A 71,000-nucleotide genomic window follows, 5' to 3' on the forward strand; every position below is an offset into this window, starting at 1 on the left:
GAGAGAAAACCAAGAGAGAGATGGTAATGTAATTTAGAGGAAATGTAGTGTCAGGAAACTGGAAATCACAGGCCAGTGAAATGAGGTGGTGCTGATGAAAACTTCCCACCCTTACTCCAAGGGAATTGTCACCCCAGTTTAACTGTAGGCAGCAACATACAGTAAGACATGCATTTTTCATCTTCACTCAGTAACAGGCTTAAGCAGTTAAACCCAGCACCAAACAGTAAAGGCATCGCTGTTGTGAAACCTATTTTTTCCATAGCTAAGACAGAGACTAAACGTGCCCATGAATTTAGCCCCACGGACCAGCGGGGATAGGGGGAGTAGCTGCCCAAGCATCCCATCGGCTAGGCAGCTCCCAGCTCTACGCATTCTGGAATTCCTCTCAAACATTAAATTCGTTGAATGCGTATCTGGGCACTATAGACATTGCCTGGAGGCTGAGCCTTGTAAAGACTGTTAACTTGCACTGGCGTCTTCCTAGGTGCACCAGCCAAGCACCGATCTGCAGTGTCCTCTACCCGGACCTAGCCTTTATCCCACCTGCTCCAAGTATAGGGTTTTAACTGGCCACGTGATCTGCCTGCCTTTTCCTGTCTACACCAGTTCTTTGACCATGGCTGCCTTATTCCCACGGTGTGCTCTGCCTGGGAGCACCTCTTCCTCCTTGGTGTCCCCTCTGCTTCCCAGACATACATCTGTCCTAGCACCGAGACCTACTGTGACATTTATGACATGTCTGTCTCACCTTACTAAGGACTTTGGAGGCAGGAGCCATGCCTTAGGGATCTTTGTATTCCCAGTATCTAACACAGTTGAGGGGCTATTTTAAATATTGATGAATAAATAATTAAAGGCTAATCCCAAGGGAAGCAGATCTTGTTATACATTCCTCAGCTGGCGCTCACGGGCTTGGCGATGGGCCACACAGAAGCCTGATGGGGACAAGAAAGAATTCAGGAAGGGTGATTGGCCACAGGTCTTCCTGGTCTGTGGAAAAGCGTGAGATACACCGTGAGCCCTAGGGCGAACAACCTTTGAAGTCATCTGATTTATTTCTGCAAAATTCAATGCTTAGGTGTTGTGATCTGTTTCTAATGTGCAAATTCTGCTTTCTTGAGAAATTGAAAGGAACTTGAGCAATTTCTTAGGTAGTTTCCATTCTGGACGACTTCTCAGGGTGAAGGACTTCCTCTTGCCATGTGCACGTGAGCAGGTGGTGGTCAGAACGGAGAGCGGCGGAGCCCTGCGGCTGTGAGTGCTGTGTGGAAAGTCTCATCATCCACGTGGAGACGTGAAACGGGAGCTGGAGCCACGTGGCTCTGTGGCCGTGGCGGGGTGGGCAGGGGACACAAGAGGTCTGGCTGAAAGTGAAGTCCAGAGACTGTTGGAAACATACTCTTTTCACATGTTCTCCCTAAAAACAGACTTGTTGCTGGCAGATGAACTTTTTCCAGCGCGAGTTAGGCAATTGCTGGATTTAGGTGCCAGACTCCTGTTGCTTCTAACTGCGAAATGCCCCCCACATCGCATTTTGCCCTGTTTTCCTTTCTGCCATTTACGAGGTCACTGTGAACTTTCTCTCCGCCTTTCCGCACACCACGAGCATACAGGGGGGTGCCGCCACCTGTCTTGAGACCTCCTGCTGTTCCTCAGGATTCACCTCACTGTGCTTTTTCATTTCTTATGCCTTATATTTCGGTCATGTTTATCTTCTCTGTTTCCTTCCACTTTATTGCTCACATCATTTGTTTCCTATCTGAGTCTGAAAGTGACCTTAAGAAGCCATCTAAGCAGAAGAGAGGCATTGTGTTTTCAGACCTTGAGAGGACCACCACTACTCCATGGGGTGCCTTTTGTGAACTGGAAAAAGGCATTCCTTCTGGGCAGATGCAGCCCCACACCGGGGTACAAGCTTAGCGAACACAGAGCACAGTGATTTCAGGACCAACTCTAGTGTGCACTCTTGTACCATGAACAACCTGCCCAACCGGACCATATAGTCCTGTTCAGAGAAAAAAAGAGCTCATAAGCTTGCTTAAATAAATAGTTATCGTGACCATTTTTCTCATAATAAAAATATCCTTTTTAAAGTCCATTTATTGGATGAGTGGCCCTGAATGCGTATTTACTTCTTCAATCTTCAATAATTTAAGGACCTCCTTAAATATGAGTCAAGGCTACACAGTGGCTTTCTGCGGCCATAACATCAAATGCAAACTCCAGGGACTTATCTGCTAAGCCGTCTCTTCTCAGTGCTGTAGCGCCATCACATATACTGTCTTCATTTCAGGAACAATTGTTGAGCAGGGATGATGAGCCAGACTTCTAAATCCAATCTTTTGTTTCTCTCCAGCTTGGCATTTTCACTTCAACTAGCCTTATGATGAAATGGGCATCCTTGAAGTTTCCAAACAGAAAGCTCCTGAGGTGTTTGGCAAGCCCTCAGCCTAACTTTCTGCTGCTCCGGGCCTGGAAGCCACAGAAGAGAGCTCTTGGGTTGGCCCCTCCCCTCCCTCTCCGCCAACCCACTTCAAGACAATGTGCTCCGAAACCTGCTTGAAATGCACAGACTCGTTCAGTATCATTTGGGGGAATCTCAAGGTATCCACTCCACACAGAAAAAGAACACTAAGACTTTATTCACACAGTATTTTGTTATTTAGAAAATATTTTCCTATGCATTAGTTCATGTAATCTTGAGTTGGAATTATCACCCAAAAAGCAGAAATGCATAAACGCTAGGGAAACGGAATTCTCTTTCATGCTGTCAATGCCCAGCCTGTCCTTTCCTATGGTTCAGGTTGATTAAAAAGGCACAAGTGACAGCCGCACCGCATGTGGCCCCATTTTCTGGGTCTCAGTCTCCAAAATGGGTGCAGATCTCACCCCAGTTCCATTTGTTCTGACCCACTTCTTCCTGGCCCCAAACTCTGAGCCTGTGGCCTCCACACCTTCACTCTGACTCCCTTTCTTCCTTCCAGCTCCCTGCACGCTAAGGGTGAAATGCCTTCTCTCAACTCCCTGTGTACTAGAAACTTTTAGGTCTATACCAGTTTCGAAGGGAAATGGTCTTGACCTGCAGCCACCTAAATCCTGATTCACACGGAACCTTTATCTTTTTGAAACGACAGTGATATTAACTAATGCTGATTCAACTGTCTGTATGATAGACACGCGCTCTGGGCTTTATGCATTTTCTCCCGTTTCACCCTCACAACAGACAGGGAAGGGGGCTACTAAGAGTGTGCCCATTCACAGATGAGGAAGCTGAGGCTGAATTTAAGCCACTTTTATCAAAAGCACCTAGATGGCCTCACAGCCATGTGCTGTTTTCAGACTTGTTTCACCTCTTTATCTTCTGACAGCTTCACGATTTCATATATTCCATTAAATCCATCTTCGGAGACACAATTTTTGCTCAAAATCCCCAGGTTCCTCCCAGATTCCATACCCCAGCATTACCACTCAATAATCTACCAGATCTCAGAGGGTTGCCTGCCCCAGACCCTCAGCTTGAGCTTCCCCCAGACAAACCAGCATTGCTCACAGCCCAAGGCATTCACTTCACTCTCATCCCAGGCAAAGTGGAGGAAGCCACATTTTCATTACAACCCAGAAGAAGAAATACTCACCCCAGGCTGGCAGCTCTCCACACAAGACTTGGAAATATGCATCATCTAGTCTTTGCCCGAAGGCAGAGGTTTTCAGCCCTGGATGCACGTGTTTGAATCACGGGGAGCTCTCATCAAGCTAGACGCCTGGGCTCCCAGCCTCAGGGCAACCGCTGTGGGATTTCTCAGGGTGGGGCCTGGGTGCAGCTGGGTTTCTCCTTTGTTTGTTTTTAGTTCCAGGTGATTCTAATGAGAACCCCTACCTGCCCTTCTCTTTGCCAAGCCATAGTCATTACCATTTTCTACAGCTGACTCAGAACCATCCGGACGCTGCTTAGAGCACCTAGCACTTGCCAAAGAGACGAATGTCCCTTCTCCATACCTCATTAGCTCCTGACCGACAGGGCACCGATTTACTTTGTCTCCTCTGTGTGACCACCTCCAATCTACCCCAGATCACTGCGGAATATCTGTACATTGTTCTAGAACGACTATTTTCTCATTGCATATGGATTTGCTTTACTTAGACAAACTGGTAACTGTCTCCAAGATGTAGGCTGTGCTCTCTCATCTGTGCCTGTTTCCATAGTGCTGCAAATAGCTTCTAAACCACCAAGGACAGTAAATGGATGCTGATTATAAGAAAAACTATTCTTGCTTTCATTTCCCTTTGGTATGAAAGGCCATTAAATAGGCTGCAGAGAGCAGGGTGTTTAGAGGCTGAAATAAGAGAAATATGTAGCCTGGAATAAAACCTGAAGATGTCCAGTAAGCAAAAGGGAATCTATAAATACTGCGGATCGATTGCCTATCAAAGTGGGTAATTCTTTTAGCTATGAACTCATTGAAATGTTAAACGTTAACATCAAAACTTCCCTTCGGGACAAGTTGCTGGAGTCCCCACCTTACACCAAAGGCTCCAACACTCTCTTTAGAATCTCCAATAGAAGAATTCGAATTGGAAGAGTCCAGAGCTCTGCGTTCACATTGGAGCATCAAAGTGGCAGCCTGAATCCTAGTCTTGGCTCTGCTACTAACTAGCTGTGACCTTGGTATGACATGGAGGCCATCGGAGCTCACAGACTCCCGGGGTCTCTATAGTCATGTGAATACATTGGTGGAGTATTTGCTGTGTACCACGTCCGGTGCTGAGCATGACTCATGCATTATTTCACTCAGATTGGCACAGGAAGTAAAAAGTGGAGTCAGGTTTTGTATCCAGGCAATAGAATGTCCCTCTTCTGTCCTGGCATCACCATGCACTCAGTTGTCCAAGCCAATCCAGAAAGCCCTGTTAGATCAGCCAAACTAGGAGGCCATTAGATTGAAGTAACTCTCATGCCATGGCAGCCCACGTAAGCAAACCAAAATCTAAGCCCAGATTACAAAAGGCTTAGCCGGATTGGCTAAGGCTAGCCAATCACAAGCGACCAACAAGGCTTTAAGCTACAGCCAGTCGATGACATCCTCGCTTTGTGTCCTCCTTTTCTCTGTAAGGTCAGTTTCTCTGGGAACTCCTGTTGGTGGGGTTGCCCTAACTGCTTCTGATTTGGCGCGGCCCTCTACAACTGATTTTTGCTCAAATAAATTCTTAAAATTTTGAATACGCCCCAGTTTATCCTTTAACACCAAGGAACCATTCTCTACAGTACTTCCCTGGTGGTGATTCTTTTTTTTTTTCTTTTTCTTTTTCTTTTTTTTAAATATGGAACACTTCACAAATGTGTGTGTCATTCCTATACCCTCCTCCACTCCACGCAACAGCTCGGTTCATCTCTTTGTCCCCACCCCTCGATCTCCTCCATAATTCAGATTACTGCTTTCACGTACCCAAATTCCCATGATAGCTAGAGGAGAAGATCCCGGAACATTGGTCAACCTCCAAAAGGCTAAAATTGTGAATGACTTGTATAAACTACAAGCTTTCTTATCATCCCTTTTAGAGACAAAGACACTTCTGCACACTTAGTCCTGAATCACCTAAATCATGGTTCCCTGCGAAGTTAGCATTGTATTTTGACCCACTGACATTGATTCTGGTCTGAGGACCAGCATACTGCTCGAGTCCCATAAATCACATGAGGCACCCAGCTAGTCTCCAAGATTCTAATCTTGTTTGCTGATCGCATTTCACCGGTTTATTTCATTGTCTGCCATTTAGGACCTAATTGTGATAACTGCACTTGTTTTCTTGAGTTGTGGTTGCTTTTAACCCATGTCATTGCTCAGTTTCTCCAGGGCTGGGGCCTTGTGCTGCCCTTGTCCTCACTAACCTGAATTCCCCGTGTCCTGCCTACCTGTCATTGAGGGAATATCAGGTGCTGTGACACTAACGTGCTTCTGCTGTGCTTTGCCACCTGTAGGGGGGACACTTGGCCATGCTGCCTTAAGACCTCCCTGCAGTACTGACTGCTTGCCCTTTGTGGCCAGCATCCTTCATCTGACTTTCTCCTGTGCCCCTGAAACAGACCTGTCTCCGCATTGCCTGCCTCATCTCCGAGGCGGGTCTCCTTATACAAGCATGAGAACAAGTTCAGACCCATAAATGTCCCTTTGATATCGACTTATTGCAAACACAAGAGAAACTTCTTCAGAGCAAAAGGAGTCGGTCATTTTTGGCCGACTGCTCAGACTGTTTCAACAATGAATCTTCTCCGAATATTACGGTCTCCAGCTCTTCTGGGAACCATGGAACAAAGTACTCTAGTTAATATTCTCAGATGACCTGCCAAGAAGGAAGGTCACATTGGTAGGAGTTCCATATGCTATTTAAAGAACAGACCTTCCTTCAACGGGAGAGCAGCAATGTATGGCCAGCGTTTTAATGAGGCAGGGAAAGGTGCGATGTGGCAGAAGGAGATAGTGAATGAAATTGCTCTCTTCAAAAATAACACGGGCCACTTACTCTGTTTTGTAATTTCATTTAAACTTACTGTTTTCATTTTGAGTACTGTGAATTATTTATTAGCATTGTATATTTAACTTGTTAGATGAAGAAATGTGTTCTTGGATGAGAGAAAAAGAAACCTGCTTGAGTCTTTTGGAATTAGCCTTTAGGAATATTTCTAAAAGTTGGAGCCGTCTCGAGGGAGAAAATGAGGGTCATGAGAAGAGGAAACGATCTCTCTCCATATTCATCATGTTTACATTTCAATTCTGTCTCATAAGTGATGGCTGTAAGGCTATTCCTTTTCCCTTCACCTACCCTTCTTCCTCCTCCAATCGTCTGTCTAAATTCATTGAGAGGCAACAAATCCCAAAAAACTACCTGGTGGTAGATGGGGGGGGGGGCATTATACTCTAGAGGGTGTAGCTCCGGTCAGTCACGTGCTGCAGTGAGGGCAGAAACAAGACTGCTGAGAGCAGCCCGGTGCAGACCAATATCAGACCCGAGGGGAGTCAGCAAGGTCCAAGAAAATCTTACCTGAGTCCATCAGAGTTACCTGTTCCACTTTTTCTACTCTCCACTTCCTCACCTTCCAATTGATTTTTTTGTGTGTAGCTAAATATTTATTTTTCACTTTATTATGCCCATGCAGATAGCATTGATTAGTATTAAATTTTCTTACCATTTGCTTTTTTTCCTGTAGGTTATAATTGCCTTTAAAAAAACTGCTTAATTTCTTTCTCTCCGTAACAATTCTTCCCACATCTTCCAATATTCTATTAGACTATTGGACCAGTTGTCCACAAGTTTCATCAAATTAGGAAATGTGTCAATTCTGATTCCAAATCAATACATTCTTTTAGGGGTACCTGGGTGGCTCAGTCGGTTAATTGTCTAACTCCTGGTTTCAGCTCAGTGTTGTGATCTCAGAGTTGCGAGATCGAGCCTCACAGCAGACTCTGCTTGAGACTCTCTCTCTCTCTCTGCTCCTCTTGCCACCCCTCCCCCCCCACCACGGGTACACACTCTCTCTCTCTCAAGTAAATAAATAAATATTTAAAAAATAAAATAAATTCTTTTAAGTTTGTGAGGGCTATGACATATAGTTCTGTTATGAAATTTGAAAATCTTGCCACTTTTGAAATAGAGTATTTATAAGTGTCCTTTTAAAAAAATATGCAAACCATAAAAAATATAGGTAAACCATACCATCTTCAAGTGGGAGCACTTTACTAGGACTCAATAGAGCCCAGGGACTACGTTTCTGGCATTAGAGTACCTGTCTTCAAATCCTGGCTCTGCCCACCTGAAACAAGATACTCACCTATTGGTGCCTCAGTTTTCTCATCCATAAAATGGAGGTAATAGTACTTACCACAAGGATTGTTTGAAGTTGAACTTAAGTAATACATGTCAATCACTTTATAAAATGCCTGACACATGGTAAATTATCAGCAAATGTGAGGTATTGTTTAGCAGAATGACAAAGGAAGAAATAGTCAAAAAATAAATAAAGACTTTATGTAAAGCTTATGTATGAAAAAATACAAACACAAAATTAAACGGAAAATAACAAACTGGGGGGGCGCCTGGGTGGCTCAGTCAGTTGAGCGTCTGCCTTCAGCTCAGGTCATGATCCTAGAGTCCAGGGATCGAGCCCCGTGTCAGGCTCCCTGCTCACTGGGGAGTCTGCTTCTCCCTCTGCCCCTCACCCCGCTCGTGCTCCTCTCTCTCTCTCTCTCTCAAATAAATAAATAAAATCTTAAAAAAAAAAAGAAAATAATAAACTGGGATAAAAACATTTACAGCATGTATGACAGAGCAAAAGGTTAACATTTAATATATCATAAGCCTCAGAAAAAATAGAAAAGTAAGCAAAGTACGTGAATTGGTAGTTTACTAAAGGAATAAAACTGGCTATATGGAAACATATCTGCCCTCACTTGTAATAGAAATTACATATTAAAATACAATAATATACCAAAAAATTGAGAGAAGACACAAATTACTAATATCAGAAATGAAGGAAGGGCCATCTCTATGGATCCCATGGATTTTAAAAGAACAATAAAGGAAAATTATGAATATGCCCACGAGTATAATATAATAATTCAGGTGAAATAGACCATTTCTTTGAAAGACACAATCTATGAAAACTCATACTAAGGAGAAATAGACAATCTGAGTAGGCCTGTATCTATTAAAGAAATCAAATCAGTAATTAATTATCTTTCAAAACAGAAAGTACCAGGCCTGGATGGGTTCACTGGTGAATTCTATTGGACATTCAAGGAAGAAATAATATCAGTTCTCTACAACCTCTTGCAGAAATAGAAGCTGAGGAAAAACCTCCTCACTCATTCTTTGAGTTCATCGTTATCCTAATAGCAAAACCAGACAAAAATATTAAAGAAGGGAAAACTACAGACTGATGTCTCTCATAAACATAGATGCAAAATTCCTCAACAGAATATTAGCAAATCAAATTGAACAATATATAAAAAGAATTATACACCATGACAAAATGGGTCTTATTCCAGGTAGGCGAGGCTGGTTCAACGTTTGAAAACCCATTAATGTACTTCATCCCATCAACAGCCAGTAAAAAGAAATCATATAATTATATATTTAATTGTATAAAAACATTTGAAAAAAATCCAACACCAATTCACAATATAAACAAGCAAACAAACAAACAAAAAAACACCTTACCAAAATGAGGAAAAGAGGGAACAGTGAACTTCCTCCACTTGATAAAGTATATATACAGGACACGCAAAAAGCTGCTCAACATCACTCAGCATCAGGGAAACGCAAATCAAAACTACAATGAGACACCACCGCACACTTGTCAGAGTCAAAACGAATCAAAACCACAAGAAACAACAAGTGCTGGCAAGGATGTAGAGAAAAAGGAATCCTCATGCACTGTGGGTGGGACTGCAAACTGGTTCAACCACTCTGGAAAACAGTATGGAGGTTCCTCAAAAAGTTAAAAATAGAATTGTCATATGATCCAGAAATTCCATTACTGGATATTTACCCAAACAATACAAAAGCACTAATTCGGAAAGATACACGCATCCCTCTGTTCATAGCAGCATTACTTACAACAGCCAAATTATGGATGCAGCCCAAGTGTCCATTGATGGATGAATGGGTAAAGAAGATGCGGTAAATTTATATATAACAGATATTAACCATAAAAAAGAATGAAATCTTGCCATTTCTAACAACATGGATGAATCTAGCAGGTATAACGCTAAGTGAAATAAGTCAGTCAGAGAAAGACAAACACCATGTGATTTCATTTATATGTGGAATTTAAGAAACAAAACAAATGAACAAAGAAAAAAGAGACAAACCAAAAAACAGACTTTTAACTATAAAGGACAAACAGATGGTCACCAGAGGGGAGGTGGGAGGGAGGATGGGGGAAACAGGTGAAAGGGATTAGGAGAACACTGATGGTGATGAGCACTTAGTAATGTATGGAATAGTTGAATCATTACGTTGTACATCTGAAACTGATATAATACTGTATGTTAATTATACTGGAATTAAAGAAAGAAGAAAAGAGAGAAAGAAAAAGAAAGAAAGAAAGAAAGAAAGAAAGAAAGAAAGAAAGAAAGAAAGAAAGAAAGAAAGAAAGAAAAGACAGAGAAAGGGAGAAAGAAAGAAAGAAAGAAAGAAAGAAAGAAAGAAAGAAAGAAAGGCCTATCTACAAAATATCTGCACCTAACATCCTACTTAATGGAAACTAGATGCTTTCTCCCTAAGATTAGAAATAAGGCAAGGATGTCCCCTCTCGCCACTCCTTCTCGATATTGTACTGGAAGTGCTAAGTAACACAGTAAGGTTTTTTATAAAGGAAATAAAAGGTATACAGACTGGGAAGGGAGAAATAAGCTGTCTTGGCTTACAAATAACACGACTCTCTGTGTAGAAAATCCCAAAGAATCAACAACAACAGCAAAAAAATCCTGTGATCATAGCAAGCGATGACAGCAAGGTTGCAAGATACAAGTTAATATACTAAAGTAATTGCTTTCCTATATCCAAGCAACGAACAGTTGGAGTTTGAAATTTAAAACACAACACCATTTAGATCAGCACTGAGAAGAAAAGAAAAGCCTAATTATAAATTTAAAAACAGATGTAGAAGACCTATATGATGAAAACTACAAAACTCTGATGAAAGAAATCAAAGACCTAAATAAACAGAGACGTATTCCATGGATAAGAAGACTTAATATTGTCAAGATACCACTTCTTTCCAATTTGATCAGCAGATTCAATTCTACGCTAATAAAAAAAAACAGCAAGTTATTTTTTGACTATAGACAAACTGATTCTAAAGTTTATATGGAGAGGAAAAACACCCAGAATAGCCAACTTAATATTAAAGAAAAGAACAAATTCACAGAACTGACACTATCTGACTTTAAATCTTTCTATAAAGCTGTAGTGATGTGGTATTGGTGAAAAAAAATAGATCGATGGCACAAAATAAAGACCCCAGAAATAGACCCACATAAATATAATCAACTCATCACTGACAGAGGAGCAAAGACAATTCAGCAAAGTAAGGATAGTATATTCAATAAATGTTGCTAGAACAATGGTACATCCACACGCAAAAAAGAAAAAAAGAAATTGACACAGAACTCATGCCTTTCACAAAAATTAACTCGAAATGGATCATAGACCTAAATGCAACATACAAAACTATAAAACTCTTAGAAGATAAAATAGGAAAAAATCTAGGCAACCTTGTGTTTGGTAACAAGTTTTTAGATTCAACATCAAAAGCATAATCCATGAAAGAAAAAGCGGTAAGTGGGACTTCATTAAAATTAAAAGCTTCTGCTCTACAGAAGACACTGTTAAGGGAAGGAAAAAACAAGCCACAGACTAGGAGAAAAAATATTTTTTAAAGGTTTGATTGATCGAGTGATTGATTTGAGAGAGAGCGCGCAGGGAGGGGCAGAAGAGGAGGGAGAGGGAGAGGGATAGAGATCTGAAACAGACTTCCTGTTGAGCATGGAGCCCACCCTGGGGCTGGCTCTCATGACCCTAAGATCATGACCTGAGCCCAAACCAATAGTCAGATGCCCCTAGGAGAAAATATTTATAAAACACATAAGTGAGTAAGAACTTATATATGAAATGTACAAAGAACTCTCAAAACGCAATAATAGGAAAACAACCTAATTTTTAAAGTGGAAAAAGATCTGAACCTTACCAAAGAAGATAGAGATGGCAAATCAGCATGGAAAAGATGCTCAACTTCCATGTCATCAGGGAATTGCAAACTAAAACAAAAATGACACATTCACTAGAAGAGCCAAAACCCAACACCATGACAACACTGAGTACTGGTGAGGGTGCGGGGCAACAGGAAGTCTTCAGTGATGGTGGGAATGCAAAACAGTACAGCGCCTTCAGAAGGCAGTTTGGCAGCTAAGATGTCTACCAATCTCTATTCTGTTTTTTTGTTTTTGAACTTTAAATGCATATTGTTAAGTGAAAGAGGGCAGTAAGAAAAGGCTACATACTGCATGATGCCAACTATATGACATTCTGGAAAGGGCAAACTATAGAGACAATAGAAAAATCGGTGGTTGCCAAGGTTTCTGGCGGAGGCAGGACTTGTAGGTGAAGCACGCAGGATTTTTAGGGCAGTAAAACTATTCTGTATGCTACTGTAATGGTGGATATACGATATGCTGATACATGATGATATGTGACACCACGAAACACAGCGGATACAAATACACATTTGTCCAAACCCACAAAATGTGCAACAGAGTGAACCCTAATGTAAACTAAGAACTTTAGTTAAAATGATATATCAGTGTTGGTTCATCAATTTTAACAAACGTACCACACTAATGCAAAATTTAATAGGGGAAACTTTGGGGATCGGAGGGGGGTATGTATGGGAATTTTTATTTTCAACTCAATTTTTCTAAAAACCTAAAACTGCTCTAAAAATAGTCTATTAGTTAATATATATTTTATATATCATTGTATATAATGATATAACATGTTTCACTTATGACAGTTCAAAATTATTTTTATATTTCAATATCCACTATTAGGATGAAATCCACTCTCCACTCAATACATTAAACATTTATACGTATATATTTACATATATAATTTGTGTGTATGTATCTACTTTATTGTTTTAAAGATTTTATTTATTTCGAGAGAGAGAGAGAGAGAGAGAGAGAGAGCGGGTGTGCGCATGCGTGCATGAGTGGGGGGAGGGGCAGAGCGAGAAGGAGAGAGAAACTTAAGCAGACTCTGCACTGAGCATGGAGCCCAACTCCGGGCTTGATAACACCACCCATGAGATCATGACCTGAGACAAAACCAAGAGCAGGATACTTAACCAACTGAGCCACCCAGGCGCTCCTGTGTGTATGTACTTTAAAACCTCTAGTTGCTTCTCAGTGCCCCCTACAAAAACACCCATATTCACTCCTATGCTCTTGGAACCTACTGCAATGCCTAGTCCATAGCAGATACCCAATAAATATTTGCTAACTCAGTGTTCGTTGAATGAGATGTCGAATACTGAATGTAGATGACCAACTATGAATGCACTGAAAGTCATGGTTCTCCATCTTATGTATAAGGTTCTAAGGACAGACATTTCCAAACGCCTTGCTGATATCCGGACACAATGTGCCCATAGCATTCTCCTGCTATGTCAGGCCAATCCCTCTGATCTCAGTTCAGCTTGTTAGAGCAGCTGGGAAAATAATAAGGACAGTTACGCAGATACACAAGATACACAAGATGTGGATTAAAAGCCATAGTTGCTCATTTAAATTCTATTTCCCCAGGTTCTTAAGAACAAAATAGAGAATTGCTGGAAGTTATTTGGAAGGCTTTCTAGAGTTCTCGATAGCATGGTTATGAATGCTGCCCTAACAGTATTATTATTGTTGTGGCTCTTGTTATTCATTAACAAAGAAAACAAGTATTTTTCAGTTTGCCTTTGAGTAAACCTGAGTTTCTATCTGAACACAGGCCAGCGAGCTCCACCCAACTGTGAAGGTATTAAAAGCCATTCGAATCAACTACAGTATCAATATATTGGTGTTACAAATATCCAATTATCTATATTCATCGGAAGCACCACAAGTACAACAAAAACAATACCTAGAAGATGCTTACGAGGGATTCAGGCTTTAAGAACCTGATTTCAGTGAACTGCAAAGACAGATGAGAATTCATGAAAATCTCTGTACTTGACAGAAGGGTTAAAATTTGCCGGCACAGGGACTCCCTGCTCAAGAGCACCATCTCAGCTTCCTTTCTTGGGTTTGTAAGACTCCCAAATTGTGTCCCAATTTGCCTATCAAGAAACGCCTCTCCATGGCAGAAGCACGTGGGTTTCCAGGCTAGGCCAGGCTGGATGTTGCCTAGGAAACCATGACCGGTTTCTGCTACAGCTAAAAGGGAAAATGTCTCTTCCTGAGGCAAGAAAGGCATCAGAAGTCTGTCCCTGGCCCTTCTGTAGTTTCGGCAGTCCTCCCTGCCTCCCTGTTTCTACCCACAGCTCCCATTTGACCCGATTCTGTGTGGTTCCTGATTGCCGGCTGTTCGAGTTGGCCTCCCTCACTCTCTAGACAGAAGTAAAGACCTAATGACTGCACAGTTGTTTGGTCTTACCTACATAGTACTTTTATTTATTTATTTTGACCAATGTTTAAAAATTGGGGTATATCTCATAAAAACCTTTACAGTTTTTCTTTTTGAGAAATTGGAGTATCCGTCAATAACCGAAACCATACTCTCACGGAGCAATCTGCTAGAACAGAATGGCTCATGCCTACTTAAATGAGACGTGTTCTCTAGCTTGCCACAATCCCCACTATTCTCTCTTTTCTCCAACAGTGAGGCTGAGTATTAAAGTTTTCATGTACCACTCTACTTTCACTTTTGTTTTTCTTTACGGTGGCGAGGTCTTTCTCTCTTCCCACGTATTTATAAGAAGTGGCAAAATGAGATATGAGAGGTTTAAGACTTTCTAGAAAAAAATACATTCTTGGAGGAAACAAAGACGATTTCTACAAGTTTAATACAGAAAATGAATGTATATACAAAGAACAGACCTGCCCATTTATTCTCTTCTGTCTCATGTCTAGTAGCTACAGCCATTGGAGTTTGTGACTCCTGCCTAGTTCTCAGACATCTGGGTTTTCTTGGAGTGGGTACTCTGCTCTGGATTTATCCCCAGTCCTAGCTTCCTGCCTCATTTCCTTCCTTCGCCCCTGCCTACAGACCAGGAGAGGGAAATCCTACATCTAATAGCAAAGGTTCTGGCGGCTCTAATTGCTCCTCATTACCTGCAAACAAGCTGATTCCTACTGATGGGCCATAACATTTCCTTCTAATTTAGCAATAAATGCTAGATAGTCTGTGGTTCTTAGTATGGAAGAATCTGGATATCCTAGCTCACTTCGCTCCCTAATCATTTAATTTTCTTTGTAATTGTGGCTGTGTGTAGATTATGCCATAAACATCAACTAACGTAGCCAATAGTTTTTGTTGTTGTTGTTGTTTTGGTTTTGGTTGTTTGCTTATGAAAAAGAAGGAAAGGGAAGGAAGGAGGGAGAAGAAAGGAAAAGAAACACAAACAGCACTCACCAAACTAATATCATCGTTAGTTGGCATCGGGCGAGGGGGTAGTTCTCCACTTCCTCTCCCCTTGCTAATTCCTCAGCCTCTTGGAGACAAGGCAGAAGTTCACTTCCGTTTTCTGCACTCTCTCTTTAACCAACTGATCCTTGAAAAAAATCCTAGTTTTTTCAGGACCTCGTATTTTGAAAGGAAAGCGAGGCAAGAGATCTGCATGCAGTCACGTGATGTTCGCAAACAATCAGATAAACCAAAATCTCATTAAGAGAAGGTGTAGACCAAGGTCACCCTGGCCATCTCAGACCGCACTGAAAAAGCTTTTCAGGTCCTAGGTGGCCTCCCATGTTCAAAGCATCGAGGGAGTAAAGAAAGGGACCTTAGTCTAAAGGTGATGGACTGAGGGCTAAATGGGTTTAAGTCTTTGTCCCCCAAATGTAAAAGAAATGAATAGGATAGTCCATGTTGGGTTTGAATTAGCATGCTGGATTGCTCGAGATGAGGCAGGAAGCTGGCAGCTGGGCTCCTCTGGTAACACAGAGAAGAGTCAAAACTACATGTAATGAGTCTCTGAGTGCCCTCTAAGAGGAAGCCCCGAGCCACTTCCTAGGGCGGTGTGAGGGCGCCGGGGGACAAGCCCTCCAGCTGGCTGCCGCTGCCACCTCCACCCAGACGCCTGCCAACGGAGTGCTGTTTCTCTCCCCATAGGACAATCATGACCCAGTATGGCAGCAAGTGGCCAGGGGGGGTGCTCCCAACTGCCTTTTCCTGCCTAGGTGACAGTGCCGCATGTCCCTGACCTCGCTTCCTTCCTCCTCTGGACCAAGTGATGAAAGCACGGGGCACTAAGGCAGTCCCCCTTGCCGAAGCGGTAAGTATGCGTCCCTCATCAGCACGTCCGTGATGCAAGGAATTTGCATCAGCCTGGTGAGCCGGGTCCTAGCCCCTGGCCATCAACCCTATGTCGCATATTCTGAAGACATCCACTGAGAACTCACTCAGACAACACATTTTAGCATTTTTTCCCCTTTGGGACTTTCCCATTTGAAGAAATAATAAGCTCGCTCTCCAGTTTTCTTTAACAAACTAAGCATGTGACAGGCAAGGTCTGATTTTTTTCTTTGCCTATTTCCTCTTCTAAAATTTAAGTCTGCGGTTAGGTAAGCTCTGCAAGCCCGTTTCTCCTTCAGACTGCGGGCTAACACCGCTCTCCGAATAATACCCCACGTTTTGTTGTTTTTCCTGAGCCGTATATGCAATCAGAATAAAATTGTACATAAATGAGGTATAAGAAATTGTCCCTGCACCAATGTCAAGGACTTCTGAACGTGCTGTCACCAAACAGACCCCTGACACCAAAGCTGTGACGTGTTAGGTGGTGAACTTGGTGCTGGGCAAAACAGTGCCAGCCTCCGTGCCCCTACAGGTCACCATTAAACAGTCTGCTCACCTTTGCCACAATGTTCTAATTCTCCTGTATGTCACTGTTCCCTGCGTGGCACCCTGTAGTCCTGGAAGCAGCGATGGACCAGGAGGTGTGAAGGGCGGGGGGGGGGCAGGGGGGAGTGGGTAGGCTGAGGCAGGCGGGAACTTCTTAGCTAACTAGCCTGGGCCCATACCCTGCAGGGCAGTTTAAAACAACTAACTCTCGGACATGCATGTCTGGAATGTAACGGAGACGCCCAGTAAATGACCGCAGTAATTATTCTTGCTGATTCTGTAAAATGAGTTAATGTAATGACCATTCTGAGCACTCCGCTGATGATGTACTCAGTATGTGTTCCGAATGATAGACTCATTATGTATTTGTGGTTTAGTATCGTGATCTAAAGGAACCCAGATGCCTGTCCATTTGGGATCTTCAGACCTCACTGAGGGAATGCTCAGTGGGTATTTGACTAATACGCCTGATTAAGAAAAGGCAGTAGCCTGAGTGTTTTCAGAAAAATCCTGACATGATTTAGTAGGTTGAATTCCGCCTCTGAAAGGGAAATGAAATGATAAGATACGCATCTTAGAGCACAGACTGCAGGTTAGAGAATGGGGCAGAGGAAGAAAAGAACACACGTGGAAAGATAAATAAGGAGGCCGCAGCAAACTTCAGATTTGAACTACAGGAGCGAAGCGGACTGATCACAGAATGGTCTAGAAAGGAGAATCCACTCTACTCCTGGTGGATGAAGGCAAGGAAGGGAACCCAGATGATCTTACAATTTCTGTCGTGGAGCAATTAGGTAAACACTGACTTCACTTACTGAGAGGAGGAACAAGCTTGGGGAGGAATATAATTAGTTAAGAATTTACTTTAAATTGGATCCTTACATCGTCACAGAGTTTATTCAACCGGGAACAAAGAGACATTTCTTTCTTCTTAGCTATTTTTGTCATGCATTTTAAAACTGCCCCATGATTTAACTAGCATGCATCACCAAGAATAAATGCCTATATGGAAAATAAACAGTCTTTTGTTCTCACAAAAATATATAAGGTGACTGAGTTCACAGTTAAGCAACACCTAGAAATCATGACTAAGAAAATAGAATATTGAGAGGGACTCGAAGATTTATTATAGTCAGGGGTCAGTGAAACTGGTAAACATCAGATTCAGAGAAGTGAGAGTAATTTATAGTTCTCCATATTTTTAAGATTTATTTATTTATTTTAGAGAGAGAGAGAGAGAGTGCGCGCGCGTGAGTGGTGGGAGGGGAGAGAAGGAGAGGGAGAAGGAAAACCCTTGAGCGGGCTCTGTGCTGAGCTGGAACCTGACATGGGGCTCAATCCCACACCCCTGAGATCATGACCTGAGCCAAAATCAAGAGTTGGATGCTTAACTGACTGAGCCACCCAGGTGCCCCTTTATTCTCCATTTTCATTTGTTTGAATATATTTCAGAGATTCAACAATAAAATATGAAGAAAAAGAATGTCCTAAAGGAGAAAGAGAGGAAGGTTACAAAACATCAGCAGTGGGGCGCCTGGATGGCTCAGTCGTTAAGCGTCTCCCTTCAGCCCAGGACGTGATCCCAGGGTCCTGGGATTGAGCCCCACATCGGGCTCCCTGCTCTGCTGGGAGCCTGCTTCTTCCTCTCCCACTCCCCCTGCTTGTGTTCCCTCTCTCACTGGCTTGTCTCTCTCTGTCAAATAAATAAATGAAATCTTAAAAAAAAAAAAAAGACATCAGCAGTGACATTAGTTTTGTAAATGGTAATTTGAAAAAATATTTAAAAGTCTACTATTTTATTGGTAGACTGGAATAGTGATACACGATTGATAAATAAAACAAATAATGCAATTTGGATCAACCATTGTAATTATAAAGCAAAAACACTCATTTGTAAAGAGTCTGACCAGAAGCCACTTTTCCCAGTGCTATTTTCAGTCATTTTCATATTTTTAGTAAAATTTTTATTTTTTAAGAGATTTTATTTATTTACTTGAGAAAGAGAGAGTGAGAGAGAGCGAGTACAGGGAGGGGAGGGAGAAGGAGAAGCAGACTCCCCACTGAACAGGGAACCCAACATGGGGCTCTATCCCAGGACTCTGGGATCGTGACTTGAGCTGAAGGGAGATGCTTAACTGACTGAGCCACCCAGGCACCCCTTTAGTGACATTTTTAAAACCCTTTTCGGTAATAGAAGTGATACCCTCACATAAGGCCATAACTGCATTTCCAACAATGAATTATAATCATCAGTTTCTGTGTTTTTTCCTCTCTAAACACAGAGACCATGCCTTGGCCAAGCAAGCCCTGTGCCTGGCCCTGGACGCCCTCAGCCAGAGTTAATCCAGTGAAGGAAGAAAGGGAGATTAGCGTGCATCAGAAATATTAAGCAGTGTCTACCTTCCTGCGTGAAGAAACCTCATGTTCAGCAATTTAGCAGCTAATATCTCTGAAAATATCGGAACTTTTTCTTTATAAATGCAGTATGACCAAGTTTCAGATAGCTTTGAAAATAAAGAAAATTACTACACCCACAATTCCACCATGCAAATATAGGAAGGGTCAGTTAGCATTCTGATTCGGGGAAGGATAGTATTAGCACTGTTAGAATTAATTTATAGTGTACTTAAAAGCATGCATTTTTTAAAATATCCCCCTTTTTTTTTTAATTGATGATGTTGTGGATAGCCCCCTCCAATATGACAACTTGAAGGAAAAGGCATTTTAAAGATAACTTTTTAAAATGCAGATCGTGAATGTGAAAGGTGAGGAAAGATTGTTTGCTAGCCTCTCTGACTGGGAGAGAGATGATACTCCCGGCATTTTTCGAGTCTAGGATGGAGTTTCTTTATTTGCATAGTTTATGGTAACATGGATAGAGGAAAGGAAGTGCTGTTGTAACCCATAAATAGCCAAGTCAACTGACCTGTAACATAAAACATCTCAAATAGAGTATTTGAGAGCCTCTGGCCTTGGATTTGACATAGCTATGTTCTATAAATGGTAACGGAGGAACTATAGTGAACTTGGCAATGGAATATTATTCAGCCTTTAAAAAGAAGGCAATCTTGTCACAAACAACTACGTGGACGAACCTCGAGGATATCGTGTTAAGTAAAATTAGCCAGTCACAAAAGACAAATACCGTGTGACCCCACCTGGGTGGGGTGTCGAAAGCAGTCACGGGCATGGGAAGTCCAACTGGCGGTTGCCAGGGGCTGTAGAGATCAGCAAAGTAGACTCGTGGTTTAATGGACAGAGACTTTCAGGTTTGCAACGTGAAAATGCCCCAGAGATGTGTCGCATAGCGATGTTGTGAATATACTTCACACTACTCAACTGGACACTTACAAATGGTTAAGATGACAATGAAAAAAACAGAGAGAGAAAATTGGAATCAGAAAATCAAGCCAGTGGCTTAGAGTCCTCTAATAAAATTTAGTATTATTTAGAGGTAAGGGACATTGCTAACTCATTCAAGGCCCAATTCTCCTAGGATATTAAATTATTCTTTGTGAAAAAGGTTTATAACCTTTTTTTGCCCTCCACCCCCCTGAAATTTATGAACTGTGGCTCTGGGACTATGAGCCTGAGACTCAGGAGGCCTGGTCCTTTGTCCAAGCTCAGGGCCTAGCCTGGCTGGGATTCGGGCAGTTGCCTGACCTCCCGGAACCTCAACTTGGCCTAAGGCCCTGTCATCTTCCCCACTTGTGAAGACTGTTCCTACAGGGATAGGGGCACACCAGTCCGCAGAGCTGTGCCACCGAATGGGGTACCTGTCAGTGTGCCACACTTTATTCAGTGGTAGTCATCGAAAGCCTATTTTTATGATACTGAAACATGGGTATATGTACACTAATTTCTAGAATAAATTGAGCATTTACTAAGTGCCAACCGCTCTGCTTAGCACTTTGCATATTCAATCTCCCCTGCAGGATTTGGGCCAGAGAAGTTAAGTAACTTTCCCAAAATCACACAGCACACAGGTTTCAGACTTGAACTCAGCTCTGCTGCCTGCAAAGGCCATGCTCTGAACCTCTAAGTTACAGGGGAGCAGAACAGAGAACTTGCATAAAACATACAGATTCTAAGAAAGTCTGTAGAAAATTTTAAAAGGTCCTGATAGAATGGGATCTTCTATAAATTCACCTCTCATTCCATCTCAGTGACACCACCACTCTGGCTCTTCTCAACCTTTAACCTCCCAAACTCCAGCCTCGCCCCTCAACAACACAGAGGTGTGCGTGGACTGACTTAGTGCAGAACTTAATTCGGTCACTACATTGAACTCACAACCAGTTTTAATCCAGTCTCAAGATTCTTAGTTTACTATCAGAGAAGACTTAGTGCCTCAAGAGAAACAAATTATTCATACTTGCCTCAAAGTGCTAAATGCAAGTGTTTGAAGAATTATCAAGAATACGCAGACTGTTTCAAGTATCGCAAGTGAAGAAAACACATACTGTTTTGTGACTTGCCAAACCTGGTCCTTTTTTAAGGTAGCCACTCATAGAGTTGAACACAGACACACAGCAGTTTGCTGAAATAAGTGTATCCTAAGTACATATTTCGTAGGTTGATTTCTGGCCCGCTTGAAGCACTCAGTTCCAAGAAGATAAGAAAAATAACAGTGTTCCTGGAAATAGAAAATGTGAATTAAGTGATATCAGCTCATATAAAGATCAGCTTAAACTAATCTGTGGCGGAAACTATTAGAAGAGTTGTTAATATTAAAGGAACACCATTTTTATCTCAATACGCATAATATGCTTTAATGTCTAAAATATTTGGCTTTTATGGGTTTGCTTTTAAATAAATCGTAGTTTAAAATACATTATAAATTTGTAATGGCGTATTAACATACATTAATAGACACCAAAAGGCAAAACGTCAATCCTGACTAAATACAATTTTTGCGTACTCTGCTACCTGCATCCCGTGGGGTTAAAACAGACCAGAGAAAACCAAGCATCCTTGCTGAACACTCTCAGTTCGAACAGGGGCTCCCAGCCTGCAGTGGGCCTCCATGCTGCTCAGTAATTACAGCCCCCTTCATCTCCCAGATGACGATTTCTTCCTTTCTCCTCAATCCTCAAACCTCTATTAGCACCTGCCTCAGGTTCACTCTCAGCTGGTGACCTTGATTTCACTGAGGACACAGCAGTCGAGAACAACTCTGAAAGCTGGTGCCTCCACACCTACCCATACAGCAGCCTCACGCCCCTGTACCCAGCCTTTTCCCCTGTGTGCTCCTAGCCAAGGCCCAACCCCTCCACTTAGACACTAGATCCCAACCCTTTCACCAGCATTACTCCTGCATCACCTGGTTTTCCCTATTTACTGACTTACTCCTATAAGCATACAAACTTACTATTCTTGTTCCCATTTTAAAAGAAAATAAAATTCTCTTCACCTCTCTTCCCCCTTGTGGAGGAAGAAAATTTTTCCTCTGCCCTTCAAGGTTCTTCTAGGTGGTGTAAGAATTAAATTAACAAGAAAATAATTCATATGCACAGAGGTCTCACAGATATGGGACCTAAGAAGTACCGAGGCAGGCAGCTTTTATACTTTCTAGACAAAGGAACGTGGGTTTATGAGGAATTGACAGGACAAAGAAAATGGACATTTGGGACCATCAATTAGCAAGGAATCTAAACAGAATTTGGGCTGAGGTGGTAAATTAGCAAAAGTAACAAGGTTTGTTATTTCAGCCCTGAAAATTTTCTGTCTCTGATGGTAAGGATGTCTCTCTTCCTCCCAGTGTTGGGAGGGTACCTTTCACATGAGAGATTTATGACCTGCTTTCTAGAGACCTAGGATGGTCAGACTGTTTTTGTTATACTGCCTGTTTCTTAAATAACATTAATTAAAAATAATCATTATGCCATTGTGGCATATTTTGGGGCATCCTGCCCTGGGCTCCCACACTTCCTAGCTGACTTCTCATTCTCTACTTCTCTTTATTTATAGTAAAACTCCTCCAGGGTGGTACTGTCTCTGATTGTCCTCTTAGTCGTTCTTAACCACTCTCAGCAGCCTTTGTCCCTACCACCCAGTCAAGGTCACCAACATCCCGCATAGCCAATGGTCAAATATCTCACTTGACTTATCCACTATCTCTGACACAGACAATGTCTCTTAAGTCCTCCCTCAAAACAGTCTTTCCTCTTGGCTTCCAGGATCTCCTACTCTCCCTGTTTTCTTCCTGCCTCAATGACTCTTCCTTCTCAGTCTCCTGTATGAGTTCTTCTCGTAGTATAGGTTTCAATTCTCAAATCTCTTTTCCTCTCTAGCTTCGCCTTCTCCACTGGTGACAGCATCCAAGCCAAACTGATGCCTCCAGGCTGGTCCTCTCCCCCCAACTTCAGCCCCGATATCCAAATCCCCATGCAACATCTCAGTTTAGATGTATACAAGGAATCTCAAATGTAACAAGCCCCAAATCAAACTTTTGACTTCCACCCCTCCCAACTCATTTCTCCTAAATTTTCTCCATCTGAGTAAATAGCAACTTCATCCTTCTTGTTGTTCAGGGCCCAAACCACAGAGCTAAACTTGCCTTCCCTCCTTTTTCTCATACCCCATCTTCTCTCCACAGGCAAAAATAAAATTTTTTTAAAGATTGTATTTATTTTATTTGACAGCCAGCCAGCCAGTGAGAGAGGGAACACAAGCAGGGGGTGGGAGAGGAAGAAGCAGGCTTCCCAGTGGAGCAGGGAGCCCTATGTGGGGCTCAATCCCAGGACTCTGGGATCATGCCCTGAGCCAAAAGCATATGCTTAACGACTGAACCATCCAGGTGCCCCTCGCCACAGGCAAATTTTATCACCTCTACCTTCCAAATGGATCTGGAAGCTGACCACTTCTCATTCCTCAGTGAATGTCACTCTGGTTCAGGCCTCAAACCTTATGTTATTCAATAACCTCTGAAGGAGTCTCCTTACTTCCATCCCTGCTCCACACAGTCTATAGTAACGTCCCGGAACTTTCTGCTCAAACCCCTTGCAATGGCTCCCACAGTAAAAGCCCAACTCCTTTCAAGGGTCCACGACCTACTTCCCTTTCTTCTCTGACTTCATCTCCTGTGTCTGCCTCTCTTGCTCACGCCAAGCTAGTCATACTCACCTCTTGATTGTTCTCTCTGCTTGGAGCTTCCTTCCCCCAGATTTCTATATGGTCTTTCTACCACCTCCCTCTGGGCTTTGCTTAAATGTCATCTTTTCTGGGAGACCTTTTCCAGACCATGATTTGTCCCTTCTACGCTTCTAGGTTCTCAGCTGGGTCTCTGTAACACAAGACAGATTGGCAAGAGAAAAGCATACAAATTAGCCTTCAAGAAGAGGGGCGCTTGCGTGGCTCAGTCGGTTAAGCATCTTGACTCTTGATTTCAGCTTAGGTCATGATCTCAAGGTCATGAAATCAAGCCCCACATCAGTCTCCACACTCCATGGGGAGTTACTTGAGATTCTCTCTCCCTCTCTCCCCTGCACCCCACTTGCTCGCTCTCTTTCTCAAATAAATAAATAAATCTTAAAATGAAAAGAAAAAAAGAAATGAAGACACAAAGCAAGGTTAAGCCTGAGTGTTTTTCACTCTGGATTTGATGACGACTGGTCAGAGTGTAGCAGCTAAGGGTGATAAAGTGGGGGAACTTCCCAAAGCCTGTTTGTTTAGATTCCTCTGAGTCCTGGTGTCTTTGGAGATAAGGATGCTACTTTCTTCCAGGTAGGGGGAGGGCACCTCTCACAAGAGGGCCTTGTGACCTGCTTCAGGGCAGGCCCCAGAGTCCTTCCAGCACCTGCCGTTTCTCAAGTCCCTTTGGCTTAAAATATTCAGCATGCTGCGGTGCCATATTCTGGGGTAGCGGGTCTCAAACCCTGTCACTACCCCATTTAAAATTCTGATCCACAGCTCCTGCATCCTCCTCACCCAACAATCATGTTCCTCTTCTACCTAACATACTATTCTACTTATTTATGTATGTATTTATTTATTTTTAGTTGTCTGTCTCCCTCAACCCCAATGTCAACTCCATGGGGCAAGGCTTTTTTTTTTTTTTTTTTTTTTTTTTTTTTTATGTGTTAATCACCACTGTATCTCTAGCACCTAGAACGTATCTGCCACAATTATTTATTGAATGAAGGAAAGAACTAGTGGATGGGCCACGGTTAGTGACGTGGACGTATTTTATTATACACTACCATATAACCTGGTGCTCTGGGTCTGTTTTCTCATTTAACCCTTGCATCTACGTAGCGACTGTTATTGTCATTATTTTGCCACAAGGAGTTCAGTGACTACCGACATCATGCAGCCATAAATGACAAAATTAGTTACCAAAGCCAACTCTGTGTGGCCCCAGAGCTATTTTATTCACAGCGTCATAGCTCTGGCTTCAATTCACACCATCAACAGACATACAGTCACCATATCGAGATATGGAGATATATGGATATCAAAGTTTAAGTGGTCCCCAGACAGGGCACAAGGGCCTGGGTCAGTCATAAATGCCACACCATAGGGACTCCTTTTACAGGCTGTTGTGAGTCATGTGTTTTCTGTACCATTTCAAACATCGGAACAGAATATTCGGAACAATCTGAAAGATCCATTTCCCAAAGACCTTCTGCAGGTTAACATCTGATCTAAGTGGCGTTGTATTCTTCTTTCCAGACTTCTGCCTTAAATAAAAAGGGAAGTTGAGTCTTCAAGAAGAAAGGAAGAGAGAACAAAATATTTCAGAGAGATATAGGTTATCTGTATAGAATATTTCTGATAGAATAGACAAGAAGCCCATGACCGCATCACCTCTGGCAGGACAAATGAGGGATTAGGAAACAAGAAAGGGAGAGGGACTTCTCACTCATACCACCTGTACCTTTTGAAGTTCTGTGCCATATGCATTAAGTACCTTCCGTAAATAGGCAAAATAACAACGGCAGTGTGCCCTGTCTGGCCTCCCACCGAGAGGGCAGTGAAGAGGACACATGGCAGTCTTAAGTTTGTCCAGGCCCTGAGCACTCCTTCCAGGTGACAGTCGTTGAAGCTCGCTCCCGGCCTCGGTTCCACCATCTGCAATGGGAAGATCATGATTAGAGCTTGCCTGACTTTGTAAGCAGGGTCTGTTGTGAGACGCTAAGTGTAAAACTTTATACACGCATCAGCGTTCATTATCATTCAGGGCAAGTTTGGTGGATAAGAAAGCAAACCAGCTCACTGAGCTATGGAATAGGTTTCTAGAAATAAGAAAATCGGTAGAAAATCTGCTGTTTGGTCTCAAACAATTTTACTTTAAATTCAAGGAGTATAAGCAAGATGATCACCGGCATCATTCCAGCTCCTCTAGTCTCTGGTCTTGGAATTATGCCAATTTTGGTCATCCTTCCCTAGACCTCACAAGGCCTTTTATCCTCACAATGCACAGACTAGCTGGAACCTGGAGGACTGGAGAGGTTTGAAACTCATTTCTAGAATCAAATAATGGCAATTTTCAGTTCTGTAATACGCTACCCTGAATCTTAAAATGCTAAAGTTATCCACTGGGTTCTGAATGCAGCCTTGCCTTGAAACACGTAACGAGTGAATGAAAAATCGTGGGAAAAAATGCCAAATAACTTGATTTATGGCTATCGATAAGAGAATAAAAACAATGTGTCATGGATGGAATTCGTGAGCCACACACTGAGTATTCAGTAAAGTAGCAAAAAATAACATTTCTCAAGAAAAGGCAGCCTGGGTTGCTTCATAGGCCAATGTAACTAAGTAGCACAGTATTAAAAAAACGAACAAAAACTAAGTGCCGAGGGCGTGTATTTCTGGACTGTTCTGGAGCCCATTACTCTTGTTCACGGGTTCTTTTAGACCATTAAATGGGATGGGGAAATGGGAGGTCCTAAAGTGTTTAAAACACCGTAGAGGGTCCACGGTTTGGGGAAGAACTTTCTTAGAGCTTCATTTCCTCCTTTTTCCTTTTTTCTGCTTCTTTTCCTCCTCCTGTTTCATCTTGGTATTTGTAGAGAAGGGGGAAGTCCTGGGGCTGCAAATCATGTCCTTCCAAACCCAAGAAAACAAAGCGCGGTGCTTATCTAACCACCGGAAGGCCCCGCCCCCTGACGCCCCCCAGTTCCCGCGGGGTTCGCGTGGACCAGCAGGGGGGACCAGCAGGTCCTCGTGGGTCTGTGCTCACTGGGGCCTGTAGTCCTCTGCGGCCGTGGACGGGGCTGCTCCTCCACCCGCAGGGCCGTGGGAAGGTCAAGGGAAAGGATCTGAAAGCGCTCGTGTACACTGATGCAGCACAGCATTATTACTGTGAAAAATTAATTAGAAAAGGGAGCAATCTTCTCATCATTTCCTTATTTCTCTTTTCTCACTTCCCCTTTCTCTCTCCTCCCCGCCCGTCTTTCTCTCCTTCCCCACTCTGCTCTCTCGGCGGGGAGCACACACCAGGTAGTAGGAGCCGAGGGTCTGAACTGTTAAAACAGAACGAAGTTTAGGAGCCCCTATAAGCTACACCCAAATTACTGAGAAATGTGAAAAGAAAAGCAGCTCAGCCCCAGATTCCAGGAAAACGCTGCATTTTGGATTTACTTGCCACTTGGTGCTGTCACATGGGTCGAGTCTTCAAGCTTTGGTCATTAAGTCTTCCGCTTCCTAATACAAAGAAGTAAATGCTGACTCGTGTCATTTGCCTCCCGTGCCACCGGAAATGGCATCTTCTCCCCAGCGGCGGGCTCCCGCACCCAGCAGCAGCACCCAGACGTGAACTCATCTGCCCGGCAGCCGGGCCCGGGGCTCGCCAACCCGGCCCTCGGATCGACAGCCGACAAAGGAGTCTGTCGAGGGACGAGACCTAGAGTCACCTGAGAGGTACACTTTTTAATCACCAGTTACCTTAGTGAGTAAGTACTTTCCAGTTTTCCCATTTTATTTTCGGCATTAACTTCACGTTTCTGAGCAGCCGTTCTTAGGATCGTCCTTTCTTGGGCACTTACTGCCCAGCGAGATCACCATCCTAACCCCTTCACCCCACCCCACCCCCCCTTAAGGAACGGGACAACTGTTACTTTGTGATAAGGATTCGTGATTGATAAACTACTCTGTCTGTAAAGACGTACAGCAAAGAGAGACAGACAGTCGTGAACAGGAGAAAGGACGCGAAGCATTTATTGTGTGTGCAATCTTGTATGTTGTGGTTGACCACAGAGGCTTGGCGGCAGTTTCGACTCCCCGCGCTGCTTTTCATAAAATAGATAGATGACCTTGGGCGGATGACTCAGTCTTCCCAACTTAATTTTTCGAATGTGTAAAGTGGAGAAAAAGAGAACACTGATGTCACAGGGCTCTTAAGGGGAACGGATAGGTAGCTAAAACACGTAAGACCCTGGCGAAGTGGCTACTGAATGTTACTGAATAACAGGTGAAATTAGTGTTTCTACGTAATAAATGAAGGCTTTCATTCGACTGGAAAGCTCTCCTGAGGAGTAAAACCCATCCCTCAAACACGCTGAGGTGGTTCTGGTGCAGAATAACAAGAATTAACATTTGGAAAGTTTACAGAGCATGTCATCTGATTTCCACAATTAACCCTAAGGCAGGCAGTGCAGAGCCGTGGACCTGTTTTTGCTGCCGAGGGAGAGGGGAGAAGTGGAGAGCTGCTCTGAACGTTACCAGCAGGAAGAGAAGCTCGTGGGTCCAAACTTCGAGCTGAAGGGAGGAAAACATGACTTGGAAAAACTAGTGTCAGAGAGTTCAGACGTCCCTTTCTCCAGCTCAACTTCTCACCTCTTGGACCTTGCCCCTCTTCCGGTTCCAAGCCGTAGCGTTTGGAACTGGCGAAATCCTCAGTCCTGCTGCCAACACACAGAGCCGTGGGAACACAGGTCTTCCAGATCCTTCTACAACACAATATGGGCAGGGAGAAGGCAGCCAGAGACTAGCTCTTAGAATCCCATCTTTAAATTCAAAACCTTTGTTTCCCATAGAAACGCTATTGCACTCAGCGCTCAGATACTCTGCTGTTAATAATAATAACAGCAATAATAAAAGAACGTCCATTTTAAAAGCTCTTTCGTGCAATCTCCTTGGAGGAGCTTTGGAGGCCATTTGTCCCATTTAAAGGCTGAGGTGAGCATCTCTCACAGAGATGACGTGAGCTCTGGAGGTGGCGAAACCCCAGCCTGCGACTCAGCCTAACGTTCCCATCACCCATTCAGTTGGCTTTTGTGGCCATTCCTGGAGACAGAATTTTCAGAATCCCACCTGTGCATCAGTCCATCAGTTGAAAGCAACTTAGTCATTATTGGCTCCCCCTCACCCTTCCTTTTCAACCGTGGGAACTTTTTATTCAACGACCACTTAGACTCTGGAGTAGTCAGCAGAAGTCTGAAAAACTCTGAGGCGCACAGAGCGTGAGCGCGGCACTGACTTTTCCACTGACCCATGAGGAGGAATAGTTAACGATCAGTGATGGAAGCCCAACTAAGTTAACTTCATCCCTGCTCTGTTTCCTCAGGGAAAAAAGCCTTAAACCTGTGTACAAAACATTGCTTTGTTTTGTTTTTCCACAGAGAATGCAAAGGAAAACGATATGCAAATATTTTTTTCTAGATAAGACTATTTTTTTCCTTTCCATCTCAACTAATATTTATAGCTGGGGTTAAAAGCTCAGGCTCCGGAGCCATATTTCCTCCTAAAGAAACAAAACTATCTTAAGCTGATCTCATCTATCAGAAGATTCATTGGCAATGACAGACCAGTTCTGCCATTTGCTAGCTGGACAGCCTTGGGTGACGTACGTAACCTCTCCAAGCCTCAGTTTCCTCAACCATACAATGGAGAATGTAAGAGTCTCTACCTCAGTAGGCTGTGGGCGGACAGAAGGCCTGGCACATAGTAACTGCTCAGTAAACGGTAACCTTTATGCAGAAGGCACCGGGCTGCGAGGCGTAGAAGGATGGGTGAGACCCACTTCCGCCAGCCAGGACTAGGATAGAAGGGGGTCGAAGGGCACATGTGTGGTTAATCATAGTACAAAATAGAACCAAGTGCTCGATGAGGGCAGCCATCAGAAGCAGCAGACTTCTCTGTCTGGGGAAAAAAGGGGAGACTTTCAGACAGACGTGGTCTGAAACTGGATCTTAAGGCAGAAACAGAATTTCAGGAGAGGAGGGGGTTAGGGAACCCTGATGCTAAGTCCCAGAGCAAACATGAAGAGGGGAGAAAAAGCCCTCTGGGTATCCACGGGCTCCCAAATTCACCCACAGGCCCTGGGGAGCTGCACAGGAGGAAACATCATATCCCAGGTTAAAAACCAAAGTTCCTAAATGCAAAATGCCGGGAGTTATGCTAGCAGATCAAATGAAAGTGAAGACACGAAGGTCAAAACCCCAGATGATCATGTTTTAGGTCAGAAAACACAACATAAAAACCAGACCATTTCAGAAGTCTTTCAGAGTGAAGACGCACTTCCTTAAGAATGAAGAGTAATTTATGGAAAGTAAAAAAGTTCATCATAAAACCTAATAAAACAGAGGTGAAACTGGTCACTGCTCAGCTTCCCAAAATATATTGCAACACCCTCCTCCCCAAAGCATAGCCTCAGGAATTACATCCCATTTTTTAATGCCAAGACACAGCTGAACGGTTCTCCATCCAGGCTAACGCTCAAGGATTTTGAGGTTTTTAGGAATAGTGGAAGCAGCCACAGTCACGAAGCATAAAAATGACTTGATCCAAGCATTTCAGATGCAGAGGTCATTTCCACCTGGTCATCCCCAGCCTGTGTCGCACGCATAAATTATACAGCAGCTCTCAGGGCACGCGCAGCAAGAATGTGCCGCCGTCATTCCCACAGACGCTCCATTCTTACCTTTAGGAAGATTGTCCAAAGGTCACAAGAGAATTATTTTAGGAATTCAGCCACGGTTTGATGGTAGGATAAATGGGCAACTAGAGAATTTGAAAGTGATAAGAGGCCCACACGAACGGTTACTCCTTGCCCCCTCCCCCCTTCCCACCCCCTGGGAACTTTTATTCTACTCACCTGAATACGTCTGGAATTCAGGAGACAAGTTTGGGCTGGCTCAATTTATTGAGCACTTAAAAATGTGGCAGACCTCACGCTAATGCCTTTGTTCAGCTAACCCTCGCTTCTTAAGAAATTCATAGTATTATTCTTGTTTTGTTGATGAGGGTTCTGAAGTGCAAAAATAAAATGTACTTAAACTGCCCCAGGTAGCAAAGGGGCCTCCGCGGTGGAACCGGATATGAACCCAGGGGGCTGCCTCCAGGCCCCCCTCTGAGCCACTGGGCTTGCCACCATTCAGGAGTCATCTGCATACAAATGGTGATTGATAAGGCACCGAATAATTTGTTTCCATCCAAAGTGGGACTTTTTTTGGTGGGGGGAGGGGTGCCCTTACTAATTGCACTGAGAAAACAGGGGGTCAGCCAGAACGCTTTGGGGCAAATTGAGAAGTATGACCACCGTATTGACTGATGCCGTGAGAGTGGATGGGTTTACCCAGGGAAAGAAGGCTGAAGAAAAGAAGAAAGGAGCCGATTAGTGGGTCGTGAGAGAGATCCACAGTTGGGGAATTGCCCGAGAAAGAGAAACTCACAGAGGATCCTGGGGGAGGTGAGCCGGGAGACAAGGGTGTCAGCCTCGGGCAGTTTTCCGAAGGGAGTCACCTGGGGCGCCCCGGCCCTGAGGAGCTGGGAATGCGGCTAGGGTGATAAGGACCACGAGGTGGCCATTGACAGGGGCGGTCGGGAAATCACTGGTGATTTACTGACCACTGTTTCTCCGGTTTGGTGGAGTTGGGAGCCTCATTAAAGTAAAAGGAGGCGTGAGTGGGAGGTGAGGACCCAGCCACAGGCAGTGCAAACAACTCTTTTTGAAAGTGGCCTTGAAGGGGAAGCAAAAGATAGGACTGTCCTGGAGGTGGAGTCAAAGAAGTTTCCTTTCTTTTTTAAAGCAAGAAACTAGAATGTGTTTAGTGCTTAAAGGAAGGAACCAGCCAAAGGAGAGTGAAGAAAAAGTAGAATGAATAATTATCCCCTCTCCAGGGGACATTCTGGAGCCGAGTTCCTGGGGAGGAAGAAGGGCGAACCAGCTGAGCTGAGGAGTCACCTCTACACCTGCGGAGGTACAGCTCTGCCCCTGCGGAGGGAGGAGAAGGGACTGGGCTGGAAGGTTCCATGGAGGGAACGGGAGGGAGGTGCTGTCTGCAGGCTCGGGTTTTCTCTGGAGTCCCCGTGGGGAGGGGTTGCGGAGCCCGAGGTTTGAAGCTGCCTAATGCACGGCAGGCACCGTACTAGGCCCTTGAGAGACACTGACGTGATCTCTTTTCGTCTTCACTATTGTTCAGTGAGGTAGGTGATCTTACCCCCGTTTGACACCAGAGGAAACTTGGTGGGTCAGCACAGTGAGCAGTCAGCCCAAGAGCACACGGCTGTTTGGGGCCAGAGTCCAGGTCTGACTTCATTGTCTCCCGGAAGGGAAAGCCAGCCCACGGCCTTTCCGTTATCTTGCAGTCTTCGGGGAGTAATAGGTGGGGAGTTAGCGATGTAGTTTTAAATAGTGGTTTGAGACCAGAATGCCGAAGTGAGTCAAAGTCTGTACATGATGGAAATCCTATTTTTGTTCATATGAATTGCTTTGATTTTTTTTTTCTACTTTAGGAGATCCTCTTGTAAAACAAGAGTTGTTGTTGTTGTTGTTTAATGGGTCTGTTTGAATAAAGGCTCCATAGTTTATCTTTAGTTTTTAGAGAATTTACCTGCTATCAGGTATCATGAACCCCCACTTCATTCGTAAAGATGTCACCTGCGTTTCTTTCTAAAGCCCATAGGGACATTTTCTATTAGTCTATTACGATGGGAAAAATATGCTCCTTACGGATTTTTATAAACTTGGTAATTTTCACTCTCCAAGTGTGTGAAATTCTGTGGGTATTTTACTGTGAAAGAATCACAGATTTAAGATGGTGGCCCCGTAGGGAAGGTGATAATACAAATTGATAAGGTCTGCAGGGATTCTGCCTCCACAAGGAAAACTTGTGGTTACGTGGAGCCCACTTTGAAACCCACTAGTTTCAGTTTTCCATTTGTCTCACGTGTGTTTGGGATGTTAGATGTGGGGTGTGAGGACTCGCTGAAGAGCCAAGTTAGAAATATGGCCCATATGGTAGAGTTGGGTGATACAGGGATGGGGTAGAGGAACCCTGACCGTAGTTGGGGACGGGGGGAGGGGTGTGAGTCAGATTTGCAGAGTGACAACTGTCAGAGCCCCAGACACAGGTTTTTTCTAAATTTTTGTTGAATTAATGGCCTGCAGAGCTGAGGCCTCTTTCAGAGGTGAGGTTATTTGGAGTGGGGGGATTAGAATCGGACTTTCTAGTGGTTGATATGTAAGGGGCCGAAAGAGGGTGTCACACCCTACCTTAAAGGACGCGGCGACTCAACCCCAAGAAGTCGAGAGAGACAGCTCTTGATGCAATCACACGAGGCTTTATTGCGGGACCAGCGCGCTGGGGCTCCTCTCATAACCCACGCAGGGGCAGCGGAGAAGAAGCCCCGAGCTATGAATTGGTTGGGTTTTTATGGGGGTTCGTGGGCGTAACCCTCCGGGGGCAATTTTTCGGGGTGTTTACAGCCTCTGCCCAATTAAGAGTCCGGTTGGCCAGTACAAACTGTCCAATAGGAAATTTAGGTCATGCCACTTGGCGCGAGGAACTATCAGAGAGCTTCAGATGGTACAGGGTGGTAGTCTTTCGGAGGGTCACTCTGGGTGTCATTCCGGGTGGAGGGTAGGATGGCAACATGCTGGGGGGTGATAGCTCTGGGTGGGATACAATTAGGTACCCCTCCACCCAAGGACTCGATTTATCTATTTATCTTTAGCAAGCAGGCGTGCACAGAAGCGAGAAGCTGCGGTTAGCGTTGTTTCCAAGTGGGCCCCTTCCTTAAAGTATTTGGGGCGCCCAAACTTTGCTTAAAGGGGATTTTCAGTTATGTTCCTCTACGTATGTTTTCCAAACTTCAAAATGTCCTTTCAGATAGTTGCAAATAATTTGCATCACTCACCACAGCATCTCACAGTACTTTTACGTGGTTTTTTTTTTTTTTAATTTACTCCACTTTTTAAAATAGTACGCCCGCATTATTTCCCCCTTTTCTGTGTTATATAGAAGATTGTTAACGGACTTGGCCCAGAGCAAAACATGAATCTCTTCAGAATCGGCAAACTTCAGGCCATTCGTTCAGCTTTCCCAAAGAGAAGTTTGCATTGTTTTTCTTCTTTGAAAACTTTATATGACATGCAGTTTAATTTTTGACAAGTTTAAAGCCCCCCTAGAAAACTAAGCAAATGCCAACACATTGAGATGAATTCCTGAAAACTAATTGTATTTGTACCATCTATTCCGTTAAAATGTAAGGGGATCTTGGAAAGTTGAAAACATTGATTTGATTACCAAAAATGCAGTTAGGAGGAAATGAACTATTTATATTCTCAACATAATGTTGCATTAAAATGGTTAGTCTTACGCAAGAAACTATTTTAAACTAGTTACAAGGACTTCCTACAGCTAATCAAAACAACATCCTAATCATTAATGACTACCCCTGATTTAAGACTTCACTGCAGGGTCTCTGGAGCAGCCGACCTATTTCTGTGTCTGTCTTCCTGGAACCGAAGATCAGTAAGAAAAAGAAAAAAAAAAATTAACCTAATTTCTACGACACATTGATTAATGAAAAGCAAATGTTACATGTTTGGTTGGTGATAGTTGTACAGCAATAGTCAATGATTTATAAGTCATGGCTTACGAAGCTATTAAAAATTAATTACCCCCAAACGAAGCAATCTAAGCAAAATGCTCGAAAGTCATTTATTCTAGTAGTAGCCATTATTAATGCATATTTCTGTCAGAGCTTTAGTCAAAATCCAAATAGAAAGCATGGAACTAAAAATTATGATTTCAGGAATCATCGTGAAGCTCTTTAAAAAAAAGTGTTAATTTGAGGTTGGAATGACAGATTGCAATTACCACTGGTAAACCTCCTCCCTCCCTCCTGACTCCTCCAGCGGGCTTTGGCGCTTCATATGCATACATTCTTTGGGGCTGCTGGCACCTTCGTCAGTATTTGCCTCTTGCGTGTCCATTTCCTTGCTGTTGCTCTTGAGAGAAGAGACTGCTTTTAAAATACACATTCCTTCCATCTGGTACCGTATCAGGTTCGCAATGATCTTTACTGAATGAATGAATGAGTCACCCTTATCTATAAAAGAGCTACGAAAACATTTTAATAAGTGAGTAGAGCAAATTTGAAGCCAAGGTGCAAAAGACCAGCAATCTGTTTTCAAATCCCCTTTTTGTTTCTTTCTTTCTTTTTTTTTTTTTGGAAATAAAAAGGGCTTTGAAAGTAGAACTTGCCAACCTTTCTTTAGACTTAGCTCTCAATTATTCTTCATTTACCACCACTCCCCCCCAAAAAAGTAACTTTGTTTTTGTTAGGTTTCGTTTTAAGTGCTTGGTATCTTGGTTTAAACGATTTTTTCCCAGGGCGATATAGTCCTGGGGGTGTCTGATTTGTTAATCCTGTCACAGTCCTGGTGCTCTTTATCAAGAATTTCATGAATTTCCTTTCAGTTTAACTTCGACTGGAGCGTGTTCTTTCCAGTCATTTCCTCCTCCCTTTTCCACAGGCTGATCCGCTGGCCTGTTGCACCGCAGAAGAACAATGAGCAATTCCTAGGGAGACGTTTTTGCCCAGGTTTGACTCTGGAGCAGCACCTGGGTGGGTTGAGTTCACTGGTGGGGATCCAGGGCAGCCAGGACTCCTTAAACAGTGAGAGGCCGCGGAGTCTGCAGAATTATGTGTTGGTTACTCCACAATCCAGGTCGCTTCTTTGTTGCGTGTCTCTAGGTAGAGATCAGGTATGGGATGAAATACGTATACTGTCACTCACAGCACACACACACACACACCCCGGGTCCCCACCCCCTGAGTACACATAAACCACCTCTCCTGGGGGGGGGGCAGAGGAAATGGGTGCCTCCCTGCACGTAAAGACACAGCAAAGCTCTCTTCTGTCTTGTCTTCAAGTATCTTCCTGACTGGAGCCGAGCTGTTCGATTCAGACCAGCCTGCAGTAAAGGATGTCTCCCTACACAGACAGACTTTGGCGTCGGTGGTTTTACCTTTTAGTTCCATCACATCAATAGCCCTCCCTATAAAATGGAAATAATAAAGATTATCTCATAAATAGGATTACATCTGTAAAACAGCTGGTGTGCAGTAGCCATTCAACAAACATTAATTTGGCTTTATTCAAAATCTTTCACTTGGATCGTCTCATTCTCCCATCACAGGACCCTGCCAGAAAAAACAGGACAAATACTCTGTAAATCCCCCGCCCCCTTCTACAGATGATTAACCTGGTGTTTTGAAACTTGCTCAGTAATTATAATAACTAAGCTTTATCCATGGTTACTACTTGTCAGGCATTGTTCTAACTGTTTGACATTTAGTCCTCACGTGAAATTGTGAAGTGGGCACTCAAAGTCCCATTTTACAGATGAGGAAAATTAAGGCAGAGAAAGGCTTAAGTAACTGCCTAAGGACAAAGAGCTGGCAAATAGAATAGTTGGGGTTCACACCCCAGTAGTGTTGCTCCGAAGGCAGTGCTTTTGGCCAGTATACCTCAGTGCCTCTGGTTCCCACAGCTTTTGAGTAGTGGATTGGACTCCCACCCGTCAGTCCCAGTATAGAGCACTTCACACCCAGAGGAGGAATGCATTAGGCCCAGGAAACAAAGTACCCTGCTTGGAGAGCCTCGGGGTTAGCAGACCTGCCTGCCCACCCCACGGAGAGAACGCTAATGGAAGGGGATGGTGTTCAGTATCGTAGGGGACGAGGCCCGTGATGGGAGCAGAGTGCTAGCCCAGAGAGAGCATCGGAGCAGCCCCATGAGAACCTGAGAAAGTGTGGGAGGAGGGTTCCCCCTTCACTTTGCACTTTGGAGACTGGGGTCTAGGGCAGGGGAGCACTATCTGTTCACGAAGACCCTGAAAGAATGCAGCACCTGTTTCTGCTCTGTTCGTAGCGCTCTGTGTCATCGTTCCCAGTGACTTTCTGATCTGCTCCTGAAGGGCGTGACCAGGTTTTACTCATTTTTATATCCCCTCTGTGGAGCCCTGAGTAGACACTTAATAAGTTTGAGAAATGATTGCAGACAAAGGAGCATGCCTGAGCCCCAAAGGGATTTGGAGGTTGCCTACGGTTTTATCCTGTTGTACCACAATGAGCTCTATCCTCTTCTTAAGCTTTTTTTCTGATAACAGAAGCGTTTGAATGAAGATTCTTTGGGGGAAAAGAAGCCAATATTTTCAACTGTTCTCTTACGGCAACTCTTACAGACTACCCGTTTTCCTGTTTTTATTTTTGCACTTGTACCCATTTAAAACCACAAATAGTGTAGCTTTTAAAAACTGTAATTTAATAATAGCTCTCCACCCACCCCAAATAAAATGCTTACTGATGCATGGAAGCCTGGGAATATCAAACCACAATGGATTGTATTGGCCTGTGTAAGTGTATGAAGTGGATACCATGTTCCTCCCCGTCTGAGATCTGCTGGTGATACTGAAGTGTGTTTTTACCTTTTATTCATTAATGGATATGGTTGTAAATGTCAGCTTTAAAATAAACTGAAGTTTTGAAGATGAGTTTCACAACTCTTAAGGTTTTATGCAATGCGCTCAGGAGGAAAAACATTTCCTCTACCCTGTTAGGGTCAGTGTCTGGGGCCCTGTGAATGAAAGACAGGTTATAAGGAGAAATAGCACACAATTTTTATTAATATTTATGTACACAGGAGTTCACAGAATAGAAACGCAAAGAAGCAGGTTCAGGGGCTTATATATCATTTTAACAAAGGAAAAAGAGTTGGGTTTCATGGGATGATGAATTGTGGGGAAGACTCGGAAACATATGAGGGAACAAATGGAAAATCGGGGCTATTTTAGTGAAGTCTGCAAACTCATGTTGGTGGCGACAGCTCCCTGTCATCTTCCTTGACTCCTCTCTTCCTGGTGGGGGAAGGAGCACCTGCCTCAAAGGGAAATTTATACACTGCTTTAAGGCAGGTAAGGGAAGTGCCGAGAACTCTTCCTGTGTCTGTCCATTCTTAGTTGCCTTCAGCTCAAAATAATCCTTATGCTAAAATGGCATATTTGGGGATGGCATATTCTGATCTTCTTCCTATGGAAAGCAAAGAATATTACAGCTGTAACGTGTGAATGATTTCCAGTGTTATTGCCCTTTTTTACAAGGCCTGTTGGCAAAAAACAGCTGATTCCTTGTTAAAAGAAATCTGTTTTTATGTTTTCTGACCTGGCACATGTACTTTTCCTCCTTTTTCTTCCTTTTTTTTGGGGGGGGGTGGATTTTTTATTTATTTGAAAGAGCACAAGCAGAGGGAGAGGGAGAAGCAGACTCCTCACCAGCAGGGAGCCCAACATGGGGCTTGATCCCAGGACCCCAGGGTCATGACCCAGGTTGAAGGCAGATACTTAATAACTGACTGAGCCACCCAGGCGCCGCATGCTTTTCCTTTCTGTTGTTTATTGCATTTCATTGAATTCCTTTTAAGTTATTAAATGTACAATTATATATAAAGTATATTTACAAAAAAAGAGGTAAGGCAAGTCATCCGTAAACCTGCTTTTCTATTAAAAACTGTTTTTGCGTATTTTCTTTCAGTGTGACCTATTTTCTAAGTTTCAGTGAGTGACACAGGGCACACATGTGACATGTGACTTTTTCAGCTTACCATATCACAACGTTCTGTGCGTTCTTGCTCGCTCACCATCCTCATTATTAAGCAGCTGCAAAGTTTGCCTCCCCATCCTCCAGTGGTCGGACACTGACTTCCCATCCGCAGTGTCACCTCCAGCCAGGGAAGGAGGGCCTATGGGGTTGGCGGCTTCTGACCTGATGGAACTTGAGCCTCCCAAAAGCCACTGAGCAGGCGTTCACAGGTCAAGGTGAGGCCTGGCCAGGCAGGGCTTACTGCTCGGGCTCCCTTCTTGCTCTCTTCCTGCTCCCAGGCTTAGGGGAGTGGCTTTCCCAGGCCAACCCTCCATGCCCTTGCCCGAGGCTTGCCCACACCGAGGGCCTGCCCGGGGGGCATCCCTCCCAGCCACCTCTCCTTCTGTCCTAGCAATCCGAAGACCCGCCGCGTGTAAAGCAACGTCGTGGGCCGCGCCCTGGGCATCATGGTCCACCTGCAGGCCTCGGAAGTGCAGCAACTGCTGCACAACAAGTTCGTGGTCATCCTGGGCGACTCGGTCCAGAGAGCTGTGTACAAGGACCTGGTGCTCCTGCTGCAGAAGGACTGCCTGCTCACCACCAACCAGCTCAAGGCCAAGGGGGAGGAGACCTTCGAGAAGGACGAGCTGGTGGACGGAGGCCAGATGGGCCCCATGCACAACGGCATCCAGTACCGGGAGGTCCGCCAGTTCTGCGACGCCCACCACCTGGTGCGCTTCTACTTCCTCACGCGCGTGTACTCCAGCTACCTGGAGGCCATCCTGCAGGAGCTGCAGTCCGGCGAGCACGGCCTCCCGGACGTGGTCATCATGAACTCCTGCCTCTGGGACCTCTCCAGGTACGGCCCGGACTCCTGGCAGAGCTACCTGAGGAACCTGGGGAGCCTGTTCGGGCGCCTGGGCCAGGTGCTGCCCGAGTCGTGCCTCCTGGTGTGGAACACAGCCATGCCCGTGGGCAAGCGGATCACCGCGGGCTTCCTCCCGCAGGAGCGGCAGCCCGGGGACGACTCCCTGCGGGTCCAGGTCATCGAAGCCAACTTCTACAGCTCCGCCGAGGCCAAGAGACACGGCTTCGACGTGCTGGACTTGCACTTCCACTTCCGCCACGCAGAGCAGCACCTGCAGCGCGACGGCGTGCACTGGAACGAGCGCGCGCACCGCCACCTGTCCCAGCTGCTGCTGGCGCACGTGGCCGACGCCTGGGGCGTGGAGCTGCCGCGGCGCGACCACGTGGGCGCGTGGAGCAGGCCCGGCCCGGGACTGGAGAGGTGGCGGCCGGCCGGCAGAGGCCCGCGGGCCTCCCCGCCTCCCCGGTGCAGCCCTCTACTCCCGACTCCCCCGCTGCCCCTGCCGCCACCTCTCCACCTGCCCTTGCCCCCGCATCCTCGTCCCTTTCCTTTTCATCAGGTGATGCCGCGGTGTGTGGTCTGTCCCCAAGATACGTATTATTACTCTGACCAGCCTTTCCAGTCGGATCAATTCTCCAACTATTTCCATTCAGATGTCCCCTCAGCTGCCCAGACGGGATTTGCCTTTGAAGATGACTTTATGATCGATCCTCAGCCGCCTGTGCCCCCTTTCCCCATACCCTATCTGCAGCGGGCCCCCGTGGTTCACAGGGGTTTCCCCCGGTACGCGCCTCGTGGCCCCTACGGGCCCTGGGGTCGGCGGCCGAGGCCTTCCAGGAGACGGGGCCATTCCCGCCCACAGCCAAGGCCTCAGTAAACCGACGAGGGCCTTTGTCCTCCTCCTATTCATGGGCTGGACAGATCATCTGACTGTCCGAAACTGACTGACCTTGTTAACTGAAGCCTTTGGTCCGTGCTTGGGCTTCTTTTTGGTTATTGGTGTCACCGATAAGGACAGGGAAGGGCAGGCAGTCTCCTCCATTTTTGTTGGCTGTGGCCTCCTCCTCTATTCTCTGGGGGTGATCAAGCATTATTCCCGCCTCCCCACTCCCTCTCCTGTTTGTCTTTTTTTGTAAACAGAAAATAGAAATAAAGAAGTCGTTTCACCATAGTAGTTGTGGGTTTGGGATGTGGCTATATTTAATGGTACCTCTCCCTTCCATTACGAATTAGCTGCTTAAAAAGCAAGGACAGTGTTTATGGCATCTATTTTATAAATTACTCAAAATGGAATTTGTCTGAAATCGTTCTGAAAGTCTCCATAAGATGGACCTGCTTCCTTACCAATAAACAGAAGAACTTTAACTTTTTGTGATCATATTTTCCAGAGATTCTCAGAGTCATTGAATTTTAAAACTGGGAAAGCTAAATATATAATGTTTCCTAGTTAAGTAAGCCAAGAGAGGTGAGTGACTTGTTATAGGTCACACAAAAATCCCTCTTCCACTAGTCTTTCCTAGTTTATACCGGTTTCTGATTGACATGCATTTTCAAACCATGGAGACTGATACCACAGCAGTGTCACACCAAGAAGGACAGTTAACCGAAACGTGGTCTTTCTATGAAAATGATGGTGAAAACCGCTGTAGCCCCGTAACGCCCAAGGCTCACTGGCTGGATGTGCAATGTGTGTAAAGTAGAGAGGATGGTGTGCTTGTGACTTCGTGATTTCTTTGAATAGTCTTTTGAGTTTGGGACTTGAGAAAATTAGAAAAGAAGAAGTTGCACTCGATCACAATGTCTAACACCATTACAGAATAAAACTACTGGTCGGAAGGAACCACCCAGGGCACAACTCGTGACAGACGGCCATGGCCATCTCTTTGCTGTTTTATGGAAATGTTAACATCCATGGCCATCTCTTTGCTGTTTTATGAAAATGTTAACATCACAAAGACTTAATATGCTACGGCCTTTATCACCCTAGACTCATGAAATGTTAATACTTGTATAAAACAGTCAAAACAGGACATGACTAATATTTTCTGAATGATTGATTATTTCATTGGATTGATTTGACTGGCTCGTAAGTCCTCAATTGGGCCATTCCTGAAGTTGACAGTAAGTGTCAGGAAATGTTAATCTGCAAAAAATGAAATTCATGAAGTCACAAAAAAATTGACAAGATCATCTCTATAGAAGAAATACACAGCAGCTTTTAATCTACTAAAAAACCATAAAATTTGCAAAGAATAAGACCTTCCTCTTACCTCTGTGTCTCAGATCCTAGCACGGTGTATACCACTTAGTACTGAATAAGGTTTCTTGAATGAATTGTGAGTGAATGACAAGGTGAAGTTCCAGTGTTCCTAAGGACGCTGTGACCCAAGTCTCTGAGCAGTTACTGTACGTGGACGTCGAATCCTTTAGCACATCTGAAGGAACATTGCTGAAACAGCGGATGACAACCATCAAGGACTCAAGAACAGTGGTACCTGCAAGTGAGAATTTGCCAGAATGTCCCAGCAGAGTCAGGAGAGCGAGTACCTGTCCAGCTAATGCCAACGTTCTAATCCCAGGGAGGAGGGGAATGCACCAGGCTGTGAGATTCGGTAACATTAGCCCTCGAGATAAACCCGTTGCCTCATTCTGATTTTACATTTCCCAAGCAAGACAACGCAGTGCTTAGGAGTTGATCTGAGTACGTGGACTCTAGTATTTATATTTTCGTGAATAAACCAAGAAATCAGTGGTGTGGTTTGTATCTCTTATGAGTCAGGCTAGTGTTCTGATCACACCAGATGAGGCAAGGAGAGTGAGTTCTTTGAGGTACGGTACCGAGGACCAGATGCTGAATCAAAAAGGAATCTGCTATCTTGTATTATGGATTAAATTGCACCAATTACTTGATGGTCCTGTTTTTCTCAGATGGGGAGCGGTGCAGGTAGACTCAGGGAAAATCTTTTCCTGCCCAGGTGTGTTAATGTCCTAGAGCTGCTGTAATGATTACCACAAACTTGGTGACTTAAAACAACACATATTTTATTCTCTTAGCAGTTCTGGAGCTCAAAAGTCCAAAATCCACTACCCCTGAGCAAAATCTGTACGGGGTCTCTTGCTGTCCTACGTGATCGGGCTTCCGCCTGCCCCCGCAATGTTGTCTTCTGGAACTCTCTTCATTGATCTTCATGCTTTTGGCCACACTGGGCTTCTCTCTGTTCATACACAACCTGCCAAGCTCTTTCATAACTTGGGTCTTTGTGCTTGCTATTCCCTTTGCCTAGAATGTGCCACATCCCCTACGCCCTGTTTCTTGGGCTGTCTAACTCTTCATGCTTCCATCCCCACTTTTCAAGTCCCCTCCTGAAAGGCCTTTGAGGACCATTTCAGCTACAACGACTGTTAGAATCTATCATGGCACTCCTTTCCTCGTATGGCTTACCCCCTCATTCGTGGCTTCAGTAGCTGCTTGCTTCTTAGCCCCTCCCACTTGGAAGTAAGCTCCTAAATCTTATTCACTGTTGAATTCCCGATGTCTCATAGCACAGTGCTTGGCAAGGTAGGTGTCCAAGTATATTTACTTCAGATAAATGTTCAAGAACATAATTCACGTTGTGTACTCACAAAAACATAATTTATATTAAAATTGAGCTGTATTTGATCACTTTGCTTTAGAAAATGTCTCTAGAATTCTCTCAACTTGATCTAAGTCATCCTGGGTGGCTAATATACCCTGAGCCTCTTCACCCCCATGGTATTAGCCTGATAGCACCTTCAGTGCTAATTTCATACATATCCTGGCCTTTATCTTCCAGCCCTGAGCTGCTTTGCCCATTTTTACTCTTGCTACCTTGCTCCTTAAGTCAAGAAACCTAGCAATGCAATCAAGCTCTTGTCTGGTAAAAAGAGCCTAAATTATTCAGCAGTTACGAGAGAAATGATTGCTTTATTGTTAAGACTTAAAATGCAGGGTTCATTTGGCCTCTTCTCCAGCCTCAAAAAATGAGAGCACTCAAAGCTTTTTTCACTTGGCTCTTGTCTTCTGGAAAAAGAAAAGAAAAAAGTAAAATTAATGAATAAATTAACATTATCCAAGCAGCATATGATTCTCACCTTATTCTAGCATAAGGTATACTGTTACGTCGAAGGCCAAAACTTCGAAACTGTGACTATTTTTCCCTCAGCACAAACAAAGCAAGGCCCAGCATTTGAAAATAGATGGAATCTTCTATCCTGCCATAGGATGGGGACCATCCCCCCAACCCGCTGGCCAGCTGCAGAGCCCCTATTCTCAGGGCCCCTGCATTGCGTGATGCTTGGACCCAACATTAATGTTATTTCCTCGAGCTGTTCACAGTGGCAGCTCCATCTCTGACGGCTTTCTGTTCATGAATTCTGCACAAGTACTTAGTTTTGAAAACTTGGATCTTTAAGGCTCGGATGGAAAGGATTTGCCATTATTTTAAACAATTGTCTGCTTGTTTTTAAAACTCTAGAAACAATATCTCATTCCTACCACGTCAAAAAAGCCTCTTATCACTGCTTCCTTAATTCATAGTTTTTCACAAGATTTTACCCATTAAACTTTAAAGAAAGATTTCCTAAAACATGTCTCTGAGCCATCATCTGTATATGCGTTCAACAGGCAAGGGTACTTGTAAGGATTTGTTCTGTAATTGCCCCATGTGGAAATTCACAATGACTCTTAATGGATTCGAGGCTCTGAGAAGTTCTGCATGAAATGAACTTGGTTAAACATGTGTAGCCTAGTATTTTCCAGATTTATTGAGCCACAGACCGTTTTCATATGCATTATGTCTTGAAAACATATTTTGGGAAATACCATTCTAGAGAATGCCACATAAAATAGTTGGTGTAAGTGAAAAGAAGGCGTGTTGGTGACATTCTATACATGAAGCTCTTTTTCAGTGGAGGATTATAATCTGTGCCCAAGTATGAACTAATATTCCTTAGGTAAGCCTGTGACAAGTCTGAGACTGGTTAGTTAACCGAAGTAGGATGAAATGGACCAGGCGTGATGGCCCTCTTCTTGCTCTAAGGTGGGAGGCTGGGTGGGGAAAATGGGACTGTGTGGCCAGTCCAGCCTGCAGAGTAAGGTGTGCAGGGGAGGTGACAGTCATTCCACATGGCACCTTCTGTCAGCACCTAACAATGCTCTAAGGAGCAGCCCCCAGATCTCTAAGAAGGGGCCTGTCTTGGAAGAGTGGGAGCACCCACGGAAGCTTCTATGGCAGAGGCAAACAATGGACACCCCCATGAAGAAGAGACACCATCAGGCCTTGTGGTCTGTGACATCGAGTCTGGGCCCCGAGCAAGTGTCCTCCATCATGCTGCAGAGATGCCTCTCAGACCTGGGGGTACCTGGCTTCTTATCTTCACTTCCCACTCCCATGTCTACATCACATGGACTCATTTTTTATACTATATTTCATCTCCGTAATTCCATCACAGTGCCCAATGGATCCTTTTCCTACCAACCACTCCTCCCTAACAGCACCATGCCCTAAGGCAGTGGTTCTCAAACTTTATTTGGAGTCTGTCAGAATATCCTGGAAGGCCTGTGAAAACACTGCGGCTGCCATCTTTCCAACAGAGTTTCTGATTCAGTAGGTCTAGAGTGCGGCCCTGGAATTTGCATTTCTAGTAAGTTCCACACTTGGAAAACCGAAGAAACAAAAATGTAGAAAGAAACATGTAATCCCACTTACGTAGCCATAACCTAAATGTATAACCATTGTCAACATTTTTCCATATATATCCTTGTTCTGAAGTATTTTAAAGGAAGTTGCTTCATAATATTTCATCCCTAAATATTTTGTATGTGGGAAAGAAGGACATATTCCTACATAACCGTAAGTATTACATCTAACAAAACTGACGATAACTTGCTGATATCATGTGATACTGTTTGGACCCCTCCCCCCAAATTCATATGTTAAAACCCCACTGTGATGGTATTAGAGGGTGGGGCATTTGGGAGATAATTAGAATGAGATGAGGTCATGAGGTTGGAGCCCTCACGAATGGGATTAGGGCCCTGAGAAGAGTCACAGAAGAGCTTGCTTCCTCCCTCCTCTCTTGGCCGCGTGAGAATACAATGAAAGGTGGAAAAAGAAGGTTCTCGTCAGAATCCAACTATGCTGGCACCTTGATCTTGAACATCTAGAGAAATTTGTTTCTCAATTTCTAAGTTTCTGCCTATAAACTGATAAATTTCCATTGTTCATAAATGTCATTTATGTTATTGTTGTAAGAAATGTCTGTTGTTAATAAGCCACTGGTTTATATACCAAAGTCTATGGTACGTCGTTATACCAGCCCGAACTAAGACAGATACCCATTCCCACAAATGTTTTCTATAGCTGTTCCAATCGGGGTCCACTAAAGAATCACACATTGCAGTGGTTATTACGTCTCTTGAATCTCTTTTAGTCTAGAGGAGAACCCAAACACAGGCTTTTTTTTTTCCATGACATTGACACATTGAAAAGACACGTCCTATAGAATGTTCCACTTTGACTTTGTCTGATTTCTGCACGATGTCATTTAATTTTTACTTTAGCCCCTGTACCTCCTATGAAGTGAATGTTAGCTTCGAAGTTTTGATTAGATGCCATAGTAGAATGAGGGTATATACGTACCTATGTCCGTTGGCAAATGAGAGACTAGTCTTTTATTAGTTGATTGACAAATACATATTTGTTAACTCAAAAAAAAATGTTTATTTTGTATTAGGTAATACATTCAATTTGCATGGTTAGAGACAATATTATTATATAACATTGTTCAAGAAAATTGCTACTTGTGTGGATTAATTTAATGCTTTACTGAGTAATTCCTTAATACCAAATTCTCAAATTTTTCCACTGAAATACCACTAACGATGGAGGAGATTGAACCTTTACTCACAGGAGGTCTGCCTCTGGCAGCTGACCCCCAAATCAAATTTATTTTACACCTCCTATTAAGATATTAACTCAGGGTTGCCTGGGTGGCTCAGTCGGTTAAGCGTCTGACTTCAGCTCAGGTCATGATCTCAGGGTCCTGGGATCGACCCTTGCATCTGGCTCTGCACTTAGGGGAGAGTCTGCTTGTGCCTGTTCCTCTCCCTCTGCTCCTCCCCCTGCTCATATGCGCGCTCTCTCTCTCTCTCAAATAAATAAAATCTTGAAAAAAATATTAACGGAAATTCTGTGCTCAACTCCGTACAGTATCATTATTTGTTTTATGTTTAAAAATAGCAATAATGCCCTTCAAAACATTGAGTAGAATCAGTGCTACAGAAATACAGAAATGGGATTCAGGGTCCTAATCCATAAAACTGGAGGATGAGGACACCTATCTCATAGGATTATTATAGATGTCAACCGAATTAATCTTTATAAAGTCCTTGCGACTGTGATCGGCACATAGATGGCACTATAAAAGTAGTTGTTAAAAAAAATTAAAGCTTTTCCAAGCTCGTCCTATTGTTTTACCTACCACCATACCTCCCAGAGTATTAGTAACCCAGTTTGAGCATGATTTTAATATTTAAGGCCGTAATTATGGTTGGAGCAAACGAAGACGCAGAATGTGATCGTTTAGTTGGGCTACGTTAGAAAAGGAATCAAAGAACGGAGGGAAAAGGACACGAAGCCGCGGCACTGGCAGAGGGTGCTGGTGTCCAGGCAGGTCGGTGGTGTGGTTTTTAGCAAACGTTTCAGAGCAGTGGCCGCAGGCCGTGTGCCAGGTACTGAGGACTATGGGAACAACCAACAGCTGTCAAGATGAAGTGATTGCAGTGTTTCTCGGCCCACTTCCATCAGAATCACCTAAGGTGTTCGTTAAACATAAAGTGTATGTGGCCCCAGCCTGGATATCCACTATCAGAATCCGTGAGCGTACACTCAGGACATCAGGAGTTTTACACAAACACCAATTCCTTATATAACTAGAATGTGTAAGGGATATTGCTCAAGCTTACTGCCCTTTTCTCCTTACAAATATTAGCTTTAAAAAGAATTTTAAAAAGATACTCTGTGCGCTGTATCAGAATAGTCAGAATTGTTGGCTGGAAGAAAATGTAGCAATCATCTAGTCTAGTAATTCCTAACTCGAGTGCCATGTTATAGTGACCTGGGGAGTTAACCAACACAACAATCACCAATAATTACCAGAAATGCTGGGGGCAAGAACCTGGACGTAAGTGTGCTTAAGAGCCCTCTAAATATTTGCAATGTGCAGCCAGGATGAAGAATCAGTAATCTGGTCCAACCTTATCTTGCAGATGTGGACACAGGCCTCCAAAATTAAATGACTTGCCTAATAAGATGGTAGAGCTTTCTTCAAAAGGTGATTGTGTAAGCTAGACTAGGTATGTTCTAGTGCAGTGTCTTTCAAAATAAAGGTAATGACCCATTAGTGAATTGTGAACAGTCTAGTGCATCCTGACCAGAATTTTTAAAAAAATGAAATAGAATAAAAAATATCAGCATACATATCAAGCAACAATGGTATTATTTCATGGCGTGTGTTCAGTGACTAGATGTTACACGTGATTCTCGTTTTGGGTTGTTACCCAAAAAGTTGGAAAGTCCAGTTCCGAGTTTCCTTAAAATTCGAATATCTAAGGACAGAAGTTGACATCTGTGTCCCGGAGGGATACCACCCCGTCCTCTGCCCAGCAAGTAGCCCATGGAGACGGTCTGCATGTCACTGAGGTCAAGAAAACAGGCTTGGGGATGCAAATACCTCCGGGTAAGTTGAGTCTGTGACTCTTATTGGTGATGAAAGCTTGTGCACGAGGTTAAACGTGTCATGGCTCAGCTAGCCAAACTAAAATGGACCCCACCTCGCAGAACTGTTGGCTTTAAACAGCAGTATAAAGCACTGGGCATAGTGTCTGGCATATAGTGAACAGTCAATAAATACAAATAACTAAAAAGGCATCCGTGAGCTCTCATTTCCCGACTCTGAGAAGACATGAACTAAAAATGTACCGTGACGAGGATAGTCTTTGGAAGGAACTGGATTCTTGGGTCTGATGTTTATTTTAAGAAGAACAAAAGTTTAAAAAATAACTAAAGTAGTCACTTCAACAGGCAAAATATTAACAAGAACAATTTTCTGTTTTCACAGAACTGGAAGTTATGGTATCACAAAGATACCTTCTTATCCTAGAGACAAAACTTTCCAGTTCTTTCTTTTAAAGAATGCCTTGTCTTACAGATGTACGAGCCAAGCGTATCATCAGCCCCTTGACGTCATAACTTGTTTAGTTTCATTCTTAGTTTCTTTCTTTCTAAAAAGATACTCTTCAACGTTGGCAGGAAGAAGTGTTTTGAATTCTTTTCTGGTAGCTGGATCCTGCATTAAAGGAAATATCGGGCTCTTGGCCCCAAACCACCCTACAGTTGCTCCTGGAGCTCCCATTCCTCTTTTGCTCAGACCCTTTGCATGCGCACGGACATGTCTCAGGTACAGCTCTCCACGTTTAATATGCATCTCCTCAATCAAGAAATAAACTCCCCTACACTCACCCATGCCTCAACCTCCAATTTGTAAAGAGACAAGAGCTCATCTGGTCCTCAAATATAGACATGCCTGGGCTATTAACATTTGTACGGCGGCTGGTACAAACCCCGAGTGTTCTTTTTCCTCTTCATCCCATGAAGGCATACGAATGTTCTATAATGTCATTTGCATATAAATATATATGTATATATATGCACGTATGTACATTTACACACGTAAAAAGGACTGCAATGATATAAGTTGGTAGGCCATAAATGTAGTGGGCTAGGCGTTGTAGAGGATTTAGAGTTGAGTTAAAACTAGCCCTGTCCTCAAGAAGCTTAAAATCCAGCAGAGAAGACAGGACATGTGCACAAATAACTGGAGTCCGGGGGAAATGCAGTGAGTGCCAGAAGAGACAGCACTGTGGGGGTGCAAGGGAAGAGAAGGGAAGGGAAGAGATCCCATGCGCCCAGCAGGTGGAGGGGCCGATAGCCGAAGAGGCCTCCAGGCAGCATCCTGAAAGAGACAGGAGTCCCCTCTGCCTACGTGAGATGGCTCATGGTCCTAATGAGAGAGACCATAAACAAAAAAGCAGGCAGGAAAGCTTCCCCGCGGAGCCATTGAGGAAGTCACCTTGGTCAGAGCACAGGGCCCGTAAGGGAAATAGAGGTCAAGAGTTTGGGGAAAGAGGTTATGTGGCAGTTTTCTCAGCTGCTGAAACAAATTGCCATGAACTGGTAGGTGAAGATAAGTATATTATCCTACAATTCTGGAGGAAAGAAGTCCAAAATGGGTTGCACTGGGCTCAAATCAAAGTGTCTGCAGGACTGTATTCCTTCCGGAGGCTCTAAAGGACAATCCGGTCTCTTGTCTTTTCCAGTTAAAAGCTGCTCCCATTCCTTGGCTCCTGGCTCCATCCGTCTCCACAGCCAGCGACGGCTGGTTGAGTCTCTCTCCCATCATATCCAATCCCATTACTCTGCCACCGCCTCTCTGCCTCCTGCTTCCACATTTAAGGATCCCATTAAGGCCTACCCGGATAGTCCAGGATTATCTTCCCATCTCAAAATCAGCGATTAGCAACCTTAATTCCCCTTTGCCACGAAACCTAACATATTCCTAGGTTCTGGGAAATAGGACACGGACATCTTCGGGGGGGCCATTATTCTGCCTACCATAAACTGGAACCACAGACTAAAGGGCCCTGAATGTCAGGATTGTCACCCCCATTTCTCATGCTGGGGTAGAAAAAACACAATGTCTGTTTTCAGATGAAAGATGGTTTCTTTAAAGCAAATACTTTCTTGCTTTTAGCTGGAATTACAGCGATTCAGCATAGCAACCCAGGCTGTCTCGGACTGAGTGAATGTTCCAGGTGGCAGTTATAGATGACTTTGATTAATAAAATATGGGGAAGTAAATTAAATATTGATAAATGCAGGTTGATATGTTCAGTTTTTCCTAACACAGGGCCCACAGGGAGAGGAAACCGTAAAGGAGGATCTCAGTACTGGAAATATTGGGAACTACTGCCTTAAAAAATACGGCTTCCGATTATTCCAGTTGGCCTACCTGCAGTATGTAACATTCTTTCTCTACTACTGCACATCTCTAGGATTGTAGGATGAGAAGTTTGGAAAAGATTAAAAGAAAGTAGATTTGGCAAATGCATTTCATCTTCCAACTTGTTTATGGTTTGATCAATAATTCATCCGGTAGCATCTGTCTCTTAAAGACGATCTTGTCTGTTGTCTTTATGGTTGACAAATTAGGATATTAAAAAACAAAATACCTTCTTTTTAAAGCACACAGCACCTCAAATGGAATGCCCCCAATTTATGATGTGTAGATAACAAAAACAAATGATGTAAAGCCATACAACAGGAAGACGGAAGAAATATCTGATAAAGCAGGAAGCCCAAATGAGATAACAGAAAATCCATCTGGGTTTGGACACGGAGCTGTTGAAATGGCCTTTATTTATTTGCTTAGCCAATTTGAAGTTTCTCCCTTTTAATATACCATTGCAGTTAAAATGTCCTACTATGAACTACCGGACTGGAAGATTACAGAGCCGGTCACCGCACTGAGCACAGATCCTTTCTATTCCAGCTGTTGGTATAGAATATATTTTTCCTGAATTCCTAGAGCTTGCCTTTTTGATCTGAATAAAGACATGGGGAAAGGCAGCACCAACTAGTTCTGCGGAAAGACGCATCTGGGCGGGGAGAGGGGTGTCAGTTGGGCACACGGACTGTGGCCCGTGGTGCAGTTTTTCAACAAATCACAGTGAACCCTTATCGAGCACTTACTATGTACCGGGCTTGCAGAATTATCGATCCTCATAGCCAGTCTGTGAGCCCTGCACTACTATTCATCTTATTCCTACATTACTAGTAACCTAAAGAAACCAAGGCTTAGAGGTTAATTTGCTTGGCACGGCTAGTGAGTAAGGGGGCAGGGAGTCAATCCCTGGGCTATTTTTTTTTTAAAGCACAAATGTAATCATTTCATTCCCCTGCTTTGTAAACATTATCTCTTTAAAACTCAACAATCCTGTGGTTCTCTACATTGGCTCGGCATTAGAATTCTTTGCAGACCTTTGACAAAATACCATCGCATAGAATCCACTCAGGACCACTTAGAAACAACAGTAACGCGCATGGTGGCAAATATTTATACTGGGCTCACGACGTGCCAAACATTTTCCCGAGGGCTATGAATATTTTCATTTAATCCTCAAAACAACTTCATGATGAAGACATCATTAACTATCCCCGATTTATAAGGGAGGAAGGTGAGGCTCCACAGGATTAACTGCTTAGCTCAAAGTTATGGGACCAAGCTGAGGCTGGGATCCCAGGCAGTCTGGTTTCTGAGTCTGTACTCAGAAAACAAAAATAAAGCAAATTAAGCAACCACAAGGAAAAGCCCTGCTGATAACCTCTGGAGGATGCTAGAGAAACAGCCCACTAGTTGGCTTTGTTTTTTTTTTTTAATGGCAAATAAACACATAGAAACAGGCATTTATTCTCCCTGTATGTGTAGAAACTGTACCTTAGGAAAGCTAGTGACCTCTCTTTTTAGGAGAATTTTGACTAATCAGTGAACAAGTAATAAAATTAGAATATCATCATTTTGCAATCCTCAGCAAAGTAATGAATCTAAGCCATGATCAACTATAATGCCAATTTCTCAAAAAGAGATGGCCAGATTCTTCCGTATGGAAGCACACAGCACCTCTGACGAAGTGTTCTTGCTAGAAAAATCAGGTCTCTCCAAGCTTCTGTAACCAAACGCCATTTTGGAATAAAACAAGAGACCAGAGGAACATGTTACATGGCCTTCTGGGGGCAGGATCAGCAAAATCCAGACCGTGGGGAACTCAACAGACAAAACACTGGATTTTCTTCACACGTAAGTTGGGAGAGAGAAAGAGAAAGAGAGATGGCACCTACGGATTAAAAGAGTCATATAAACTAATTGTAACATACAAATGTATCATGTTTGGGATCCCAGTTTGATCAAATACCTGTAAAAAATAAAATCTGGGGACTTTTGGACATTGACTAGATATTTGATGCTCTTAAAATAATTGTTCATCTCTTTTTAGTGTCAGAATCATATTGTAGTTATGTTTTTAGAAAGGGACCATAGGGGCGCCTGGGTGGCACAGCGGTTAAGCGTCTACCTTCGGCTCAGGGCGTGATCCCGGCGATCTGGGATCGAGCCCCACATCAGGCTCCTCCACTAGGAGCCTGCTTCTTCCTCTCCCACTCCCCCTGCTTGTGTTCCCTCTCTCGCTGGCTGTCTCTATCTCTGTCGAATAAATAAATACAATCTTTAAAAAAAAAAGAAAGGGACCATATATACCATTCATAGACACACGCTGAAATATTTATGGCTATGATGGGAAATATATAGCAATAATTACTATTTAAATAGATATTTAAAGATGTGTATTTAAAACAGAACTGATAGGATGCCTGGCTCTCTCCAGCACTTCTATTAACTTTCTCGATGACTTAATTGAAATCATAATTCTCATCGTCATCATTTTTTAGAATACCCTGTGTGTTTTTTTAAAATTAATGATAGCAACAATAGATTATGTGGGATTAGAGCACAACAGTAAATCCTTCTCTAGAGCCCCCTGACCAAGGGAGTGCTACTCAGAAATAATCGTCAAATTCATACACACTTCTGGAGAGTTGTCCTCACTGCTCAGCCGTTCTTGAATTGACCTTTTATTGGCTTTTCTATTACATTTCCTCAATGGCCATTCTTCTGTCTTCCCTACTTTTTTTTTTTTTTTTAAGATTTTATTTATTTATTTGTCAGAGAGAGAGCACAAGCAGGGGGAGTAGCTGGAGACGGAGAAGCAGGCTCTGTGCTGAGCAAGGAGCCCAGTGCGGGACTTGATCCCAGGACCTGGGGATCATGACCCAAGCCAAAGGCAGACGCTTAACTGACTGAGGCACGCGGGTGTCCCAGTCTTCCCTACTTTTTACAATCTTTCACATCTCAAGATGCAATTCTTTGCAAAAAGCTCCTTATTTTCTCCTCTGTACCGTTCAGAAATCTCTGTGCTATTTTATGTTTTCACTCCTTTACTCATTCATCTATCATTTAAAAATGTTTAGTGAGCTCTTATTTTGTGTGGAGAATAGGTGTGATGACACAACAGTGGAAAGACAGACAGTCCCTTCCCCGTGGATATGCAGACCATTTGAACATCTCTTGGTACACTTACCATCATTTCCTCCTCTCTTCCTCTCAAAGACCAATGGCTCCCTCTTCCCCAGGAGCTTGGAAAATTTCATCTAGCCAGGTAGAAAATAAAAACACAAAAACAAAAAACCCCCAGGCTTAAGAGCTGGGCTTAAATCATGATTCTACTACTTCGTAGTGATACGACTTTGAGCAAAGACCCTCTCTGAGCTTATGTCCTGATCTGAAGAGTAAGAATTAGAACAGCTGAGTCAGAGAGCTGTGGGAAGATGAGGTAAACATGGCGCAAAGCTGAGTAAAACCCATGGCGTGAGGATGAGGTAAATATGGCGGAAAGCTGAGTGAAACCCGTGGCGTGTGGCAGACACTTGCAGACAGCATTGGCGTCATCAACATCACACCATCAATCTTCCCCACCCTTACACAGACCTTGAATTTTCCTTTTTCAGTGACTTTTTCTCCTCTCTCTGCAGAAGGATGTGGCCACACCACACGACGCTCCCCAGATCACGGGGGCCCCAAGGGACATTTCTTTTTTTTTTTTTTTTTTAAGATTTTATTTATTTATTTGACGGAGAGAGAGAGAGACAGCCAGCAAAAGAGGGAGCACAAGCAGGGGGAGTGGGAGAGGATGAAGCAGGCTTCCAGCAGAGGAGCTTGATGTGGGGCTCGATCCCATAACCCCAGGATCACGGCCTGAGCCGAAGGCAGATGCTTAACGACTGAGCCAGGAGCCCCCCCAAGGGACATTTCTTCCCAGCTCCCAGGTAACCCCCACTTACCTCAGAGAAAAGGCATTGCCTTCCTGAACCATCATCAGAACCACACCTTTTCCCATCTCTGCTTCTCTCGTGGATGTGCTTTTCCTCGCCTCTCGTTCAAAGATGAGGTACTGACAGCAAGTGTGGACACACAGGACCTCTGGGAAAGAGCCTTTACCTTAGCTGCCCCCAATGTGCTCAGTCGTGCACACGTGACCCTTTTGGCTACAGCGGAAGCAGTGATGAGCACATAAACTATAGGGCCCTTACCTTTCAACTCTTGAGAAAGTTTGGTTTTTTTTTTTTTCAAGATTTATCTATTTGAGAGAGAGAGAGAGAGTGCATGGGTGTGGGGGGAGGGGCAGAGGGAGAGGAAGAGAGAGGATCTCAAGCAGACTCCATGCTGAGCAGGGAGCCCAGCATGGAGTGGGACTCAAGACCCTGAGATCGTGACCTGAGCCGGAATCAAGAGCCCAGCGCTTAACTGACTGAGCCACCCAGGCGCTCCTCAACAAAGTACTTTCAACTGTCCTTTTATCTTCCGCTCACACTCCACCAGGAAATTCATAGAACTGCTCTTACTAACCTTACTCAGGGGTGAGAACTTTGAGTCCCCGGTTGGTTAAGCAACTTGCGCAACGACAGGCAGGATGGTGGTGGTAGAAAGGGTTGTTCCACTCTTTCTGGAGTCTGTCCTCCAGAAGACAATTCCCTCTTCTCCAGTCGTATCGCATAACAAGGAGTTTGCTGCCATCGAGAAGAGTCTAAAGGGGAAATGAAGTCAAATAAGAGGACAGAGATTAATGCCGGTGGAAGAAAAATCAGGGTTTGAGAAGCAAAAGAAAAAGGCTAAATCAGCCCTTTTAGCAGCTGCCCCGGGGTTGCCACACCAGGCTGGGCTCTCGTCTCTACCAGAACGTTCTGATTTGTCTGAGATCCTTTAAAACGTCACTCATCAGTTCATCACGGATTGCTCAGCCTACCGAATGCCCCCTACACTGGCACTGGGCTTCTAGGTACCTAAGGAAGCCAGAGTCCATAGTCCAAACCATTCCCTATTGCTGGAATCTTGTGATGAATGCCAGAAGCTTCCACTAGCCTGCACAGCTCCTGCGTGCAACAGTCACAGATGACCTCAGCCGTCCAGCTGGGGGCCAAGGCCCATACTCCACGGCGGAGTTCTCACCTGTGTCTCAGTAAAGTTACCTGTCGTCCTGGAATCCTGGCCCCATCGTGGGATTCAAATAAAATTGTGAGGAAATATGCTCTTTTGTAAGGTAATCGTATCTGACCTCACTCCAAGAGCTCAAATGTTCTCCACCACATTCGTGTGAATTGGCCAGAGACAATGGAAGGTGGAGACAGCCCAGGCATTCTCTAGAAGGCAGGACTCTTCCACCTTGGGCTCAATTTTTAAAATATACACCGGCACGAGGTCATCGGCTGAGGCTCACATGCTTCTGGAGAAAGTTTAGTACGTAGATGTGGAGCCCTGATTTACATGGTAGCTCAGGAGCCTCCTAAGAAAAAGACTTGAATCATGTATACCCAAGGGGATTAGACACACACACACACACACACACACACACACACACGTGCATGCGTGTGTGTTCAAAGCATGCCAGTGGTTTCAAAGAAGCCAGATTACAGGGAGAATGATGGAGACCACTGAGGAAAAACATTCCATGTGGAAGGACGTTCTCTGGCCTTGGGAGCTCAGGGCTCTGGTGATTCTAGGAATCACGGGGAGCCTTATATTTCTTAGAAGTCAGTGTTACTGAAACCCAAGTACAGCAGGACTCTATTTCCAACAGCAAAAACATATGACGGGATTCCAAGCTCAGAGGCAGACATTAATTTGGGTCACATCAACTTGGCATTAGGAACAAGATTCCAGTTCAGTGGCATCACTGTAGCCTATCAGGTGAGAGACGGGGAAATTAGGAAGTCAGCCATAAGCAGGGCTGATGCACGGACACATGTGAGCCCAACTGGAGAGTTCCAGAAACTGCTGAGGAGGGGATACTGCCTAATCAGCTAAACGCAGACGCCCCTGCCTTTGGCCTTTCTCAGCTATTTTAGCAGCCAAAGACAAAACAAAACAAACACACCAAAAAAAAACCCCATAAATCCAGTTCTCAGAAAAGTTGGTGAATAATATTAAGATTTTAAAGGAGCCTCAATAAATTGCACTCCTCTTCCCTACCTGGGTCTGAACAAGTTGAGGAAATGGGAGTCAACTTTGTTGCTGCTGAAGACCAGTCTGGAAGAGTAGCCTTTAGGTCTGGTGGTCTAGTGGACTGAGATCAGGCAGACTTGCCCACAGGCAGGCATTTGCTGGACCAGGGCAGGCCCGGGCAAGACAGGCAGTACAGAGAGATATTGTACTCTCTTGGAAGGTTCATTCCAAAAAGGAAGAAGCAGAGCTGAACCAAGAGGCCCAGCAATTCTTCCAAAATTATGATCAGATTGCTCATTCCAGTGCCCCAGGGGTGGAAGGAGTAAATGGGTAAAGAGAGACAAGGCCTGTGTTTAGGGAAATTCTCATTAGAGAAACTGGGAGAGGAGAAAGGTACCTCTCTCCTGAATCCATCGGCGGTCTGCCAGGAAAGCAAATCCATGCCAGGGTATTAAATAGAGGGTTATGAAACACAGGGAATTGGTTACAACGATGCTAGAGTTGCTGAAAGAATATTCTGGAGAGAGGAAGCATCCCAAAGACCAACGACTGGGAAGCCACTACCTATCCCTAGGGCTGGAGGGACAAACAAAGAAGCTGATATTACCCGAGCCCAGGAGCTGGGGCCACTTGGGAGACCCTGAGCTTCGTAAGGGGACTATGTGGGCACGAGCTGGAGCCACACGGGAGTTGTGGCTGCTGCTGGAGAGGCCTCTGGAAGCAGAGGAAAAGGGCAAGAAATACCCTGGCTTCTCCGCGCCTCCCAAATTCCAGTCTCCAGCATTGCCCCTGACGGGCAAACCTCGTCTAGAGCTGGTGGTCAAGAGAGCCCGAGAAGCAGAGCTTGTGACAGTCAGAAGGACAGAGCATAGGCAGGGGACGGATCCGAGAGCAAACAGGCATCAGCCAGCACAACCTTTAACAAGGAAGCGTTTTATTAACATTTTTGTCAGTAGATTGAAGAGGAATTCATATAGCTATCATGCAGCAAAACCTTCCCAAATTCTCTTTATTTCTTCAATTTTTCCTCCCTCGGCAACTGCCATGTCTCTGCCCACCTCTCCTCTCCACTGAGCTCTCTCTCTATCCCCCAGGCTGTCCTCTGCTCCCCCATCCCTCTCTCTGAATCCTTTCCACAAGAGCCTTGTCCAAAAGTCACGGGGACTCCAGCTGACCCCCACCTCCCCTTCGCTGTCAAAGATGGCTCTCCTTGGGGCTCTCTCGGTGACCGCTCAGGGCTTCAAGACTGGGTCGAGGGTATCCGTGTGACCAACCTGGGCGTCACCGTGTAGTGAATTACCCAGCTGAGCAGGGAGTATTCACCTGCTTGAAAGAAGGTCAACAGCAGGAGCCTGGCTGCCTCCCTTTCCTCTTTCAATTTAGAGCAATTAGCCACTTAGTTACCTCAGTTAATGCCTAAGTCAAAATGCAGCCCCTGCACCCCCACCCGGCCTACAGGGGTGTTTGCTTTGGGTTTAACAGAACTGAAAGGACCTCTTTCTCTTTCATTGTCTTGGAACCATATAATTTAGATATCTGTGGTTTAGCTCACAGGCTCATATTGGAGGGTGGTAATCACTGCTACTTCAGGGTGGATGAAAAAGATTAGAAGAGTGCCTGGGACAGAACAGGAATTTGCAAACTGTCGATAACACCCTTCTAGATTCTATGATGGCGCTCACTGTCTAGGGCCGCCGTAACAAGGCACCACATCCTGGGGGCTTAACAACAGACATTTACTTTTTCACAATTCTGGAAGCTGGAAGTCTGAGAGCAAGACTTTTTTTTTTTTTTTTTTCTGGCCAAGGTAGTTTCTTCTGGGGCTCTTGTTGTGTGGATGGCGGTCTCTCTCTGTCTTCACAGGTTCTTCCCTCTGTAAATCTATGTCCCGATGTCCCCTTCTTATGGGGCTCACCCTCCTATCTCCTATGTCCAAATAAGGTCACATTCTGAGGTGTAGGGGTTAAGACTTCAACATACAAAGTTTGGAGGAGGGACATAATTCAGCCCATTGCCATGATTTACTCAAAGTCACACCACATCTCATGAAATAGATTATTATTATTATTATTATTTCATTATCTGAGCTCCTGAGGACAACACAGATATTTATATGGTTAACTTTATTGTTGGTAATGGCAGGACCAGGACTAGACTATGGTTTCCGGGCACCCTCACCGGTCCCTGCTGGCTCTGTGAGGCTGTCTTTCCGTCATGCTGGGATCACAGCATAGCTGTTAACTGATCAGGCAGTGTAGATATCCCAGGGGTCCACATCCCAGATCTGGTACCTGTTAGCTACTTGACCTTCTACCTGACCTTCGACCAACTCCTTCACATCTCTTGGTTGAGTTTCAGCGTCAGTGTAATGGGATAATAGCAGTCACTTCCCCACTAAGAGAGATGAGGAGATATACGTACATCAGTGAGATGATACATGTTCTCAGGGAGGAAAGCTTTCCCTCAACATTCTTCTGTTTGGTCTTTGGGGACCTGCGAATTAAACTAACAAAAGATAGATTAACAAGAGAAAGGGCACACCACTTTTATGACTATTTACATGCTTGGGAGTCCACAGAAAGGAGTGAAGTGCAAAGAAGCAGTTAGTCTAGGGCTGACATACCATTTCAACTAAGGAAAGGAGGTTTGGGCTTGAAGCAATAGTAAACCATGGGCAAGTAGCTAGGAGCTGTATAGGGGAACTAATAGAACATGAGGGTTATTTTGGTAAGGTCTGTTTACGCAGACTCATCTCGGTGTCGTCGCTCCGTTTCCAGAGATTAGAGTCATTCCTACCTCCCTGGTCTAGGGGCAGAGAAGGAGAGAAACTTCATAAAGGAAAACTTCTACCCCACTTTTAGACAAGACAAGCTATCGAATCTCAGTAACCCGATGCCGAAGTAGTCCATTTTGGGGTGGCATATTCTGATCCTGGTCGGTGTGAAGTCCTTAGCACCGGGTGTGGTCAGTCCTGGATAATTATCACCCATCATTACAGTCAAAGATGACCCTTCTTTGCAGCACAGCAGGGTGGCTTGGGAAGGGGACTAAGCAGTTTTGTCTCTTCTCCAGTTTTTCTGCCTGGGCTTTCCTATAAACAAGGTTTTCCACATTCAAAACATACCTGATCCACCCTGAGAGCTCACTCAGGTCTGTCCTCGCCTCTGCACCCCTTTGCCACAGTCCTGGTTCAGGTTCCTATAGCGTGGACTGCCCTCTCTCTAGCTTCCTTCCACCCTTGCAGACGCCAGGAAACATGCAGAATCCTTCATGGGCTCCCCCATACCCTTAGGCTTCACAGTAAAGTTCAAGTGCAAAGCCCAGCCCCATCTGCTCTGCACATAACTTTTCAGTCTAAATCCCCTTTTCGGTCAGCTCCGCACCAGCCCAATGGTTATCATCAACTCAGGGGTGCATTCTCCTGCCTCCGGGCTTTTGAGTGGGGGCTTCATGCAGGACTCTCTCCTTTCCTCAAATGTTGCCTGCTGTCTGTAATATTTCCCAGCTGCCCTGCTGCCAACCCCCTTCCCATTTTGGCTGATTTAGGTGTCCCTCCATGTCCCCTCTGCTCTACAGAGCTGTGATTGCGCATTTTTCTCTTTGTCTCTACCTTTAATTCATAAGATATTTGAAGAAGGGACCACATTTAACTCATTTCAAGAATCCCGGTGCCCAGCACAGGCCCAGCATAATAGAGTGGGCATTCCTTATGTGCTTTTTGAATGTATGATGCCATTTAGTCTGTGGCACAAAAACCAACAATAATTTAATAGCTTCATCTCTTGTCTAAAGTTCATGGCTTCTGTAAAGAGTATGTGAGGTGAATAGGAGGTGACAGGTAGTGATCCTACAACAATAAATGGGTGAAGGAATGGTTGTAATGTAATGAAACAGGCTTTGTAAGTTTCCTCGAGGAAGATATATGTTAATTTCCCAAATGTATGAGCATCTGTGTATTTTCATGGAGAATATAGCGTCTTTTCTAACACTGAGATGCTTGAAATGGGATTATTTCCCTTCCAAATGAAAACCAATTAAATAAATTATATTTTTTCCCCTCGGTGCTTACAAAGTGTGGGAGTTGTCACCAAACATTACTAAATGTTCTAATTTAGTCATAAATGGGCTGAAAGAATGTAGCATAATTACTAAGTCCAAAGTAAGTTGTTCTAAATATTTTATCTTGTTCAGCATATGCTGTTAAAAAAAAAACCGCTCGAACTATAATTGTCAACATTCGATTCACAAAAAGTAAACAACGGCTGAGTATAATGGGATGGTAAAGAATCTCTCCATAATTCCCAACATATGGGAAAGAGTATGTCCATTTTGAAGTGAGAGATGATCACGTTTATCAACTGAGCCATTTTCTGTCTTTAATTTCTTCCTATTGGAAGAACATCCCCAGGAAAACTAGAGGCATTTTCCTAAGTGGACAGGAAGATGTAAAAACAAGCTTGATCTCGGGCAGGAGGAATTTAGACTCGCTGCAGAGATGGGAGGGGGCAAAGCAAAAAACACCTCATGTTTCTGTAAGAGCAGTCATTCTAGAGTTACCAGGCATGAAATGAACAAGCATATGTGGAAAATGTCTGGGTAAATTTCTATTTATCAGTTTCAGTTTCAGTTTCTGTGAACACACTCTGATGGGTGGAGCCCATGATACATCTTGTCATGATCTGGATTCCTTTTAACCTGGACCATGCTTCAGGGGAGGGCTCCTGGGAAGCTGCCTCAAGTATCTTTCTCTTTATCAGATGTTTTGTGCATGTGGATTTCAAGCTCCAAGGAGACATTTAGAAACCATGTATCTTCAGAGGAAAGCACTAGAGGGGCCGGGGGCGGGTATGTCACAGCTGCTCTAGAAGAGAAAGATGGGGTCTCCAAAGAGCAGGGTTTGCTTCTTGGCTGAGAGAGAAAGGAGCAGAAGCCCAGCTGGAGGACAAAGGGCTTAGTGAAGAAATGCTGAGGAGCAAGACTGTCCCTTTGTTTTTCCCCATGAATCACTTGACAATCTAACTTAAATCCTTTCTGGAATGAGTAGCAGGATTTGGGAGCAAGTATTGAACGAATAAATTTACAAGTCACTGAACTAATTAGTTATTAATAAGCACGTCTAGGCAGAGAGAAATAAACAAGAGGGCTGGCCCGGTGAGAACACCCTACGGAGGAAATGACATGTTCTCTGTGGTCCAAAGTGGGTAAAATCCAGCAATTTGGAGGCAAAGAACTGCTTTCTGAACTTCAGTTTTCTGGAGATGATAATCAGGAGTATTGTGAATATGCTTTGCCACTCTAAAACCCCGTCAGTCTTACTTATCTCATTCTGCCTGTGTCCTTGATGTGCTCTTCTTACAAATGATAGCATTATAATTAATCAGATTAATCTCACTGAGTAAGAATAAAGGCTGCCTTTTCACAGAGCTCTTCATTGTGCCGGCAGAGTATCCGTCCACACACAGTGATTCTTTCTGTAGAGAGACTCTCTGTTGGACTTCCCAGAGAAGGGAGGTGGGAGCCATAGAGACAGCATAATAAACAGGGGCGCACGCGCGCACGCACACACAGAGCTCAGCTGTTTAAGGCTACTCCTAGGAACATAAAACAGAAAAATTCTAAGAAAACCAAGGGACTTGAGGGAAAAACTCAGGATGACTGGCTTGAAAAATCTGTACAGGTCATTATACAAATTCTTGGTGGGTAAGACAGCATTCCCATTCCTGAGACATAGGAAAGGAAAAATAAGGATTCGGGAAGGAACTTACCCCTAATAATGACAGAAGACCTGTGTATCTGGGGTGTTTGATTTCACTTCTATCAATATCTTTTGAAAGCCAATGCTCAACACTGACCTGGAGGAGTTGAGCAGGTGGCAAGTTTAAGACCCAGCATTGCCTCAGGCAGGAAAGGTCATGGGAAGCATGCCATACCCAAGACAGTATAGGATGGATTGCTGAAGGGAATTCCAGAAAGGGTCTTTTCGCAGAGAAAAGAAAGCACAATGGGAGCTGAAGTAACAGGGAAGAGCCTTACTATGCTAGCTGGTAGACATTCCCCCTCTTCTTATGAGGCACACAGTAATTTCTTAAATATTTGATGATGGTGATGATGATGATGGGAAAAAAAAGTCTTAAAAATAAAATGAAGTGAAGTAGGAGGAAATAGTGTGTCTTAGTGCCCATCCCACATCATTTAATCCTGCGATGTAACTGGATTTCACTGAATGCAGCATTGTAATGACCCTGGATTCATGGTATGGATCCTGAAAGCAGAATCCTAGTCATTCTCTTTTTGGAACAATTTTGGTTATTTGGATTCTTCCCTTTAAGATGTTCTTTTCCATCCATTTCTCTTGTCCGATGGTACTTACCTAACGACTAAGTGTCGAGTTGGGAGATGGTAATTAGATGCCACATCCTATTCTCCTGGTTTAATTTGACCTTTTCTTGATGAGATGTTTCTCCCCTCGGGTACTGGCATTTGAGGCCACCTAGGCGAGCTATTTCGGGCTGTTCCTTGCAGCAGAACTTCTCATATGAAGGCCTTCAATGTGAAACAGCAGTCCTTTCATTTTTTAAGTTAACATTTCTGCTGATTTACGCAGATCCTGCCCAACTTTTAGACAAAGGCATAGAACGTATGTGTATATTACGTAACAAAAGGCAAGCGCTTCCAGAGAAGGTAAGTATAATTTAGGTTCTAGATCCCTCCCTTGTCTAACTTTTCATTACTTCACTGACAATTGTATGATGTTCTTGCTGATAAGATTTTTGCTCTTTCCTCAAGCTGAGATTTATTCTGACTTGAGATATATATTTTGGAGGAACATTTGTTTGCGGTAGGAAGAGTGAATTATCTCTCAGGTTTTCTCATTGAATTCGTCATTAAAGATTCGTCCTCATTTCATTGTCCTCAGAGAATTGTTGATGCTGTGGTTTGTATTTTTTCAAAGCAGATCTTTAGGTTGGCAGAATAATTACGCTTGCATTTGTCTTTTATGCCTAAAAAATAATTGACCGTGCTTGTGGGATATCCATATTTTACACTGACTAATTTGATTTTTGAGGGTGCTCAGTTTTTTGGCTTATGGGGTTTTTGCTGTTGTTGATGTTGTTGTTGTTTTGCTTTGGTTTTGTTTTGAGAGGAGGTCAGCAAGGCACAGAAAGCCACTTCTCTGAGATTATTAGAATTTAGAGCAGTTTCAGAAAGATCTTTCTAGACCTTTCCAGAAATTACAATCTGGAGGCAAGTAGGAGGAAGAGGTCTAAGCAGGAAAAAGAGGCAAATTACTTTCTGAGGACTATATGTTTGGACACTTCTCGAATTTATGATTTTAGGATAATTTGGTACCAGCATAATCACAATATTACCATGTATTTTTCTACACAGTAATACCCATTTTGGTTCAGCCAGATTTATAGATGTTTGCTGATTCCTGCAGCATCTAGAATCACTCAGACATAAATACTTAATGAGCCCCGTGTAGGAGCAAGGCACTTTGGCTCTATGCAAGGGACACTTTTATATTAAATCTTAGTTGGTCCTAGTTAAGATCTTGTAAAGAGAGTTAGGCACTACCCGTAGGCTGTTTATTACATTGTTCAAATATCCAGCATACAGTCGTGATTCCTAAATGAGTGAACTCAAACTTACTGTGATTCAATCTTTCTGTACAGCAATTTCACCCTTTTCAATGTTGTGGTACCTTCTATTTTGACGGTACCTTTGCACATAAGCGCAGCTCAATAAATATTTCTTTTTTTTTTTTTTTAAAGATTTTATTTATTTATGTGACAGAGAGACAGCCAGCGAGAGAGGGAACACAGCAGGGGAGTGGGAGAGGAAGAAGCAGGCTCCTAGCGGAGGAGCCCGATGTGGGACTCGATCCCGGAACGCCGGGATCACGCCCTGAGCCGAAGGCAGACGCTTTAACGACTGCGCTACCCAGGAGCCCCTCAATAAATATTTCTTGATGGCAGACTGACTGGGTGTAGGTATACAAAAGGTGGCATCCCACCTCACCCTCCCCTGGCCCGCATTTGACTGCCCCATCATGGGGCTTCTTACCATTTTCTTCTAATGAACTCTCAGTAGATATCAAAGAAACGGGCCCAAACTCACCCCAAATCCATGGTTATAGCTTTGACCAGATTGACTATTACTCTTTAAGTGCGTAAGCACAAAACAGTTAAACAGTAGAACCCACAGAGACAGGAAGCAGACGATTTCAACCATAGCTGCTGCTACTAAAGGGGGATGGGGGGGTTGGGCTTTACTGTGCAGGATAGGAAGCATCCCGAGAGAAGAAGGAAGGGTATGGACTTGTATCGAGTGCAAACTCTTGTCGAGCACCATGCCAGCGGCTTGCGTGCTTGGGTCTCATAGCTGTCTTGAGCCAATGGCATTTCAAGGTAGAAAGGATGGGTCTCAGAAGTAGTTAAGTAACTTGCCCAAAGTTCCACAACTCACCTTTGGTAGATTCTGGACTGTGGCTCAGACCAGTGTGCTTGGAAGACCAGGCCTTTTCCATTCTGCTCAGCTGTGTCCATCCCACCTCTGTAATGAGGGGACACCTGCGTGGCAAGCTGATCATTTGAGGTGGGCTCTCTCGATTTTAAGAGTAAGACACAGGTCACCAAGGTAATGAAGAATGTGCTGTATGTATTTTTTTGGAAATGAGGGAACAGTGATCTCAGCCACGTGGCCAAGTCCCAGGGAACCCAGGCAAAGCAGAAGAACTGGGTTTCAGGAAGCATAGGAAGAATATCAGAATTAGGCTCAAGAAGAATGGAAGGAGAAAGTCGTGCAGATGCCAAGACCCCTGTGGGAGCTCAGGAGGTGGGGTTGCTGGGTCTTCTTCGAGGCCCCACCATGAACGGGGTTTGCTTCTCTGAGCTTCTGTTTCTCTTTCATTGTCAACTGGTTTCCCCACCTTGTCCCCACCATCCTCTCATACAGTATCTGCGGGCCCATTGCTTCTGTCTCCTCACCACTGCAATGTGCTCATGGCTCCTCCTGCCCCCTTTCTACTTCAAGGCTCTTCCTGCTGCATATTCCGTACAAACGCTCACCGCACACTGCCCCGTCCTCTCCAAGGTTCTCAGTTATAACTCCTGAGAGTTACTAGATGCCTGGAGCCAGTTTCCACCTTGTTTGGAAAGGCTTTTCCTGTCAGAATATCTCCCGGACTGTTACCAGCCTATCGATTTTGACTGCCCCTGTGTTAGGGACCCAGCTGGGTGGAGTGACCCCAGGAGACCTCAGGAGCACCTCGCTCCTTCAGGAGTGCCGGGGGGCTTGTGGGCAGCGTGACTGAAACGTTGGCAGTGACTGACAAGAGTCAAAATTGATCTCCCGTCAGTAGCAGGTCAGCCGTGGGAGGGGGAGATCCTGACCCGCAATGACTCAAGATGGTAGCTGAGCAGGGGGTGGGGGGCCAGAGGCGGCTCTAGGAAGAGACGGAAAGACATCCAGCTGAGAACTGAAAGTTCTTGGGAAATGAGCTGCAGACCAGGAGTCATCAATAAGACATCCGCTGGGAACAGCCGGCTTCTCACAAAGGAATCACCAGAGGCCTCCGGGAACACTTCTTTTCTTTCTTCTGCTTGTGAATTTCAGGAAAATGTGTACAATCTCACTGAGAGCAGAGATTTTCTTACTTCCTTGGTATAGAATCTGAGAATATGACATTCATCGCGTAGTTGTCTCTCTCAAACTTATTTTTCGAAATTACTGTTTTTAAAAATAATTGACATCTTGTGTTCCTGTCAGGTATAAACCATGACTTGATATTTATATACATGACAAAATGATCACTACAATAAATCTATTGAAAATCCATCATCATACATAGTTACAATTTTTTTCTCTTGCGCTGTGAGGACATTTAAGATTTGCTCTCTTAGCAACTTTTGAATATGCAATTCAGTATTATTAGCATAGTCACTAAAGTGTACATTATATCCCCATGACTCACTTATTTTATAACTGGAAGTTTGTGCCTTTTGACCCTCTTAACCCAGTTTGCCCAACCCCCCCCTTGCCACTGGCAACCACCAATCTGTTCTCTTTACCTATGAGCTTAGTCTGTTGTTGTTTTTCTTGCTGTTGTTAGATTCCACATACAAGTGAGATCACATGGGATCTGTCTTTTTCTGTCTTACTTATTTCACTTGGCATAATGCCCTCAAGGTCCATCCATGTTGTCACAAATGGCAAAATTTCTTTTTTTTTTATGGCCGAATAGTATTCCGTTGTACGTACATACCGCAACTTGTTTACCCCTTCATCCATCTGTGGACACTTAGGCTATTTCCATATCTTGCCTATGGTAAATGATATTTCAGTGAGCATGGGTATGCCTATATCTTTTCAAGTTAGTGTTTTTGTTTTGCTGGGATAAATACTCCGATGTGGAATAGCTGGATGATATGGTAATTCTATTTTTAATTATTTGAGGAAACTCTATCCTGTTTTCCAGAGTGGCCACACCAGTTTGCATTCCCACCAACAGCGCATGAGGGTCCCCTTTCTCCGCATCCTCGCCAACACTTATTTCTTGTCTTTTTGATACTGGCTATTCCGACAGGTGTGAGGTGAAACCTCATTATGGTTCTGATTTGATTTTCCCTAATGATAAGTGATGTTGAGCATCTTTTCGTGTGTCTGTTGGCCATCTGTCTTCTTTGGAAAAATGTCTGTTCAGATTCTGTGCCTATTTCTAGTTGGATTGTTTTTGGTTTGGTTTTGGTTTTGGTTTGTGCTACTGAGTTGTATGAGTTCTTTATGCATTTGGGATATTAACTATGGATCAGATATGATTTGTTAATTTTTTTCTCCCATTCAGTAGGTTGCCTTTTCATTTCGTGGATTGCTTCCTTTGCTATGCGGAAGCTTTTTAGTTTGATTTTTTCTTTTGTTGCCCTTGCTTTTGGAGTCCGATCTAAAAAATCATCACCAACACTGATGTCAAAGAGCTTTGTTCCTATGTTTTCTTCTAAGAGTTTTATTGTTTTGTGTCTTACATTCAGGTCTTTAATACATTTTGAGCTAATTTTTGTGTATGGTGTAAGAGAGTAATCTAGTTTCGTTCTTTTGCCTGTGGCTGTTCAGTTTTCCTAATACCATTTATCTAATGAAGAGACTGTTCTTTCCCCACTGTATATTCTTGGCTTCTTTGTCATAAATTAATTGACCATATATACATGGGTTTATTTCTGGACTCTGTCCTGTTCATTGATCTATGTGTCTGTTTTAAGTCCAATCCCATACTGTTTTGGTTATTATAGCTTTGTAACATAGTTTGAAATCAGGGAACATGAAACCTCCAGTTTTGTTCTTCTTTCTCAAGATTGCTTCGGCTATTTGGGGTCTTTTGTGGCCCCATTCAAGTTTTAGGATTGTTTGTTCTATTTCTGTGAAAAATGCCATTGGAATTTTGATAGGGATTATACTGAATTTCCAGATGGCTTTGGGTAGTATGGACATTTCACAATGTTAATTCTTCCAGTCCATGAGCGTGGAATATCTTTCCATTTATTTGTATCATCTTCAGTTTCTTTCATTAATGTCTTATGCTTTTCATTATAGGTTTTTTACTTTCTTCATTAAGTTTATTCCTAGGTATTTTATTCCTTTGGTGCATTTGTAAATGGGATTTAAAAAAATTATCTCTCTGCTAGTTATTAGTGTATATAAATACAACAGATTTTTGTATATTGCTTTTATATCCTGCAACCTTAAGTTCCAACAAGTTTCTGGTGGGGTCTTTAGAGAGCTCTGTAGCATCTGCAATAGTGACAGTTTTATCTCTTCCTTTCCAATCTGGATGCTTTTTATTTCTTTTTCTTGCTTAATTTTCTGGGAGAAATTATTTTATTATGACTAACGTACAAAGGTATTCTCACTACGAAAAATTCAACCAGAGAGGCCTGGGTGGCTAAGTCAGTTAAGCATCTGTCTTTGGCTCAGGTCGTGATCTCAGGGTCTGGGATCGAGTCCTACATCGGGCTCCTTGCTCAGCAGGGAGCCAGCTTCTCCCTCTCCCTCTGCTGCTCCCCTTGCTTGTGCTCTCTCTGGGTTTCTCTGTCAAATAAATAAATAAAATCTTAAAAAAAAAAAAAAAAAAGAAAAAATTCAAACAGTACAGATAAAGCCAAAGTCTGCCTTGACTCTGTTTCCCAAATTCTGCTTCTTACCTGGAGGGCATTCTGGGTAGCCTTCCAGATCTGTTTCTATGCATATAAAGAGTTCCATTTGATTGTTTTGTATAAATAAACAGCCCTGGGCTGCACTTTGCAATCTAGAACCACTTAAACCAAAGCAGATAGGTGAGAGACTTCTCACACCTCGGAAATAGCTGCATCCAATTTCCATACACAGATACTGTGTGCCATTAAAGTCTAAGTAATTGAGCAGGTGATACAAAGGCCAAAAAAATCATCTGGCTAAAGTATAAAGAGGCACCCGGCTGATGTCGCCCCTTATTCTAGAAGCATTAGACACTATGGCTTGGCTCCTGCCTGGTTTGGTGCTGTGAGCTCTGTACATGTTTGCCTGATATATACTTGTTTGTTTGTTTTTTTATGACTAAATACAAAAGGGCCGCCAATTCCCATATTCTATAGAATTTTTTGGAGAGTGAGAGGGTCAGAGGGTCTGACTTTGAGAAGGTATTTCTCAGAAGATAGTGGCTATTGTAGGGGTTCAGAGAAAGCATAGCCAGAGACAGCAGTAGCTTTTGGGGGGTCTGGGTTTGGGATTCTGACCAGCGCTATTCCCAACAGGGCAGAGAAGGAAACCACTTCCCTTTCTTCTACTTGGCGAAATTGTGGGTGTCCAGACTGCTGTCTGCTCCATCTCATGGGACCTTTATTGGACTGGAGAAAATTAGCCCCATTGCCCACTGGGCTCTCTCAGGGGCCCATTTAGGTTGAGACATGAGTGATGGAAAAGAACCAGTCGGGCTAAGATCTATATAGTACAATTGGAGAAAATAAGCAAATCCACAAGAAGCAATGAGCAAGTAATGAAGAGCTCAGTGTGGGGGTGATGACCACGAAGGCATTAACCGTCAGGGAGGTGAAAGCTATATGTGGGGTAGGGGAGGAAAAACTTGTCCTCAATCCTCTTAGCGTCCCTGGCTGGGTCTGAAAGTTAAACTGACAACGACAAATTAACAGGAGAAATGCACACGAATTTATTCAGTGTAAGCTTTACATGACACAGGAGCCTTTATACGGAAATGAAGACCTGAGGGAGCAATGAGACTGCGGGCTTTTATGCCACGTTTGACGGAGAGCGGACAGTCATGGGGGAACATGACAGGGCAAGGAGTATCCGGTAAGTGGAGCAAACTGGGGGAAACCTAGCGAGTCCTGTTCGCTAGGATTCTTCCTGGCGTCCCTTTGTCGTTGGAGATAAGCATGGTCCTTTCCTCCAGGGAGTGGGTGTAGCAAGGGCACGTCTCACGTGAGGACTTTATGACCTGTTTCAGGGAAGAATGCGGAGATAGGGAGGAGGTCAGAGTGACCTTCCTGCTTCTGCCATGTTCTCAAACTCCTTCAGCTTAAAATACCCCATATGCTAAGGTGCTCTATTTTGAGGTATTTGCCTGTATCTGGTCTGGGTAGGATTTAGGGTGAAAGAAGAAAGAGAGGCAGACGACTTCACAGAGAAGGACAGTGGTGAGCCAATGTAGGGGAGGGAGTCATGAAACGTAAGGAACCACTCTCTGTCGGGGTCATGCAAGCACGTGGCCTACTAGTACCTAAGCTTGGGTCCTTCCTTAAATTGTGTGTACTTCTTGCCTCTCCTGCCTCCCCCTCGGCCCAGGGCTATGGATAGGCATGACTTGGCCTGGTCAGCAGAGAGCAAGGAGACCTCCTGGCTGAGAAGGAGAACTGCAGGTCTGGTTCCGTCACCTCAGAGATGGTGTTGCTCTGAGTGGGCTTGACACCACCAGCTAAGTCTCGGTGCTCTTCTATTGAAGGAAAACAATTTCAGGGAATCTCAGCATCAGACAAGGCCACTCTGTGATCATGATGTATCGAGATAAAAACAAGACCCTTCCTAATCATGTCTGAACACAGACAAAACTTGAACCTTGTCCAAGTCACGATACCAACATCTCTCCCAGCTAATATGGCAGACGGCTGCTTCTTTATCAATTACACCTCTAGTCTCCCTCTAGTCTGCCCTCCCCACACCTAACATTTATAAAGATACCAATCAGAGAATGAGCCGACCTCCTGATGGCACCCAATCCAGAGCAGAGCCCTGCTTCCTTGAACACCCCCAAAATCAGTAAGCACAAGCCTACGTCCTGTAGGTCTTTTCTATCACCCCCACACCGAAACACCCACGGGTTGTGCAGGGGTGCTCCTCGTTGTCTTCGCTGGAGGGGACTGACATAGCTGAGAACATGTCCCACTGGGGTGTAGAGGGGAACAAGATCAAGTGACGGTAGGACCTGGTCAGTTTATGAGGTTGAGCTTGTAGGAGGGCTCAGCCTGGAAGCTAGAGGCCA

At 44.0% G+C, this 71,000-nt stretch overlaps 1 protein-coding gene and 3 long non-coding RNA genes across 10 annotated transcripts; 1 reads left to right on the forward strand and 3 right to left on the reverse strand.

Annotated features, from left to right (window-relative positions):
• Positions 1–19,427: 19,427 nt before the first annotated feature.
• LOC103675421 lies at positions 19,428–31,581 on the reverse strand. 5 transcript variants are annotated; one of them, XR_571845.2, is made up of 4 exons: positions 27,187–27,325; positions 25,478–25,671; positions 23,725–23,884; positions 19,428–21,235 (listed from the first exon to the last, which is right to left on the reverse strand). It is a non-coding gene; the product is annotated as an uncharacterized LOC103675421 (long non-coding RNA). The 5 variants fall into 5 exon arrangements; XR_005837917.1 differs by lacking the exons at positions 19,428–21,235; positions 23,725–23,884 and adding exons at positions 28,381–30,466; positions 31,218–31,581 and having other exon boundaries at positions 24,947–25,671; positions 27,187–27,431; XR_005837919.1 differs by lacking the exons at positions 19,428–21,235; positions 23,725–23,884 and adding exons at positions 27,490–30,466; positions 31,218–31,581 and having other exon boundaries at positions 24,947–25,671; positions 27,187–27,249.
• Positions 27,359–40,454, forward strand: PCED1B (PC-esterase domain containing 1B). Of its 3 annotated transcripts, none has more exons than XM_008704716.2 (3): positions 27,377–27,497; positions 31,666–31,745; positions 38,828–40,454. In XM_008704716.2, exon 3 carries the CDS (start codon positions 38,883–38,885, stop codon positions 40,158–40,160), a length of 1,278 nt encoding a protein of 425 aa, XP_008702938.2. In that variant the 5' UTR covers positions 27,377–27,497; positions 31,666–31,745; positions 38,828–38,882; the 3' UTR covers positions 40,161–40,454. The 3 variants fall into 3 exon arrangements, with proteins under 3 accessions (XP_040498307.1, XP_008702938.2, XP_040498308.1); XM_040642374.1 differs by lacking the exon at positions 27,377–27,497 and adding an exon at positions 31,156–31,234; XM_040642373.1 differs by lacking the exon at positions 31,666–31,745 and having other exon boundaries at positions 27,359–27,497.
• Positions 33,089–35,302, reverse strand: LOC121105416. Its single transcript, XR_005837921.1, has 2 exons — positions 34,650–35,302; positions 33,089–34,285 (listed from the first exon to the last, which is right to left on the reverse strand). It is a non-coding gene; the product is annotated as an uncharacterized LOC121105416 (long non-coding RNA).
• Positions 40,455–40,598: 144 nt separating the features above from the next.
• On the reverse strand, positions 40,599–54,692 carry LOC121105415. The gene is made up of 4 exons (XR_005837920.1): positions 54,316–54,692; positions 53,556–53,625; positions 41,554–43,325; positions 40,599–41,426 (listed from the first exon to the last, which is right to left on the reverse strand). It is a non-coding gene; the product is annotated as an uncharacterized LOC121105415 (long non-coding RNA).
• Positions 54,693–71,000: the final 16,308 nt, after the last annotated feature.

This window comes from Ursus maritimus, unplaced genomic scaffold, assembly GCF_017311325.1.
Source record: "Ursus maritimus isolate PB19 unplaced genomic scaffold, ASM1731132v1 scaffold_26, whole genome shotgun sequence".
Taxonomy (NCBI): domain Eukaryota; kingdom Metazoa; phylum Chordata; class Mammalia; order Carnivora; family Ursidae; genus Ursus; species Ursus maritimus.

Excerpts from the sequence above, each read along its gene's own strand:
- PCED1B (XM_040642373.1), top strand. The coding sequence starts at position 38,883 with ATGGTCCACCTGCAGGCCTCGGAAGTGCAGCAACTGCTGCACAACAAG.